At 41.3% G+C, this 72,089-nt stretch overlaps 1 protein-coding gene across 1 annotated transcript; it reads right to left on the reverse strand.

The window, feature by feature from the left end:
• Positions 1-10,839: 10,839 nt before the first annotated feature.
• On the reverse strand, positions 10,840-51,757 carry SDHAF3 (succinate dehydrogenase complex assembly factor 3). The gene is made up of 2 exons (XM_068404937.1): positions 51,542-51,757; positions 10,840-11,227 (listed from the first exon to the last, which is right to left on the reverse strand). Exons 1-2 carry the CDS (start codon positions 51,701-51,703, stop codon positions 11,024-11,026), a joined length of 366 nt encoding a protein of 121 aa, XP_068261038.1. The 5' UTR covers positions 51,704-51,757; the 3' UTR covers positions 10,840-11,023.
• Positions 51,758-72,089: the final 20,332 nt, after the last annotated feature.

A 72,089-nucleotide genomic window follows, 5' to 3' on the forward strand; every position in this document is an offset into this window, starting at 1 on the left:
TGAGTTTAGTGACGAACCCCATTCCTTGGGCTCGGGAAGCCTTCTGCTCCGAGCTAAAGGAGGCCAACCAAGAATAGCACAGGGCAGGGGAGCAGTGCATGCTGCAGGATGCTCAGAGAGCAGCTGTACCAAGGGCCTCTTAATAACCTCTGCAGCCTCTTACATCTGTTGATCCCCACCCCTTACCATGCACTCCAGGGGTGATCTCTGTGCCTGCTCCCTCTCCCCCTCCTGAGCAGATGTGCCTCCTATGCACCAGATGCTGGTACTTGCTCTGAGATAAGTAATAGATCTTTCTATTGGCACAGGCAGTGAGAATCATTTCTAAAAAAAATAAAATAACCAGCCTGTTTCGGGGCTTATTACCAATGTTCATTAAAAAGTTCATTTTTCATTTAAAGATGTGGCATTTTAAGGCCATTCTCTTTAAAAAGTTGGTGTGACAGGCCTTACACAGGGCCCTGAGGCTGAAAAAAACAACCTGGAAATGCTTTGATCTCCAACATGTAAATGCCTGAGGAGAGGCAACAATAGCACGTTGGGTCCTGAGCTGATGGACAAACAGTTCACAGGAAACCAACATCTGGGCAGCCTGTCCACAGCAAAGAGTTTGAGTAATTTCCAGAAAGGCTCACTTGCAGTTCAGGACAGACAGATGGTACAAAGTTTCCTTTCTAACCTCCTCTGTGGCATGTTAAAAATAAGTCAGAAAAGCTACACAGATCTCTTGGAGCGACATCAGAGGCCCCTGCTCATTTGGACAAAGGAGACCTTGTGTGCAGAGCTCAGCGTGGTGCGTCCTGAGCTCCCTGACGCTTCAGAAATTGCAGTAAAAGAGCATCAATTTTAGAATCTTAACCCGGTTTGCAAACCTTAAGCAGGTTTGTTTCCCTGCAAAAGGGAAGAGATAAGGACTATCTTTTTTCCAAGCCAGTCTTTCCATTTTTTCAGCTGAAAAGCAAAGAGTTCTGGTAAAGAAATGCCACCTTGGGACTGGAAAAACCATAGTCAGAACAAACACAGCTGGGACTGGATTTGGTTTGATGCAGTTTTCAGTTTCTTCCAGTTTTTCCCCCCAAACAAAAGGTAAAGGCTAGATGTGGGCACACCACCACAGTCAGGAGATGCTTTGCTGGTGTGTTACACAGGGAAGAAGTGAACCCTTTGCAGTCCAGACCTCAGCCCCCTGAGGTCAATGGGCAAATCCCCGCAGGATAACGCTACGATTTGCCTCAGTGGCTTTCTGTGCCATGCCAGAAGTGCCCTTCCTCACCATGCAAGGGATGGAGGTGGCTGCCCCAAGCCCCCTGAAGCTGGTCACACCACCCGGGGAGGTGCCAGGAGCAAGGACTGCAGGGAATGGCTGTGACAATGGGTCCTCCTTTCCCATATGGGGACACTCCCCAGCTCCCACCAGCACAAACACATCTTTGGGCCCCGGAAGATGCTGCAAGGGTGCGACATCCAGTGATACTTGATCTAGAAAAAAAGCCAAATGAAAGCCAGTGTGTGGTTTAGCTGTTAATCACAGTTACGCATCATGCCTCGTGTTCCTGAAACAGCCGTGCTACATCAACACACTGTTAAGCATCACAACTATTGGAAAATAGCAATTGAATCCCACAGGTAGCACCGGTATTTCATGTTTGTAGCTCTCCCCAGCTCCCTTTAGGCAGGGAACAAAGTTTTGCTCTTACAAATGACTACACCATAAGTAATTACATAGTGATAAGTTTGTTTTCATAGAAGGAGTTATGTGCTAATGATGAGACCCAGAAGTGATTATAAATCATCCGTAGGGTTCACGTGACACAGGCAAAGAGCTGCACAGATATCTCGCTACGTATATTATGTTCAGGAGTAAGCAATAACATTATTCAGTTTCTATGCCTTTTTCTTTTTTTTCTGGAGTACAGCCCAGGCATTTTCAGATTTCTAACGTCTTAGATACTTACATGAACTTTTTTATAGTGGTCTTAAGAACCCTTGCCATCAGTTTTTGTAATTATTCCTGAACTTGAAAAGAAACAGCTACAATTTTTAACTCATCAAGTAGTTCTTACAGTAATAAAGAGCTGGATTAGGCAGAGTGAAATACGAAGAACAGCAAAGCTGATCATCTGGGATTTCCATACCAGACAGTAATTTCAACTTTGTAGAATTAAACAGAACCACCACCACCACTCCAACTTGTTAGGAATAACCAAGGAAACAAGCTGGGTCAAGATGAAGTTACCAGCTTAACTATCACAATTCACAGGAAGTCAGCAAAGCAGGTTTCGTCCTGCGAAGTTTGGGATTTGCTGTCAGAAGCCCCTTTGACTCACGTGTGACCTGCTCTGTTTGGATCGCACCACAGAGGGAAAGCACCGTACTTCACAGCGAGAGGCAAGAACAACTGACTTCAGGGTAGTATCAATTTCCTAACTTGCACTTGGCATTTGAAGATGCCCTGGGGTTTGAAGGACCTCCTGCACATCTCCCAGATCCCCCTTCCAGTTCTCTAGATGTTTTCTCAGGAGCTGCTTTACTCTCCAGTCCTTTGAGGTTGATTTTTACAAGGACTTTTAGAGCTCATCCAGTTTTTGAGATATGGGGAATTATATTTTGGCCTATGAACTTACTGAATATTGGTTTCAAAATAACTATCCACATTGTAGGATGTCAATAATATCTAAATAGCTTTTACAGGATTGCCTCTAACTCCAAGTACCCCCTTGGCATTCCAGGTTGATATTCTTTGCTTGCTTTGTCTCACTGTATAGCTTTTAGTGAGCTTTTATCGTGATATCTAGTAAAATCCCTACCACAGCTGGGGATTAGGGATCAAATTAGTAAATTCCTATAACACGTCCCCTGGCTTCTCACTTCTGTTTTTTTGATTCTGAAAGCCATTAGCTAGTCTTTAAATCACTGCCAGTCAGCACAGAAGTCCATACACCCTCAGCCGGGCTGCTCTTAATGCATGGAGGCTACAGAAGATGTTTACAAATAGTCAGGAGGGCATCTCTTGCTTTGGGAGCCGGCTGTGGCTTTGCAGAGTTCATGTAAACAGAGAAGAGAAAATGGAGAAGCTAATTCCAACTGATTTACTTGTTCTGGAGCATCTCCACTTGGTGGGCTGCTGTTTCTGGACTAACACACACATCACTGTGGGAAAGCACAGGGATTCAGGTATGTCCTGAATCATGACAACTAGAAGAGGCTGCTGATGGATCTGAATGGTTACGGATGGGGCCGAGCAGCTGCCTTCTTTGCTCCTTCAGCACAAGACTTCAGCGTTCATAAACCAAAGGGATATTTCTCCACGATGCTCTGAAACTTGACTACTGTGTCAGGGATGCGTTGTGCCTCCACTCCAGGGCTTAAATCCTGTGACATCAAAATAGCTTTAGTCAGGCAGAGTCTCACTTTTTGGTGTGGATATGGTATTTTTTTGAAAGGGCAATCTGTTATGCTTAAGATGTGTCATTTTTGAAGTTTTAGAGCTGCTTTCAAAAATATGCCTAAGCAAATACTGCAATAATCTATTTATTGTAGCAATGTGATCAAACACACTTCATGCTTTGATCTGCAATAGAGTAGGGTACAGACTTCATGCAGTGTCATCATACCCATACCCCCACAAGGGACAGGTACATGTTTGTGCCTCACCAGACTGCCATGCAGTTTCTGCAGCAGATTTTGCCTTAGGTGGTGGACTAGCAAGGGAAGACCTCATCCACAGCCATTTAGGAGAAGGTAAAGTCCCAGAATTCATACCCCTGTTGTCCAAAGACATAGATTATAGAGAAAATGTGGGTAGGTTTTATTGTTAGAAAGTGTCACTGTCAGTGAGCATCTGATCATGACCAGAGTGCATGAGCTGAGGGGCTGGAGCAGTGGCTCTGGATGAGGAACACTGGATCCTCAAAAGCACCTGCAATAGGTGGCTGCTCTTGTGCCCACTATGCTCCTAGTTCCTTCTCTAGCCTCTTCCTAGTTCCTTCTCTGCAAAAAGAGACTGTCTTACCACAAAGACTTTTTTTTTCCTTTTCCTGTCATCTTTGTTTTCCTTTGCAATACTGCTGAGAGGTCACTCAAATTGTAATCTCTTGTACCAGAGGTTTTGTCAGTGATTTTTTGTGTTGTTCTTGGTTTTTTTGGCATAAGATCAAGGAGATAGGAAACAGAACAAGTCATTACTACATAAACTCCAGTCTCCATAGCAACAATGAGAAGTGTTTTCCTTCCTTAGTTTTACAGTTTCAAGCCTATAGTCTCACCTGAGGCCCAGCAAGAGGTTCAAATGTTTCCTAAGTTACTTGCTCATTGTGGAGTTTTAAAAGCAGGCTACTGGGGTGAGTAGCAGGGGCCAAGTGAGACCCAAGCAACTTTCCTGAGCTCGGGGATGTGAGACAGGGCCTTGGGAAGGACAGGTGGGAAATAGCATTTTCACCTCTGTAGGACTTGTATGTGGTAAAGCACACCCCTGTGGCACAGATCACCGAGGGCAAAGAAAGTGATGGAGGAGGGAACACACAACATTATACAGTGACACTCCTCCTCAGACTAACCGTCCCACCATGGTGCAGTCAGAAAGGCAACACTATACTAACCCCCCCAAGAATATGGGGCCGCATTGCCATATTTGCACCAAAATCAAAGCAACTGCCTTGTCCCAAGTTACTGCTGTGAACCCACAGAGGCTCTGCAGAGCACACGCTGCACATAGGCAACACCGCATGCCCAAGCTCAGGGAAGCTGAGGGCCATCGCCGACCGCCATCCCCTGCAGCTACGCGGTTTTGATACTTCGTGTGTGTTCATGATGTGCTAAAATTGCTGAATGCTCAGGAGAAAAAGTCAAGGAAACTGTGATGGGCAAGTTGAATTCCCCAGGACAGACTGAGGAATTTTAAGCCTGAGGAAGACTGGACCCCACAGTCCCAGTCAACCTCTAGCACCAAGACCTCTGCCATGGCTTTGGCACTCTGCGTGATGGATTAGTGCTTGGCAGAGGCCTCCCTGGAGGAAAATACTTTAAAGTACCAAGAGGTGCTTGGAAGACCTTTCCATTTGTCTGTAAAAACAGTTCTTCCTAAATCTTCTTTCCTCCCCTGCCTGCCAGCCTCCTGGGCAGGGGTGAGCAGCAGCAGGGGCTGCGGAGGTGCAGCTGTAAGCGCCCTGCTCCTGCCCGCGCTGCCGCAGCAACGCGTGTTAGTCACACGTCATTAAAGCATCCAAGTCATCTGTATTAAAGGTGTTGATTCCCCTTCTCTCACAATCTGAGCAAAGTCTCACCGTATGAAATCAGCAATTAACAGCGCGACAAGAAGGACAATAAAATCAGGCTGAAATACAGTCACCTCCAAACAAACCTTATTGCACCTCAATGCACACAGAAAATGCACTTGATTTCTTTTCCAAGCTGATCTTCCGATTGAGAATGTTCATTTGGAATAGCTGAACTGGACAGGAATGGCATATTAACTCAAAATAAAAAAACAAAACAGAAGAGTTGAGTTTCATCGTTTGACAAGAAACTCCCCAAAGGAGTTGTCCTTTTCACGGTGCCTGAGGGACAGATCCAGCAGCACCCTGGGAGCACTGTACAATACCATCTGAAGTTGATGATGTTTTCCAGTGGTAAAGGATTGCAAGATTTTGCGCTGAGAGGCTAAGAAACTGTCATTTTAAAATATACAGGTCAGCTCCATTTTCCCACCACCCGGTAGTGGTGTGCTCACATTATAAAATTAAATAGAAAGAAATAGGAATTCTCAAATCAGTTCTAATTGGGTCTTTGATTAACAGGGTATTTTCTTCAGCTTTGAAAAGTTCTTTTAACTTATTAGATCATAATCAAAGGTGACCTCACTGATGACAGCATGATATTGTTAACCTGCACTTGAGCAGCAGAGGGGATGTACAAGGAGGGAAACCCTCTGTGAGTAGGAAACATGGACTGTGATCAGCTGAATTCATCCGCAGCTCCTTACTGCCTCTCTACAGTGCCCAAAAAGGGAAAATTCAGACTTTTACCGGCCCTCTTCAACCCCAGCTGGGCCACACGCCTAGGACTGGATGCTGGCAGACGGCCTGCCTCGGGTTGGGCCACGTGCAGTTTAAACCCCAGTCTGGTTGCCAGAGCTGGAAGGATCTACCACGGTCCGCCATCCGCTTGGGTTACTCACTGACCCCTGACTGCACCAACCTATTTTTTATGTGGGTCTCTTGTATAAGGCAAGAGCATGGCTGGTTTCCGTTGCTTTGGTGGACCTTCTGTGCTATAGATTCTGCACATTATTCCCCCAGAGTAAAATTAAGTGATATCCTGCCTTTGATACAACCCCAACAGAGTACTGCCAGCTTACATTCTGCTACATATTTTACTGGTTTTGCTGTTAATCTCTCAGGATAAACATGTATCACTATTTGAGATTCTGTACTAGTTGTTTTTCTAGTCAAAACCAGAAATAGTAACCTTTTGGGGAAAACGGTAAATATGTTAGTTCACTTAACTGATTATTTAGATTTCACTTCATCCCTCTAGGAGTGTAATTGGCATAAAACAGAAGGCTCATCTGTGCTGGAAATGGTGTTACAAATGGTGGTATTTCAACAAACTACTTCTTGAGCGCTTCACAGTAGTAATATGCACTTGTCTCGATGCTCCTCAGCATTTTTAACAGGTTGACAGATATTCAGTAACTAAAGGCCATTTTATTAAATAAGGATTCTCGTTTTATAGTCTCAGGTACATGCTTTGAAATTGTTAGAGAGCAGATTAAACACTGAACTCCCCAGACACATCTATCCATTGCGTAGGATCATATATCACGTAAATGGGCTGGTTGAAACACCTGACATTTACTTGTAACACACACTGCTACAAGTGGCAAAACCATTCAGTTCTTAGTCATTTATACATTGAATTTATACATTGACTTATAGCTCTCAATTTCGATGAACAACGAATACTTTGTATTATACTTATATAATGGTTGCATCCAAATAAAATTACATTCGGTGATCTTCATGTGCCTTAATTAGTAGACAAAAACGACTGGAAAAGATGGAAGGACTCAGCACTGTCGAGTCTGTTCCCAGGACAGAGCTGTGGCCACTGAAACCACTGAAAATGTTCCTACCATAGCCAGTGGTTTTGCAGCAGGTGTGTAACCTCCATGAACAAGAGCAGATCATTTACAAATGCAATTATTGTCACTTCTAACACCAGCCATTTGATTTGCATCAGTCTTTACAGTGAACATCCTGATGTGGTTCAAAGGAGAAGACTTGCCAGTACCACCATTCCTCACTGTGAGGCTCTTGGGTACCAAACACTGGCAGGTGCATCAAGCCTTCTCCAGCACTGGGACACGGATCGGTAGGAGGTGGGTCAGGCAGTTCTGTTATCAAACAAGCCCTGCAAAACCTGTGTTGCTGCATCTATACCCTCCAGCAAGAAGGATTTACCTTTAAACTTTTTCCAAGAGGTCTGAAAATCAACAGTTAAGCGGGGTGGCATGTAGAGACATCTTCTGCCCTAGTACAGGAGATGCCTTTTACAGTGATTCAGCTTTCACCATCACGTATTTCAAAGGTGCGTGGACCCTCTGTGTTCACGCTTGGAGTAAATCAGTCTTCTGAGAGATTCAGCCCTCCCTCTGCTATTAGTTTGGCTATAGAGAGTAAAAATTAAAATAGATGGTAACAGGCAGAGAAAGGCATGGTATTGCTCTTTCACTAATTGTTCCATATTTTTACCTAGAAGCCAATTAAAACTTGGCCACTAACTCATCGGTGAATAACCAGCCTCTCATAAATACATATCCAAGATGAAGAAACAGAAATTCCACTAATAATTCAAAAAGAGTAAAGTAGGTCCAAATAGCTCAGAAATTAAACTCTTTCATAAATCCTACCTTCAATATGTTAAATTATTAATTCATTTTTAAGCAAGAAACATCACATTCTAATAGCTCTTGCTGGACAGCCAGTTAAAAAAGCATCAACCCACATCACACAAATAATAAAACACTGAAAGAATGACATTTTTAGTTGTTCTTTTTAAGATTTATAACTTTGTATTTTGCATATAAAAACTGGTAATTTTTAATGAGACAGATTTCTGAAAATTGTTTGCTTGTTGACAAGACTTCAGCTCGTGCCTTTTCCAGCTATCTAAAACATCATCTCCCTCCAACTCCTACCAGCTGCCAGGTGATTACATAAAGTGCTACCACAGATAAGGTTTAGCCAAATTAACCAGCGAATTTTATCACTGTCTTTCAGTTCTAGAGGAGTCAAATGGATTTAAGATCAACAAAATACAAAGAATCTTTCTTAATGGATAAGCTGAACAGATAGGGGTCTTTTAAGCTCCTCCTTTAAGTAGGAGCTTTTCAGTGTTCAGTTGTATAACAGCAGTCCGTACCAACACACACAGAACATAACTTAAAACTTTCTACTCATTTCTAAAGTGATCATAGCTATTTTTCATTATAAGGTGATTAGTATCTTTTTCTCTTTTGCCATTTGAAATAGCACGCTGCTTGTAGTTTTGAAGTCATTTTGATGGATGCTTTCCTTTGGTCATTATCCATCAAACCCTGTGTAAAATTCCCCACAAAAAGTATCCTACACCTTAAAAAAATAAGATTAAAGAAAAAGCACCTTTATCACTCTACCTTTCTGTGGACAGGATGAGAAGCCTGTTACGTCCTTCAACTTAACTGTCATTAACAGCATTTGTAAATCAAAGAATTTCACTAATGCATGGTGGTGTTGACATCGCAAACCTTCTGTGGGGCCACCCGTGCCCGCCACTTGCGCAAGTGCTGCTCGGATCAGAGCATGCCTTACCAGCACTGCCTGTCTTAAAGCCAGTGATCTTTAAAGATGTTTCATTTCTATTGTGGAATTTTGGCTTTTGTAAGAGTTGTTTTAAACAAGAATACAAACATTATACAAAATACGAGCTACCATTGGGACTGTGGATGTAAAGATGTTTACCCTCACCTCCAGCTCAGTTTAGGTCTCATTATAAGCTTAAATTTTTCATACCAAATAGCAATTTTTCATTACAACTTAATTCAGCCTCTGGAAATGTGCATTATCTAGGTACATACATGAGTAGACAGATGTAAAATAAGTATTCTAACTAGTTTCATTGAACCAACAAGTTTCATTAAATGTGTTGATAAAAATAACTGTGCTCTAAATTGCAGTATTTGAAATGAATTTGAAGCAATTTGAATATTGACTGGAAAGCAGGCACACGTGTACCAGCAATCAAGGAGTGGAAACCAACTCTGTTGTCAAACACTTTTTCATATTAAAACTGAGTAGGATCTAGTGACGAAAATTAGTGGTTACTGTACATCTGATGGACGTGCAACAGAATACATCCTTATGCCCTAAAACTTTGGAGTTGGATTACATTTTTACAGCCTTTGAAGTTTAAAAAGAAGAAAGCTTTAGGTATGTGCAAATGGCAGTGTCAGAGACAACGTTCAAGCTTCCTGCACACACACCCAACCTGCTTCCCATTTTGATGCTGGGCAAGACCTAGGTACATAGCAGCCCAGAAGAGATCCGCCATTCTCTCCAACCATGCCCTTGAAGGGCCAAGAACCAGGATCTGTGAACCTCAGCCCTGCAGTCTGCATGTCATCTCCACCCTTCTATCCCTGTTTGGATTAGACCCTTGAGTCTAAAGGATGTCCCTACTGCACAAGTAGCAGAAGTTGCAGCAGAGGAAGATGTAGCAAAGCAACTCTAGGTTGCACAGGACTCTTGCAATCAGCGTTTTAATAGATATGAACAACCTGCAACCCAAAATCCCAGCAAAGAACTGGGAAGAGAGGTAAGGGAAAGAGAAGCAGGCGCTCCCCAAATTGCCCCATTAGGATCCAGGAGCATAGCTTTGGCAAACAGCATGTTGTTACAACTTGAGACAGATGGAAATGTGCTTACTTGTCAAAGCTGTTATTACCCAAGAGGAAAGAAATTACGTTGTCTTGAACACACTGTGGTAACAGACAGGGAAAGGTCCAGAAATAGAACACAACTAATAATATAAGACTGTTTGGAATATGAAATGAAAGCTGTCTTTTGCACAGAAAGGGGGTGTTTTTTCTTAGCAGATAAAAAAGTATGCCTTTTTTTAGTCACAATAGTATGACTATTACAATAGGCACGCATTGTCCTGATAAAGACTTAATGTATTACCTATAAATTACAGATGTTTGTTATACAGTATTATCAACAGGGTAATTTCTGTGATTGAGGAGTTTACAAATTCTGGTCTATATAAAATATTGAATAATATGAGATATTGAGCTTTTAAAGAGCCTTTCAATTCTAACTACGGCATAACCAACTCATGAATGTTTTTTTAAAACTGTAGATACTAACAACAATCTGAGTCTAGCTTTGAAAAAAGTGCAGAATTTTCTTCATAAGCCAGTGGTTCCTTCAAGGCCAATTTAATAACGAACTACATCTTTTATTTTGAAGCACATTTCACAATAAAGCTCTAGAAGAAAACCAACTTTCAATTTCAACTGCAGTATGTGTTTCTAATATTGCCCATTTCTTTCTATTGAAATAAGCCCCCTCTAGTACCATACTCTTGTTCTTTCTCTACTGAATCCACCTCAGAAGACAAATGCTAACTGCACCTTTTCCATTAAGGCAGAGGATGATATATAAACAGAAAAACGTTTTGCCCTATGGGTGCTAAGATTAAAAAAAAAACCTTTTTATTTTAAAAATGTCAATTTACTTTTATCGAATTCTTCAAGTCTCCACCTTCCATTAGGAGGAAAAAAATATTGCAATTAACATAAAATTGTTGTAATTATTCCATTTTAACATTTATTCTTGCATAGAAAACCAAATAGCCAGAGACATCCATTTCAGACAAGTTATGGCATCAGCTGCACCCATTATTCCACAGAAAGCACATTTAAGTCCAACTGGAAAATGAAGTTTCAAAATGCTTCCATACACATTAAAACAATTTTTAAACCCTTCTAGTTTTTGTGTTCCGAGTCTTTAGAAATGGTGATTTTTTTTTTAGGTTTGGTAGCCTCATCCATCAGTTCCTTCAGCTGCCCAATCTGTTCATCACGGAAGTCGTCAAGTTTTTCTTCTGTGAGCTGGATTCCATATACAGTCTTTTCTTTCAGGTTTTGTTTGTCCTCATTAATTTGTTGCTGTATCAGTGTTGCATAGCTCTAATGAGGAAGGAATATAAAGGTCACAAAAATGACAAATACAGGACTCAAGTCAACTTTTTTTAATACCATTCTACCATAATAACATACTCTTACTCAACCTTCTACAACAGTCTATTAATCAACACCAAATGATAAAAAAATACATTTTTTATAAAAAAGAAAAAGTTATTAAGACATCTCTAGTATCTACGGTCAATTTTAAGTAGCTAGTTTAAAATGCGTATCATATATGTACAGATTAATTTAATTCTGTCATACCATGTACTACTACTAAAAACAACCCAAAATTTAATTATAGATCAAATATATTTATACATGTTTTCTACCTAGCAGACTATCAACAGGATTCACTTTGTAAACTTACACATCTGGAAAAGTATTATTCTTGAAGATATGTATTAGAAAAAGCAATCTACAACTAGACAATGTCCTAAAGCCTTTCTGCCTAACCATTCTGTGCATTTCTGGGAACTAGTAAAGTCATTTGCACCCAGCCCTGGACTGCTCCAAAGGTGGCAGAAATTCAGCAACTGTGAGACTTCTGTCGCTCTGTCAGCTTTGGAAGAAATTAGTTACCAAAATTAAAAGTTATGGGAAAATAAGAAGGGACTTCAAGGACAGATACCTCCATATTGCATACTCATTCCCTGAAGGAAAAAAAAGATAACCACTTTTCTGCACTGTTTTGAACACAAGTAAGTTCGTTCAGACTTACTTTCAGTCCTGTTGTAAGAGAAAGCATTTGGGCCATGTTTACTTGAATAACGGCATTTATGTCAGTGGATAGGCAAAACGATCAGTATGTGTAACATCAATACCAGGCTGAGGCCATTATAAAAGCAAAACTTTCTCAAGGGCAGAAATGCAAGTGGCCAACAGGTTACACCAGGAACATGGGCACAGCTGGAAAACTGGTTTCTCATGGCTTTGGAGCAATCTTTGACCATTACGACTTTTCTAAATGACAACACTCGAGGGTTCTGCAAGGACAGCAGTTCTGCAAATTTAATTCAGCTAGTGGTGCCGAACTGACTGACACCGCTGTGTTCAAACCCATCAGCATGGATCCTGTGCGATCCCCAGCTCCCTCTGCCCAGCGCCAGCCCCGCTGCAGCAGCTCTCGAACAAGTTGTAGTGAGCAAATTTGTCAAAAGCCTCATGGTGTGTGTACTTACCGATGTCAGTGAACCTACTCGGATGTTTAAAAGTTTAGCGTATTTAACAAACCCATTTAAACACTGGGTTGGAGGGGAGCCTAAACTTTCACTTTTCTTAAGAGGAACTTAAAAACAAACTCCACAATTCAGAAATTAATTTCAAAAGTTAATTTTTATTGGAAAAATACAGGCTTCTCTCCTACTTTAGTAAGGTATCCTTTAAAGTACCCTTAAAGTTTCAAGCACAACTCTGAATATAGTATAAGAAACTGAACTAAAAAAATACATTCTGAATAAATAAGAATGATGACTGTGTTACGTGGTAACACTTTTTTTTTTTTTTTAATAAAGGATCAAATATCGGGAGTATTCAAAAGAACAGGATTATAGCAATGGGATATAAGCATTATTTTACTTTCCAATTTTCAGCTAAAAGGAACATCATTATTGCATACTGGATGCATGCTGAATTGTTAATCCAATTACCAGCAAAGTTACTAAAGCCACTACTTCAGCTGTATGTCTAATAATTCCAGAGAAGTGGGTGAGAAGGAACAATGTTATTCATGAGCTTGTGATAAATTTCAAAACAACATTTAGTAGCATAAATAGACTACATTGTTTATGGACCATGTCAAGCCTCACTGAAGTCAGCAGGATCTTACTAGTCCTGCTGCAAAGCTTAATTCATGGCTATTTAAAGAAAACAGATAAAACAAGGGCAAACAAAAGTAAATTTTCATTAATACAGACTCTGAACTAAACTAACTCCTCATTTCTAATAGAAAGATCTGTAGCGGTAGAACGTTGTGTTAAAGTTACCTAATAAGAAAAATACCAACAGTTTCATAATACTGAGGTTCTTCCCCACATCACCTCTCCCCTTTTTACGTTAAATACGCATTCAGGAACAGTGATACTCCAGTTAATCCCTGCAGTAATCCTACACCTCAGTGGTATTATCTTATGATAGAGTTGATCCAGGGTTTAGAAGGAACTAAATACAGTTTTTTCCTGATGACTGAACAATCAAACAGTAACAACAAGGTAAAAAATCATAATGGGTTAAAAAGTCTCCAACTTTGTGATTTACTGAACTTCTTACCAAGGCAGATGGACAAACATGACCTCTGAAGCTGTCAGCAGACCAGTAACACACCGACATGTTACACATCATCTATTCCACCTCATTCTACCTTCAAATTTCTGCACAGAACAATCCAGTCAGTATTGATTCTGGACTCCAAAACCAGAAATTCTCATTGTACCAAACAAGAGCATCCACAGCATACGATCCAGAAACAATACGGAAAGCAAGCAGTGTGAAACTCTCCACATCTTATCAAGAGACCTGACTAAATGTACAAACCCTGAGAATCCCTCCATGCGATGTCCCACCAGCGTAGGTTGCACAGTGGGAGAAAAGTCCTCCCCACTGTTAAGGATCAGCCACCTGGGAGCAGCCTGGGGCTATGGTACCTAGAAATAACTGACATCTATTTAAAGACCAGTTACAATTTTATGAACTTTGTTGACTAGAAGATCATCTTTTCCAAAAATATCAAATTAGTTACTGCTAAAGAGTCTGTAATATTTTTTTTAAGCTAGCATCAAATCATCACATTTCACAAAGCATCAGCATTAAAAGAATCCAGACCTCAGAAGTGGTGGTCCTCGACAAAGCCGCAACGCCCACTCTCACAGATGCCCTGCATCCAGACACTCAGCGATGGACTGTATTTGCCCATTCCTTGATGCCAGGTGTTCTGCTTTGCAGCACTGCAACATGCTCCCATCTGGACATGTCACCACTGGCTTTTTTTCCCCACTCATTTTCTAGCTGAACAAATGCTTTGTACATGCCAGAAAGCCTCAATAGTTGCGGTTTCACATCAATTGTAATGTAAACAAAAATTCAAAATTGGACCCTGAAAATGTGCTGGGTTTTGGTTGGCTCATGACAGAAGATGGAACTTTCTCACCTCATTTTACCAAAAGGCAGTGATGCACCAAAGAAAATATGTTTTAGCCTTTACAAAAGTGCTGGAAAAAGATCAACTACCTGGCGTATCTCATTTTCTCTGCCTGTGACGCCAGATGAGGAACGAACAAAGCTTGGGATATTTAAGTGTTTAACACATTACTGTTCCCTCAGAAATTCATACTGTTGTTATGTGATCAGTGATTTGTGCACAGGTACTACATAATTTGCTGGTATATAGTTCTGTAATTTAAGATTCAGCTTCTATACAGAAAATGCACCTTTTTGCTAACTGCACATGAACTTTAGTATGTTGAACTCCAAAGCTCAGTAACAGGTTTAAAAGCATAATTAAAAAAAACAAACAAAAAAACCCCACCAAGCTAACATTTGTTCTTTCAATAATATAACTTTGGTCACAAAATATGATGATCACAGCCCCTCTCAGGCAATAAGGAAGAGCATCATGTTTGTGTATGCTCTAGTTTTCATTAGAACTTAACAGATACAGAATTTAACTATTTCCTGGTGTCATCTTCCCTACCAGCAGAACTAAAACAAACCCTTGCTTAGCTTTACCAAACAAGGAAAACTACTTCACTTCTGCCTTTCATTTTATTTTCACATATAACTACATCTTCTAAATATAACAAAACTCCTTTGTCAATCATGACACAAACCCCTGGCAGATTTTTCAAGGGCATCTTATTCCAATTACAGTTCACGCTCTGCTTACAGAACCAGAGATAGGAGACACAAACCAGAATACAAGTAAACCTGCACCCTTGCAGAGCCAGGCTCAGGGCGCACAAGGATGGCAGAGGCACACAGGTGCTCTCCTCGCTTGCACAGATGGTCAACTGTGGCAGGTCAGTCAGGGACAACCTCTGCACCTTAGGTATTTTTAGGTTGGTTGGTTGGTGTTGTCGTTTGTCTTCAGCAAGCTCCGTTCGGTTGCTGACTGGCCTGAGGCTATCCGCACCCCAGGGCCATTGAGCACAGACACCAATATGAGGATACAACAAATGGCGTTTATTCAACTGCGCAACAGCCTTATATAGTCGTCTTGTCTCGTATGAACTCACGCGATACTTGCATATCCTGTTCCTTTGCCACGCCTACCTTTCCGTCACAGCCCGAGATTTTCCGGTCACCGTACCCTAATCTACCTACAGGTTGGTTGTTTCTTTGTAAGTAGCTCTTAGTGCAATGATCCCCTGCCTGCACCAGCTGTACATTTTCTGGGCACCTACATGAAAAAAACACACAAAAAATCAAACCACCAGCTGAATGGTAAAAGCATTTGCTCCTTGTATACAACTGCCACCAGAAACAAAGAGGATCAGAATCAAGTCCAAGACAACCTGTCCTGACCATTTACCATTCAAAGACAGCTGATTTATCCAGTATTCAATGCCAGCATGCTGGCCATCCATATCACAGACACCCTCAGAGTCCCACTCCTCCCAGTATCAGTCCCAGTCTTAAAGGAGGGTAACAGTCCGAGGTGCAGACTGGCCAGGTCCCTGCACTGCCAACAGTACGTGCAACTGCAGAGACACCCCAAAACTCTCCGTATCGCCAATGCAGAGAGGCAGATGCCTCACCTGAATGCTCTGATGCACTCCTTAGAGATGCTGCTTCTGCCCACAGATCGTGTTGGCACCTACAGCATGCAAGCTGAATCCAGCCATTAGGCTCTCTTAAAATCCTGACATGATTAAATACTTGAACCTCCAAGTGACTTCTACAAAAACACAGAAGGTATTTGCTGTAATCAATAATCACAGGGATTTTTATTTAAATTCACTAACTGAAGCGAATACACAGTTTTCCTCTGCTCTCTGATTCATAAGCATTCACAGAATGCACAAATTCATCAAAAGGGCAAGGGGATGAGTGACATTTGAGGTTTTAAAATACCACACACTACAGAAAGGGTGTCAGCCTTTTTTTCAAAGTTGAGAAAGGATTAAATACAAAAATAAAAGCAAAAACCACACAACCAAAAGCCCCACTCCCTGACTGCCAGATGTATAGACTCCTACCTGGTCCAGTGCGTGCTGATAGACATTCATCTCATAGGCTAATATGAAATGCTGATAGGCATTTATGATTTAATCATAAGATTAAATGGGTTAAGAGGCCATTTGCCCATTTTCACTGGGAAGAATAGTAACTATAATTTCTATTTTCTTTGGCATCCTCGTCAACATGTACAATGCTACGTTTTAGACAATCACTCCAAAAATCTCTTCATTTAGATAGAAAAAGTCAGGACAGATATGTCTGTTCACAGTAACTATCTGTACGATTCACTTTCTTGACAGATTTTCTCTTAAACAAAGGTCTAAAATTTTAATCTCCTTTAACCAGTTAAAGCATAAAGCCGATGTATTCATCCATTCCAAAAAGACTATCTCCACTTGCAGCCAAATTAATGATAACACTGATGACATAACATTTCTGGGGCCAGATCAGAAACTGCTACTCTGAGACATGTTATACGAACGGGGCACAGTCAGGCACTGAAAAACACTATCAAATTATTTTAAATCGATTTTTTTCAGGGTGACATCAAAAAAACAGGCATGGCCTGACAGGTCACCCTCATCACTCCCTGGAAGTTAACTTAAAATTGCAGCATTTCAAACGCTTCTGCTGCTAGTAGGAGCAAAATCAAACACATGCTGCTAGCATGGTAGCATGAAGAAATGACTGTGAACGAACAGCACAGCAAGGAACAACCTGTTCTGATTACTGTGCAGAGATATGTTGAATGAATTATTTTATGTACATTCAGATAGAATTCTGCAACTGATTTACTGTATTTTTTACAACAAAACTGTTTTGTTTGTTAAACTGAGTATCAGCAAAAGACAAAATCTTTACAGAGTGATTTTTAAATGGGAGATATACTTCATGAAATTCCAGAGCATCTACATGTATTATAATTGAAGCTGTAAGTATAGCTAGAAATGTAATAACAAACCCAAGAAAATTCTATCACACTTAAGCTCAGCTTAATACACAATTTCAGTGGATATTTTCATACACTCGCGTACACGTTAAGCCATAACAACCTACACTTCACCCTATAAGACCACTTAAAATAGCCCATAAACATTTTAAAAATTGCATAAAATACAATTACTGTCAAATAAATTACCTAATCTGAATAAACAGCTATGCGAAGTCACACATCCTCTAACAGGAGCAACATTATCAGACAATTTCAAATCATCCTTGTTTTTGTAAAGGACACACCATGATCACTCAAAAAAAAAAGTCACTATACTATAAAGGGTGGTGAGTAGGCCTTCCTCCTGCTTTTGAAAATACCCATCAAATGGTATTTCAGTGACACTAGGTAATGACATAAGGCCGGCATTATCAGAGTTTCTTACACGGAAAATTAAAATAGGGCAACAGAATGAAGACGGGAATTTCACTCTGAGGTACCCAGCACAGCAGAGGACCTCTGGGGAATAAAGATGTCCAACTCCTGCTGCAAGTCTTGGCAAAAGGTGAAAAAACAACTTCCTTTTCTGGCATTTAAATCACCTCAAGATCCATCACATGTGTAAGAGCAAACCAGAAGCAACTCTTAGCAAGAGAAACTTGAACGAACATTCAGCACTGGCTTAACAGTGCTCCTGCCGAAAGCCTGAAGGATGCAGGGTGAGTGGTTACTGCTGATTGGTTTCGCAAAAAAAAAAAATTTATTGACTGTAGCATGAGCACAAGAGGGAAATCTCAAAGATTATTCTCTTTCTGAAAATGCTATAGGACTTTACTTGTAACCCTGGAAAACACCAATATCAAAAAGGTACGAGGCGAAATGTTTCATCCACAGACACTCAGCTCTGGTGCAGCAGAAGCACTGCAAGCAAGCTGACTGTCATAAAAATATGGTTATGTTATACATTTAACAAGCATATACAAGCAAAAACTAGCGACAAGCTTATTTATGATAAAACCAAAGTTTTTCCTCAAGTTTTCTTGTTCTAGTATCTCCTTCATTATCAACGTCACAGAACAGAATCCATCAACAAAATGTTTAATATCTACTAAGAGAGGCAGAGTTGTGCAAAGTAAGACTAAGTTTTCTGGTTTCAAAACCAGGAAGATTTTCCCAGCACGGACACATTAAAGAACACCATAGAACGGCCCTTCAACAGGGTGGTTTGGGCTAAGGTAGCCATAGCTGCAAAGTCAGAGACCTGAGATGGTGCTGCAGCCAGCAAAGGCTACAACAATGAAGGTAAGCAGGCAAATGCTCTTTAGGTCCTGTGTTCACCACTGCTTATCTTGAGGTATTGCTTAAACAATACTCCAATCTCTTGCATTCACACACAAACCTCCGTCGCTCAAATTAAACATCCTGTAAACTCAAGTTCTTCGGCTTGAGTGAAGCACCGGGGTTGCTAATGGATGGGATACCAGTGGCTATGCTACAGGCTACAGATTTAATTAGCTCTTCTGTTGAATGATTTATCTATATTTCATGAGAGCAATTTGGTTATAAATGCTGCTGTTCTGAAATCTGTTTATCACCTTCTGACAGCTCTTAGACATAAAGGATAAGATGCCTTAAACAAGCTAAAAAATCTGCCATTTCTGTTACATTTCAAATTTCAGCCATCCTTGATATTTTCTGTTCACAATAGAAGGGTTCGGTTAAGTAGAAGTTAGGATTTAACATATTAAATAGGTACGTTTTATTCAGAGGTTTGCATGTATAAAAACATGAACGCTTAAAAAATGGACTGAGTAGCTTATATGACCAGTCATAAGAACGCTAAGGTGAAACTTCAAGTACGTATAAGAATCAAAAAGGGTATCAGAAAGAGTACTTTATTTTTATTAAAGCTCAAACATTACTCACTCTATATCAAAAAAAAAAAAAAAAAAAAAAAGCACTCTTCCTGAAACTTAAAGGAAAGCACTTTTTCGTACAAATTTTTGAGAACTTCAGATTATGTGAAAGAATAAAAATAAAAATTTTTAAGCATTTTTTTCAAATCCAGCAACAGTGCAAACTGCATTCCTCCTGGGACGAGATCCCTGGTCTTCCCCTATGCATCACCACCTCTTAACCAGGGCAGCTGAGGAATCCCCAAAGGGACAAAGATCCCAGAGCAAGGCTAAACCAGAGTTGGTAACTCACAGCCACTGGCCCTACCCCTCTGCTGAGGCAGCCACTATGGTGGCACTCCAGAAAGGGAAGGAAAAACAGGGACAGCAGGACAGCATACAAACAGAGTTCATTTAATCACAAATGCAAAACACAAAAGGTACAAAAATAACACAGTTTGGCAGAGGCCAAACTGGTTCCTCAAGTACCCTTCAGGATCACGAGTATGGAGAACCCATCTCACTACGGGATACATCTCCTACCCCCAAAGAAAAACAATGCAGGTGGAACAAAATCCTCCCTTTTCTAACAAATACACCCAACTGTAATTAATGAGGAGCTCTAAAAACAAGTGTGAAGACCAGCTTGGATAAGCTATTTTGTATTTCAGTGCATTATTAGACAGAAAGAATTGTAGAGGCCTTTTCAAGCCAAGGGGATAGTCTAGCACTTGCGATGGGATTGTCTACATCTAAATGTTACATGTCTAAGTGAAGCTAGAGTTGTAGGTTGTCTTTGTGCTGAACATCAGAGAGAGAAACTTCGACTGGATATGCTGTCCTCCAGAGATGTGGGTCTCGTCACTGCAAAATGATAAAACCAAAGTTTTTCCTCAAGTTTTCTTGTTTGATACTGTTGTGGGTGTCTATTACAGGCCACCGGATCAGGATGAGGAGGGTGATGAGGCCTTCTACAGGCAGCTGAGAGCAGTCTCGCAATTACAGGGCCTGGTTGTCGTGGGGGATTTCAACTACCCTGATATTTGCTGGGAGGCCTACTCAGCCAGCCATCCTCAGTCCAGGAGGTTCCTCCAGTGCATTGATGATAACTTTCTGATGCAAATGGTGGATGAGCCAACTAGGAGAGGAGCATTGCTGGATCTTGTTCTCGCTAACAAGGAGGGTCTGGTTGAAGCGGTGAAGGTTGAGGGCAGCCTTGGTTGTAGTGACCATGAGATGGTGGAGTTCAGGATCTCATGTGGCAGGAACAGAATAGCTAGCAAAATCACAACCCTGGACTTCAGGAGGGCCAACTTTGGCCTTTTCAAGCAATTGCTAGGGGAAATCCCATGGGACAGGGTACTAGAAGGTAAGGGGGCTCAAGATAGTTGGTTAGCATTCAAGGACTGCTTCTTCCGAACTCAAGATCAGAGCATCCCAGCAGGTAGGAAGTCAAGGAAGGGTACCAGGAGACCTGCATGGTTAAACAGGGAGCTGCCGGGCAAACTCAAGTGGAAGAAGAAAGTGTACAGATCATGGAAGGAGGGGCTGGCCACTTGGGAGGAATATAAGTCTGTTGTCAGAGGATGTAGGGAGGCAACTAGGAAAGCTAAGGCCTCCTTGGAATTATACCTTGCAAGAGAGGTCAAGGACAACAGAAAGGGTTTCTTCAAATACATTGCAGATAAAACCAACACTAGAGGCATTGTAGGCCCACTGATGAATGAGGTGGGGGTCCTGGAGACAGAGGATAAAAAGAAGGCAGAGTTACAGAATGCTGCCTTTGCCTCTGTCTATACTGCTCGAGGCTGTCCTGAGAAGCCCCGGTCCCCTGAGGCCCCAGAAGAAGTCAGGATAGAGGAGGAGTCTGTCTTGGTTGATAAGGGCTGGGTCAGGGACCAGTTAAGCAATATGGACATCCATAAATCCATGGGCCCTGATGAGATACACCCGTGGGTGCTGAGGGAGTTGGCGGAAGTCATTGCTAGGCCACTCTCCATCATCTTTGCTAAGTCGTGGGCAACGGGAGAGGTGCCTGAGGACTGGAGGAAAGCGAATGTCACTCCAGTCTTCAAAAAGGGCAAGAAGGAGGACCCGGGTAACTATAGACCAGTCAGCCTCACCTCCATCCCCGGAAAGGTAATGAAACAACTTGTCCTTGGTGCTGTCTCTAGGCACATCAAGGATAGGGGGATCATTAGGGGCAGTCAACATGGCTTCACCAAGGGGAAGTCATGCTTAACCAACTTGATAGCCTTTTATGAGGACATAACCCAGTGGATAGATGATGGTAAAGCTGTGGATGTGGTCTATCTCGATTTCAGTAAAGCGTTTGACACAGTCTCCCACAGCATCGTTGCAGCTAAACCGAGGAAGTGTGGTCTGGATGATCGGGTAGTGAGGTGGATGGTGAACTGGCTGAAGGAAAGAAGCCAGAGAGAGGTGGTCAAAGTCCAGTTGGAGGCCTGTGTCTAGCGGAGTCCCTCAGGGGTCGGTACTGGGACCAGTACTAGTCAATATATTCATTAATGACTTGGATGAGGGAATAGAGTGCACTGTCAGCAAGTTCGCTGATGACACCAAACTGGGAGGAGTGGCTGACACACCGGAAGGCTGCGCTGCCATTCAGAGAGACCTAGACAGGCTGGAGAGTTGGGCTGGGAGAAATTTAATGAAATATAACAAGGGCAAGTGTAGAGTCCTGCATCTGGGCAAGAACAACCCCATGTACCAGTACAAGTTGGGGACAGACCTGTTGGAGAGCAGCACAGGGGAAAGGGACTTGGGGGTCCTAGTGGACAGCAGGATGACCATGAGCCAGCAATGTGCCCTTGTGGCCAAGAAGGCCAATGGCATCCTGGGGTGTATTAGAAGGGGTGTGGTTAGCAGGTCGAGAGAGGTTCTCCTCCCCCTCTACTCTGCCCTGGTGAGGCCGCATCTGGAATATTGTGTCCAGTTCTGGGCCCCTCAGTTCAAGAAGGACAGGGAACTGCTAGAGAGAGTCCAGCGCAGAGCCACGAAGATGATTAAGGGGGTGGAACATCTCCCTTATGAGGAGAGGCTGAGGGAGCTGGGTCTCTTTAGCTTGGAGAAGAGGAGACTGAGGGGTGACCTCATTAATGTTTATAAATATGTAAAGGGCAAGTGTCAAGAGGATGGAGCCAGGCTCTTCTCAGTGACATCCCTTGACAGGACAAGGGGCAATGGGTGCAAGCTGGAACACAGGAGGTTCCACTTAAATATGAGGAAAAACTTCTTTACAGTGAGGGTAACTGAACACTGGAACAGGCTGCCCAGAGAGGTTGTGGAGTCTCCTTCTCTGGAGACATTCAAAACCCACCTGGACGCGTTCCTGTGTGACATGATCTAGGTAATCCTGCTCCGGCAGGGGGATTGGACTAGATGATCTTTTGAGGTCCCTTCCAATCCCTAACATTCTGTGATTCTGTGATTCTGTGAAAAGGAACTACATGGTCTCTCTCTCCCTGGCTGTAGATGACTGGCTTCAGTCAACCTGCTTCCTTTGGTATGGTAAAAGGAAAGTGTTCATTAGTTGTTTTGTCTTGTATTTTTTTAATTACAAAAGGCAACAAAAACACCATTTCTCCTTGAATGAATCTATAATCTCTCCCCTGGAGTTTGTTTTCTCTTTGGGTAACCCTGATGAAGTCAGACTCAGCAACATCCTAAAGTGAAACACATGATGGAAAAAAAAATTGTAGCTCCTTTTTATCATTAGAAAACTTTTAATTACGTGCACTTTCATTTCTGAGGATGAAGGACCATGTCACCATTTCTAATTACAAAGCACAGAGGTAAAACAGATTTCTCCAGGACAAAGTCACTGGATTGTAAGGAATGGGAACAACCAGAAAATGTCAAAGTTTTCTAAAAGTTAAGCTGAAAAGAAAGGCCAGAAGAGCTTTAACAATATAATGTTTTCCCAGGAGATTCAGGAAGGATGCTAGAATATGTCATTATTGACCAAATTTCAGGGTAGTGATCACAGTAATCTGTATAGTAGTGCAACTATACAGAACTGTTACCATATAAGGGGTTTGGGTTTTGGTTGTTTGCTTGTTTGCAGTTTGGGAGGAGAGAATGAAAAATTATTCAGCTAAAACAGAGCCAGGGAATATAATTATGTAATACTTAGTAATCAGCCTGGAGAATTATTATTTGATCAGGAAGGTATAAATGGACTACTTTTTTTGAACACAGTTTACTAATATTGTTAAACTGGAAGAAATTACATTTATTTAAAGGAATATGAAAAAAGCTCAAGGACTAACTGAGTTTTGTTTATAGCTTAAATAACATGTTATTTTAATGTCCTTTTTTCATGTAAGACTTATAAGATCATAATTTGTGGTGAAAGTGGGAAGTCTGTGGCCTGACCATCAAGGTAAACATACATCAATGCTATTAAGTCCAAAATGGAGCACAACAGTATTACAGTACATCACTGACTTTACTGTCATTTGTGGAAAAACAAGCTGTGATTAATTATTTCTTTCTGGATGCACAATATTTACATCAGTATTGTACATCAGGGCCAAAATCTAGGTCACTAAAAGCTTTTTGCACCATCTGATAACAACCATAGCCTTTAAGTTCCTCTCTACTTATGTTAACAAGTTTCATCTCACACCTTAAATAGAAAGCTTGAGCTTGTTCTAGGGAAGAAGAAAGGAAAAAAAATGGAACATACTTGAAGGAAAAACAACATTTAAGAAAAAATAAAATGACCAATTAAGTTCTGAAAAGAGAGATCAATCTGAAGTGTAGATGCAGCACAAGAAACAGGGCAGGATGAAGAGATGGGAGGTAAAACGGAAGAGATGGTCACGTGAATGGGTTCCAATGGCTCAACAAGATCCTATGATGTTCCTCTTCCCTTGGACAGGCTGTATCATTCAAAGCGTGAGCTCCACCTAAAAAAAGACTTATTTTGCAAAAGAGAATAAAAATATTCTTCTCTGAAGTAAATAACAGGGTTTGAGAGGCTTTTAAATTGGAGACAAAAATACTTGGAAGATAAATATATTAAAACTGCCATTAGAACTTAATGTAGTTGACAATTTAAGAACAGAACATGGAAACTTGTTCAGTCTGGACCTTTATCTGTAAAAATTGTGATGAAATTACACAGTTACTAATAACAAACTCTAAGACTGCTGTGACTAGACAAATAAGCCACAGACCAGAAAAGTTAAACTTCTTTCAAGAACATTGTTTCATATTTTCAAACAATCCTAATAAATCCTCAGCAATTTGAAAGATGGTTATTTCCTGACTCAGTTTCTGTTTTGCTTTGACATTTTATTCTGTGCATGGCAGCTCTTTCGCTAATAAAAAGTTGTCCTGTGCGCTTTTGTTTATTGATGATGTTTTGTCTGGCAAATATTGTGCTACAATTTCACAGGAAGTTCAAGGTTTTATCACATGCTGTTAATTTAAAGCAGGGCAAGGGAAAAGACTGGAACTAACAGTATCAGTTTGTTTTTAGGAACTTAACTTCCTCACTGCACCAGCTCTACTGTAATATTTCTATTTAAATATTAAGCTAGGAAATCTTGGCAAAGTGCTTCACTGCAGATAATTCCCATACAAATATCAACACTACGTACAGACATTTTACCTAAAAAAACTACAGACTGTTTTAGCACCATAATCACACAACTATAATTAAAGCAAACAATGCAAACATCACTTACAGACTCCTGTATCAATTCTTTGAATAGACAATAAGCATCTTAAATTTGTGGTTATTTCTTTCAGAAGTATTACTTCCAGATTTTCAAGGAAGACAATGATTTCACATCTAGATACTCACAAAAGGAAAATAAAGCCTGTTTCCAAGACAACCACATTAGTTTCCAGACTGCTAGATACTAATCAAGAACATGCAAAAGATTACATATCCCAGATGATGACACTTGAAAGACTTTTCATGCATGTTCTTCTCCTCAATTTATACCCAACGAAGCATTTTAAGTGTACATATATATCCAAAAGAGACGCAGTATTCTTATTTTTCCATTCCTCATATTCCTATATGCTCACTAGAGCCCAAACCTTAAACTAATACAGTAATGAAGAAAACCTCAAGCATAAACAAAAATTTAATCCTCAAATAGGCATCTTGCATTGATTTCACTGACATCACAAATAACCTTTCTGCTGAGGGTGCAGTGAATTTTTTACTTTAATGGACCTGTAGAAGAAGAATGTGCTTCAATGAATTACGTAAAAAGTCATGGGCAATATTTAATAAGCAGGCCAGAAGGTCATTAGCGTAAAAGTCAGATCCATCCCTTAGGACAAACAGACAGAAACTTCCCCAGTTTTAAGTGAACATATTCTACGTTCACTGCTCCAATACAAAACATGGGGTACTAATATAGCAAAGCAAATTTGGCAACAGAAAATACAGAGTCAAAGGCTAATTTTCTTAGTCAGTTTTACCACAGTCCCTCTAGTAACAGGGGAGAGAGACAAGCCCTACCTGTGTGCTTGTGGAGGCATTTAAAACAGACAAGCAAGGAGTCATTAAAGTTTATCTGCCTGCTTCTTCAACATGGTAAAAACATTTTGAGGTGTGCTCTTCGTATGTCACTACCTAGGAGGCTGGCCATCAACAAAAGAAAAGCCTGCATACAGGTGGACTCATACGCTTTCAAAAATAAAAAAAAATATTGCCACTGGGAAATACAGGTGAATTCTTGTAAGGGTGTTACTTATCTAAGCGTGACATTCTGTCTGGTACTTTTGAAAGCCCTACTCTATAGAAATAACTCAGTGTATTTGAATACAATCATTTGGTTACAATTCAGTCCTTCTTGCTTTTAAATAGCAGCAATATGGCATCTCTATGAAAATAAATGCATACTGATGTAACTGACATTTTCCTTAAGACAACTAATAACATATTGGTTTATATTTGTAAACTTACTCTATGGAAAGAAGGCTTATTACTGCTGTTAACATGTACTTCATAGTACTTAATAAAAGGCAAAAAAGATTAACTCATTAGTCTCTGTGCTAGACATGGTACAAATTTTTAAACTTCTTGTTGATGCAGAAAAAAATGCTAAATGATGTTCAAGTTTTAGACCAGACATACACTTTGTATATACATAAATGTACCTCTGTCAAAAGAAGTTAATAATATAAATTGTTTAAAAAGTCTTCCATATGCTCCAAGCAATAGAATAAATCACAGCATTTTCTTCTTCCTTAGTTTTATTGCTCTGAAGATTACAACAGAAAGTTCCTTACTCTGTTTGATTTTCCTACAATATTGTGATTTAACATATATGCAGCCAGAAAGTCCTCTGATACAAAGGTGCAGACAAAAAAAAAAGCGCCAGAGAAATTAGAAGTTCCCATTCCAAACATAATTATAAAATTAAGAAACTGCTAAAAAAAATCAGCACAAAGTCAAAACAATCTAAAGCCTACAAATCTATGTATCTTACCAGGAGTTTTTAACTTGCAGATTTTTATACAGTTTCTGAACTACTTCAGCAGTAGCCACAGAAGTCAAGTGAAGAAAACAAATGTGCCATCAGTATGTTCAAGAGCCACTATAAAGGAGCATGCGTCTCTACTGACTACGTCAGAGCCCCCAACTCTGAAAAATCCAAAAACTTCTGTAATCATCTGCAAGTCACTATCTATTTATCCCTTTATCCAATGGCTCTAGCATTTAAGAGACTTTTTATAGCATCTGTCACAATACGGCAAGTATGGGCTGGGCTGTCACAGAAGACTGGAGGAATTAAGTACAAAAGGAAAAAGGAAAATTCACTGATCTGCTGAACTACTTTCAAAATTCAATAAAGTACTGTAAACTAGACAGCTAATTTGAAAGCACTTCTGAAAAATGCCATAAAATATTCTGTACCGTTCTTGGGGAGATCAAATACATATCAAATTCAAGCCTGAACACGTTCTCCTGTAATCTCTATACAACAAATACTTCAGAATTAACTCACCTAAATCTTGCTCTATTCGTTCTTTTTCATTTCTGCTATTGCAGGAGGTTTTCCAACTATTAAAGGGGGCTTGCTTTGAATTAGCAAATGACAGGGAAAACAGGGTACGGGAGTAATAAAGGGATGGAAATCAAGTAAGTCAAATAGCTTAGAGTTGTACGTATTTCATTTTGAAATGAACACTCAGTTAACAAAAACTCCAGCTTTCACAACAAAAATCCAGTCTGCCTACTTACTCCTAAAAATTCTCACGCCACCTAGAACCTCTCCTTTTTCTCTGTGCAACCACAGGCTGTCCAGTCCCAAGCAAAAAATGCGTGTTGAACTGGAATAGAAGCTGATTTACCTCAATAATTTAAAGGAAAGCATCTTTAAAAGAATGTGAAAACATGAGAGCCAGGAAAATATCAAGGCAACCTTTCAGAAATGCAAATGTGCCATGTTAAGATTGGTCAAGCCAGCTTAGGTCTGTGCTCTGGCTGCCAGCCTCCCAGGTGCTTTCACAGCCAAGTACCACGGTCTTCAGCTACAGGTAAAGCATTAACATTTGGAGCAGAAGCAGCTTGCTTGTAGACAAGATATCAAGAATGGAAAGTGTAGCATATTAGTTCTACTCGTATGTCAAAAACCCCTGAGATAAACTACCTCCGCTCTGAATTAAGTGGTACCATTTAATTATTTTGGTGCGGCACATCCACATCCATTCAGATGCTCTCTCCACACTAATGCAATGATACTTTTATAATTAGCATCAATGTCAAACTGCTGCATTGTTTGTTTACACCGTATTAAGAAACAAGTTCTTTTTCTATTGTATATGATCTGGAAGATTTTTCAAACCGACTATATAATAAGTTCTAGAAAAAAATCTCTGCTTGCCATCCATTGATGATGTGAATAAACAGCTTCCCTCAAGGTTTCTACCAGAGAATATTAAAACTATTGAAGAGGTTTCATTTGTTTTTCAAGACTTTTCAACATTAAGGAATCATCTCAACTTACATTTACATGGCTTTAAAATGACTCTGAACTTGTTTAATGCAATGCAATGCTGTATGAACAATAAAAACTTGAATTACTTTTGAGTTGCTTATACATCTTAATGAATTTTGCTTGCTAGCCAAGAAAAATACGGAAAAGAAAGTCTCGTGTACATCTGCCCAGAAGTAGGCAGTTACATTAGAATCAGGATGACTTCTTGTCTCACTCTCCACTCTGCAAGATGGCTTTTAGAGCTACCTATTTAAGGTAAACTCCCAATTAATCTACTCTGCTTTTTAATTTAGTCACAGGATTCACTACAAATTTAGGCCATGATAGTAAACAGGAAAAAACTCTCAAATAAGTTGCCTGAAGACACCAGCAGAACCATCCAGCAGGAGGTTCCACATAAATATGAGGAAAAACTTCTTTACAGTGAGGGTAACCGAACACGGGAACAGGCTGCCCAGAGAGGTTGTGGAGTCTCCTTCTCTGGAGACATTCAAAACCCACCTGGACGCGTTCCTGTGTGATATGATGTAGGTAATCCCGCTCCAGCAGGGGGATTGGACTAGATGATCTTTCGAGGTCCCTTCCAATCCCTAACATTCTGTGATTCTGTGATCTTGAATAACATTTACATCACCTACCACACAGCGATGCTTACCCTTGAACCACACTGATGGTAAACTGTGGGGTCTTCGAGAGCAGGATTTTATTTCAGTTTTAAGCGGGGGAGGAATATTAGCATGCTTTGCTGTCCTGCACAACGTTTCATGTGCCTCTGAAAAAAAATCATGCTTGCTAAATGGTGGTTGGGAGGACACCAATAATCCTCCCAGTAACATCAATCCCATTGCATTTGTGAAGCCATCAGTCCAGGGGAGAGCTTAGACTAGTCAAACTAAATCTGTTTAGTGATGAAGTGGGAACTCCTCCCGCTCACCAGTATCCTGAAGATGCAGCAGGTGAGCACAGCACACAGATGCAGCAGGTCACAGCTCTGAGCACTGGCCCTGCACAGGACAGCATCAGATTGCAAGGCTTCATCTACCATCCCAGCACGTGCCCCATTTCTATCACAGAAAAGATGCGTAGACTAGAATAAACAGTTGTTTACACCAAAACCCACTTGTGGGCTGCTTGAAGAACTGTCCCTATGGGCTAGACATTGAAGGCATCTGCCCAGGCTGGTCCCAGGGCCACGGTCAGGCACCACTTTGGTCTCCTGACCATACTGTGCTTCCCAGTTCACCCCGGCTCCCTGTGGATCTCTGACCCACTGGCACGTGCACTACAGTAAATTCAACCACAAAGTCCACCTGCTGTTATAGTGCAGGACTAGCCTTTACTATTGACTGCTGCCCTAGAAAAACAGAACAAAACATAACTTACCTTCTCTATGTCAAAACATAACATTTTAACCCAAATTTTTCATTTCTTAAGAGGAAAACACTGAAAACAAGACCGTACACCAATGAGGGGGGGAAGCAATGGGATCATTTGTATTCTACTGTATTTATTTATGAGAAAAATACAATAGATCTCCTCATCTTCACTGAACTGCTTGCTATATCCACTATAGCAGTGATTTTACAAATAACAGCTTTGCAAAACATCTTCCTTTGCAGAACCCAGCTTAGTAATGCTTTATTTCATCAGGTGGGTAGAGAATTTCCCTGGGAAAGTTCTGTCACAATTGCTGTCAAAATTATCATATCTACTTGAAATATCTTTAGGATCCTATCTTCCCTCAAAAACGCTGCCTACAAGCAATCTAATCACAAATGAAAACAAACAAAAAAGTCCCATTATTCGGGAAAAAGGAAACCTTTGGCAAGTAACTTGGTAACTTGCCAGTGACAGATGCATCACTACACCAAAAGCTTAAATCAACAAATGGGATATGCTAAATAGTACAAAGGGTCATAAGAACTTCATCTCACACAACAGAATTGAACATCTGAAGGTGAAAAAAAAAGACAAAGCCAAATAAAACAAATTCAAAGTGCTCATTCACACTGCAATTAAATCCATTACACACTGTTGCAGGCTTTCTGCTAGACTACTAAATAAATTCAAGTGAAGCACTGTTAGATATCAGTCTAGCTAATGCATTCTAAAATTGTAATGCCATGAAAGACTGGAAGTAAGTCTTTTGGATACCATGCAATTGATTTTCAAAAGAAAAATCTGCACAGACTCTTACGCTTAGTTTATTCCTACCTATACTTGTTACTGTGCATTAAAAGTGTGTATTTGTGGAAATAAATGCCCAAACAATCCATTAAAAACAATACAATAAAAACTAATATTGATGGAGACAGCATTCACACCAGTATGATACTGGTTTCCAAGCCCTTGCTAATTGCCGTAAGAGTCTTTTCATCACAGTTATACTGTCTAGCACATTAACCCTCATTTCAGCCACATATGTAATTTATATGGCTGACTTGTGCCACAATATAAAATCAGATAAACTAAACTAAAGCACACTAAACATATTGTTGAAATGTAAACACAGAGCCAACCTCACACCTACACAGTTACATTTATACATAAACTAAACAAATTATTAGGCAAAACCCAGCACAGTAGGATTTTCAATTCTTCAGGACACATCACTCTTGGACTGAAAGCAAGTGATTAGATGTACCTCAAAGGATACCAATGTGTGTCAGTGGTCACGTAGTTTCAGAGTACTCAGTTAGTAGTTGTACTTCAGCACCATTTAGTTGTGAATGCTGATTTAAATTATGACTTTCTGACTTTTAACATAGTAATTAGTTTTGCTTGAACACCAGAAACTTTGGGAATTTTCTCAGCTAACGTTTGAAAATTATACTCTAAGTAAGTCAAACCTTTTCTCCATATCCTCTACACCAAACAGCAAAAATCACAAGGAACTGTGACCAGACGAGGCCCCGAGCAACCCGATCTAAGACAGCCCTGCTCTGAGTAGGAGGCTCCAGAGGTCCCTTCCAGCCAAGGTCTTCCAGGCTACCTCTGCTTTATTAGTCTACTCATTAAAAAGTCAAGATTAGTCCAAGTTATATTTTAATGACTATGCCTAAGTAAAAAATATTTAAAATACAAATCTCAGGTTACCGATAAGATCTGACACTATGTTTTGAGGACTACCAGATTTAAGGGGTTTTTTAACATGTTCCAGTACTGAATATATTGTACTATAAGAGTTTTTTTCTCGTCCCAAGGTAAATGTATAAAAAGAACTAAAGCAACTACAAACTTCACTAAGACAGACAAGTTCACAAATGTAAGAGATTAGTAATAGAATATTACCATCATTTAACAATCAGCTGATTTATTCAAACTGTATCAGAACATGAGCTTTTCCTGAATGCATGCGTAAGCTAGTTTCCATCCTATTTCATAACAAACACAAAACTTCATTGGCAGCTGTTTCTCAGAAAAGAAACACAGACTGCATTTATTATTTTCCTCACTAAATTGAACAGTCATTGAAGCTTTATTTGTACAGTATGCAAATGAAAAGAAGAACAAAACCTCCTTTCCATCTGAAACACAATACACATTATGCAACAGCCTCCAAGAAATACCTGATCAAAATTTACAAGCAATACATCCTAAAGATACCAGTTCACCAAATTAGGCTCCACAACAACAAAGTATAAATTAGTAACGCCTTAATCCACAAACTGGCATTACCCAAAGAGAAACAAAGTGTATTTTCTGTCTGCTTGTCCTTGGGGTACTGTGTAAGATGACAGCAGCTCTAGTTTTTCCAGGGAACTTGGGAGTTCCTCTACACCCATCATTACCAAAGCAAGTTTAACTGGTCTTCTTTGGGCTGATCTTCACCCATACAACACGCTCTTACAGGCACTGCACACAGTGAACTTCACAACGTTGTGTCTCATCTGCTGTGGCCCATGAGAGTTTTACCTTGGTCCAAAACATTTCAGAAGTGGGTCCGTAAAAGGGAATGATGAGAAAGTGTGCATACTTGCCTCATCAATGCAAAGAGCAAGTACGAACAACAGCTGAAGTATGTTCCAAAAAGAACACTGAAAGGGTTAATACCAGTGAACGCTCTCATTGAATTGAAACAGAAATAAAATTTTAAAGAAAAAGTAGTATTCAAATAACATTTTTTAGATCTAGGATGCAGAGCAACAAGACACATGTCTGGCAATCCCTCCTGGCTAGAAAGACAGCAAGGGGTTTTTTTTTTTGCTTTCTTTTCCTTCCAGGAATATGTTTTCCACCTATTCAGAGCAGAACATTCACAACTGCTGCTGTACAGACATAGCGCCCAGCTTTGACATGCAATTTCGTAAAGGCCTAGAGAGTCTCCCCTTATTTTACCAGACTGGCAACAGAATAGCACTAAAGTTCAGAACTTTTTTCTTAGAAGGGCTCAGATCTGCACACAGGTTCCAGAGATGACAACTCTTGATTTGCAGAAAGTTAAATAAATCTAACAGCTGATGAGACTCTGATAACACAATAGAGAAAGAATCCAGGAAAAAAGCAGCACTCGCACTTGACAGCAGAGGAGTGGAAGCTCTGTCTGCAGTAATGACTTAAAGCAGTGACAGGGAATGCTTTGAGAAGGTACCAGACCTCAACCACTCACCTCAGGAGCCTGGTGTGATGATCCCTGGCACAGGTTTTGATTAAGGATAACTAGCTTTCTCCCAGACAACTCCCCGGCCCAGCCGGTGAGCTGGCAGAGACTGGGGGCTGCTCCCAGCAGGCAGTTTGGATGTGGACACTCTGCTTTGGAGGGTGAGAGTTTAACAACGTGGACATGGGCTGTTCCACTGCCTGCTGCAAAGCAGCCCCAGGCACATCCGATTCAGCAGTACAGACACAGCTTTAGCCCAGCAGTGCTGTGGCCAAACAGTCAAACTAACAGATCCCACCACGCTCTGCAACAGGTGCATTCCCAAGTCAAATGCCTATTTCACACACTGCTTGGTTTTGGCTTAGACTGTGGTGTGCTGGTTTTGTATTGGGATAGTTTTTCCCAAAACCTTATCACTCAGCTTGTGAAGACCTCAGGTGGCAGGGTACACCGTCTGAAAGGGACGGGATTTAGCAATATGTTATCAAACAGAATTAATACAAAGGTTTGCTTCCATGCAAACAGCTAAACGCTTAAGTTCTTCAATTGTAAAATTCAGACTCCTTTCTCTTAACCAGATACTCTGATACATGAATGACTTTACCTTCATACTTCAGTAAAAGAGCTGAAAGGAACATCACCTTCACCTACAGCAAACTCTCCATACTTACTAACAAGGTAAGCAATAGCTAGAGATTGGTGGGCACATTAGTCCCTCCTATTTTCCTCCTTACTATTGTACAGCAATACCTCAACTTACTTCCAGTTAAAAAAATCCACTATTTTCTTTTTTCTATTTTCTTTGTCTTTCCTTGTGTATCCAGTTTCCTGTCTCATCCATAAGCAATATTTACGAGTAGCTTAGATAAAAGTTACTAAAACTGTGCTGTACTGAATACAACAAAAAAAGTCTACTCTACTTCCTTAAGATACAAATTTGTCTTCCATTTGCAAATTTTCAATTCTACTTAGTAAAAAACCAAAAAATGAGTACTATACTAAGTATTCCTCATATTGTTGTACGTGTTTATTTTATTAACAGAAGAAATACCTTCCAAGTATCAATGACAACACAGCAACAACATTCCTCAAGTTTGTTCCCCATAGAGTATGCTGCAAAAAGTACCCAGTGGTCTTCAAAAAGGCCAGTCACTGCAACATTAAGCGTACTTTCAATAACAGTTTGAAAGTTCAACGTATGTTAATTTAGCAAAGTCAAAACAAAACAGCAACAAAACTATAAAGCATTTAACATACCCCCTCCAGACTTCTGTCTCTGTTTCAGCCAACAATGTTACAAACTGCAGCATGTTGGAATGCTGATTATTTTGTCCAACATACTTTGTACTAAACATACATCAATTTCAAGACTGTTTTCCTTCTTACTAATCTAAAACCTCTTCAGATGAATCTTGGATTCCTTTGGGAATTATTCCATAATCTGGGCAGCCAACATCTTGTTACACGTCATTTCGCTCCTTCAAATTTCACTCACTGCCCTTCTACTGTCATCACCACTGAGCTGGCCACCTTCCAACCTAAAGGACTTATCAATGATAGACAATTCTGCCACTACGAACTCAGGAAAAAAAGGGAAAATTTTCCAATTTTTTGTGACTGATGCTACCAATCGGGTGGCCATGACTTAACCACATGCCTACAGGAGGCATCACAATATTGCTACTGCCCATTGAGAAGACTGTCCGGCACGTCTGCAACTTCAGAAGAACCCACTGAAATCATCTTATGATTTCAACATGCTTTGCTGCAGGTCAAAACCATTCACTAATCAATGAAGCAGATGGCACTAAACCCCTGAAGTACACCATATCTATATAGTGCGTATCTATATATACAAGTATACAGAAAAATAACAATCCTAAAGGGTTGGAAATAGTTAACGTCTAGAAAATTCAGTTTGTGAAACACCTGTTAACACTGGATAGTTGATACTAGTCGATGCTACAGAAAATGTCCTTAAGAGAAGCAAGTTTGTTGTAATGTCAAATGAAGTCAGAAAAACTTTTTCCTGAAAATGACACGAATAAAACAAAATGCAGAATACAAAATTTCCTAGGAAGAGCTGATAAATATAAAAGCAAGGTCCAGAACCCTGAACAATTCCACATTACCCTTTATGAAAACAGGTTATTGGTAAAGTAATTATTACAGAATCACAGAAAATTAGGGATTGGAAGGGACCTCGAAAGATCATCTAGTCCAATCCCCCTGCCGGAGCAGGATTGCCTAGACCATATCACACAGGAACGCATCCAGGTGGGTTTTGAATGTCTCCAGAGAAGGAGACTCCACAACCTCTCTGGGCAGCCTGTTCCAGTGTTTGGTCACCCTCACCGTAAAGAAGTTTTCCTCGTATTTATGTGGAACCTCCGGTGTTCCAGCTTGCACCCATTGCCCCTTGTCCTGTCAAGGGATGTCACTGAGAAGAGCCTGGCTCCATCCTCATGACACTTGCCCTTTACATATTTATAAACATTAATGAGGTCACCCCTCAGTCTCCTCTTCTCCAAGCTAGAGACCCAGCTCCCTCAGCCTCTCCTCATAAGGGAGATGTTCCACTCCCTTAATCATCTTCGTGGCTCTGCGCTGGACTCTCTCCAGCAGTTCCCTGTCCTTCTTGAACTGAGGGGCCCAGAACTGGACACAATATTCCAGATGCGGCCTCACCAGGGCAGAGTAGAGGGGGAGGAGAACCTCTCTTGACCTGCTAACCACACCCCTTCTAATACACCCCAGGATGCCATTGGCCTTCTTGGCCACAAGGGCACATTGCTGGCTCATGGTCAACCTGCTGTCCACTAGGACCCCCAAGTCCCTTTCCCCTACGCTGGTCTCCAACAGGTCTGTCCCCAACTTGTACTGGTACATGGGGTTGTTCTTGCCCAGATGCAGGACTCTACACTTGCCCTTGTTATATTTCATTAAATTTCTCCCCGCCCAACTCTCCAGCCTGTCTAGGTCCCTCTGAATGGCTGCGCAGCCTTCCAGTGCGTCAGCCACTCCTCCCAGTTTTGTGTCATCAGCGAACGCTGAACGTATTAAACAAACACTGATAAATTCTCAAAAATGTTTTCAAGCTAGACACATACAAAATATCACTCTATGATCGTGAGTTTGTTCAACTTCAAAAAGTTAATGGTGACATTCCTCTTTTGACCAATTCATTAGTTAAATCCTATTTTAGGATGAGTTTCAGTACACAGCAAACCTCTGCTTGATGAACGCATCACTCAGAACAGTTCAGAAACACTATTTCCATGTTTCCCAATTTCTTACAACACAGTTTAATACCTATTTATCTGGAATCAGACAACGTACACTCAGGAGAAGAACCTGTAGTTGTCAATGCTGATCTTCCACTTTAATCTTTCCATTTTAATTGTTTTGCTGTTCTCCATTGGACTAAAACATTTTTAAGCATCCCTTTATATTTTTCCATTCAGAATAAGTTGAATATAAATGACCACAGAAATTAATCTTTACCACTGGAAAAACATACACTTACGATAATTAAAACATCCTAGTTTTGAAACATCTCAGACACAGAAAGTTAAACTTTAAAAAACAAAGCAAAACAAAACATTTTAATCTTACAATTGCAGCCTTTCCAGAAAATCAAGAGTTCTCAGGCTGCCTTTCTAGCAAAACCCAAACTGCAATTTAAAGGAGCCGTTTCCCAGGAAACATGCAGGAATGCAATGATACTGGCACAGATGTCTTTTTTTCACAGTTATTTCTCCAGGGTTCAAATGGCATCCCCAGATCATCACAGGTTTCCCACTAGCAACAAGAAAGTGGCCCACATTATTTTTAAAGTAGAGGAAGGGGAACAAAAAAAAAATATATATAGTTAACATATCTTCTCTCACCAGGAAGATAAAACTAAACCCTTTAGAACAATACACACACAGGTAGACGTGTGTAAAAAATCAACAACTCGTTAGCCACACCAGGAAGCCTTCCATTACCAGCAGACTGGATCCATATAGACGGAAGGTGTTGGGGCTGGAAAGACGGCATCCATCATCTCAGTCCAGGGTCTGCTGGTGCAACTGTATTTACCAGTTATCAAAATAGTCTTCTACTGTAGATGTCTACAGAGGCCAAGACAGGCCTCACTCACATCCAAAACATCAGCTGTTAAAAAGACAGTTGTTTAAAGTTTAGAGATAGCAATATGCCATCATTCTCATCCCAGGACATCTAATCACAGGATAATGTCTTTCCAAAATTTAGAAAAGACAAACAACAGAATATTCTTGCCCAGGATTCCTTTGTCTATTACCACTGCACGGCTTCTTAACTTCTTTCTTGGCAGGTGCACTTACAACTTGGCCAGCTGTTTTTCAATATGCCTAAATGTTTTATAAGGACTTGTCCTATTCCAAGTCTTTGAGACTTGGGCTTCTTAGTCATCCTCCTCATTACCTCTTTTCAGCAATCTCAATACAAACACCCTTCCACCACCCAAAATCCTTCCATAATAAAGCTGCCTGAGTCCAAAAAGATTTCTGGGTGAGCCTCCATTCAACTAAAACACTGCTCTACACAAAACTTTTAAGAACAAAGGCATCTTACTCTCTGTACTGCCATTTTTCCAGCCCTGGGATTTAATGCATCAGCAGAAGACAAAACTTTAAACAGCTCCATTGGCATTATTAGCAATATGGTTTTTCATTTGATGAAAAAAATACACATATTGGGCTATTACTATACGCTTCCAAAAATATAATCACTTTAAAACTCAATAGACCTCTTATGAAAAAATAAAATAAAATAAATTTTAAATAAGAGAGTTTTGTGTCTACATACCGAGGCTCCATCTCCTCTGGGCGCATGCTACTGGGGGCTACTGTGGCTGATCAGAATTTTGTAATGACTCTTCTCAGCTGCCAGGTTAGCCGGATGAAACCAGAGCAGAAAGCTACTTTGATAATTATCTCCCTTGCTGATACCATAGTAGCAAGCATGGGTGTGCTTTTATGTCACATATGTCATAATATATGACATCTGACGTCAGATCTGCAGCTAAAGAACCAGCTGGTTATTCAACTACCATTATCAAATGTTGATTTGAAACATCAACCATCATCCATTCGTTAGACTTTTAGAAATTAAGGGAGGCTGTTGTTGGTAAACACAAGCCATGCTCACAGAAAAACTCAGCCCTGGTGTCCTCATCGTTCCACTGGGGACCTGGTCACAGCACTTCCCAACTCCCTTCCAGCCCCATGACATTAGAAGCCTACCAGTGGAAACCAGGGAGCTGCTGTGCTCATCTCAGTGCAGAGTCCAAGACGTAGCCTAGGTATGATCACTGATGGAGGTACTAAGAGTATTTCATTTGCCCAAGAACACTTGCTGGAAAATTTATATTACTGATCTAGATTACAAGATGAGAACTGGAAAGAAAGACTGCAATGGGGAAAAATAAAGAACAAAATACTATATGGTATGTCAAAAATATACATCTATTAAGGAGTACAGGAAGAAGAAAGTATTTAAGCTGACAAATGTGCCAGACAAAAGCCTGCAGAGGAATGAACGAAGCAAACCTATCATGTTGGACCATTTAATCACAAGACTATGAGAAAAAGGCTTTGAAGAACTCCAAGAACTTTCCAACTGCAGGAAAAAAGGGATCTTTACCATGCCAATATCTGTGGAAAAATGTAGAGTCATACGCTGGCAGTCTATAAAGTTCCTACGATGTGATTAGGATACTTCTTTTAATTTTTTAAATATCATGGAGGCTAGTGCAAGGTGTTTATCTTAGCCTGGTTCTCCATAGCGGGTTTGGCTCATCTACAAATCCAATTGTGAAAAGAAATTTGAGTAAAAATCATCACAAAATGAGAGATCAGCACTCCAAAAAGGGAAGTATGAAACAGGAATATATGAGATCTCTTTGCAGAGAAATCAGATATATTTCTCCAATACAGAAAACCAAAAATGGGCTTTCAGAAAAGCAATCTTTGGCACCACTGGGGAACCAGAAGTGCCAGGGCAACACTTTGAGGGATAACAGAGTGTTGTAGGTGCCCTTTTGCCTGCTAGGATATCAAAGGGTAGCCATGCTAAACACTGCAAACTACTGGGGTAGCTGCTGTGTTTCACTGCTGGGGTAGCAAACTACCCCAATGCAAATCAAAACCAGAAAGCACATTATGAAAACATTAGGGCCAAACTGGGTAAAAACCACAGTAAAGGTTTTAAATTAAAAAGCCTTCTCAAAATCTGCAGGAGTACATTAACAAATCTCAATATGTATTTTAATAAAAAATTTAACAAGAATTGAATCTGTGAAAATTTCAGTTTATACTAGAAAATCCAATATCCTACTTGTTTCCAGTACAGGAACAAGCCTTCTGAATTTAAGTATTTGCTGCCACCGTGTGTACACTTCAAAAACTGCAACCTTATGAGGGAGATTTCATTTATAAAGTCAAAAATCAGCTATCAGACTACACATGAAGGCATTACAGGCTTCAGTTAGAAGGTGATGAGGTTTCAAAGATTGCTACTGTAATATGCATTCTTCCATCAATACAGATTGCACACACATCAAACAGCATACAAACTCCATTCAATTACAAAGACCACGCGCTTCTGTCGCGCAATCGTAAAAAGCAAGAGAAACTGATTACGAGCTAAATGGTGTTTGGTGGACCACAGAAAATAAACCAATTGGTCTGGTTCATTCCATGCAGATACCAATACTACCAACACAGTTCAATACCTTCAGTCATGGCATCTCCAAAGAAGCAATGGTGATGGGGACTTAAGTTCAAACCCTTCCACCAGGCTGCTTCTGGTTCAGATTCGGGAAGGGGAAGGGGAAGGAGAGAAGAGAGAAGAGAGAAGAAAGGAGAGAGGAGAGAGGAGAGAGGAGAGAGGAGAGAGGAGAGAGGAGAAGAGAAGATAGGAGAAGAGAAGAGGAAGAGAAGAGGAAGAGAAGGGCAAGAGAAGGGCAAGAGAAGGGGAAGAAAAGGGGAAGAGAAGGGGAAAAGAAGGGGAAGAGAAGGGGAAGGCAAGGGGAAGGCAAGGGGAAGGCAAGGGAAAGGCAAGGGGAAGGCAAGGGGAAGGCAAGGGGAAGGCAAGGGGAAGGCAAGGGGAAGGCAAGGGGAAGGCAAGGGGAAGGCAAGGGGAAGGCAAGGGGAAGGCAAGGGGAAGGCAAGGGGAAAGCAAGGGGAAGGCAAGGGGAAGGGAAAGGGAAGGCAAGGGGAAGGGAAAGGGAGAGGGAGAGGGAGAGGGAGAGGGAGAGGAAAATAAGGGAAAGGGAAAGGGAAAGGAAAAAAGGGAAAATGAAAAAAGGAAAAGAAAAAAGGAAAAGGAAAAAAGGAAAAGGAAAAAAAGGAAAAGGAAAGGGAAAAAAGAAAGTTTCAGTGACCTAATGATCTGTTCATTTCCTCTAAATTATGGAATAGAATAGTTCAGGAAGAAGAAAAAAATAGTATAAAATAGCATAAAACTACTGTATCATCATTCAGGAATTCCCATGGAGCAAGGGAATATGCATCTCCATTTTGAGGATCAGTTGCTAGCCAGTCTTGAAAGATGGGTGCAAGATCAATTTAGAAGGTATTCTACAGATTTAGCTAGTTACTGCAGGGGGATAAAAAGTGCATCACGCTCTCTTTCACCTCAGTCTGCTCCGTCTCTCACTAATACCCCTGAAACAACAAAAAAGTAGCACATTAACAGGACTCAAGCTCCCCACGTATCACTAAGCCTAAAAACCAACACTCAGTAACTCTACTTCTAGTATCACTTCTAACTTACTTTTAGTATAATGAACATTTCATTAGAAATATCTCATGAACATTACTGCTGGAAATGACCTTTAAAAACCTGTAAATTCAAACATTTTATCAGACACTATGATTAAATACATTTTGCAAATCATATCCGTCAAAAAATGCAGTCTGAAATTAGCAGCTTTGAGACACAAAAATAAAAATATTTCAGCAGAAATTTTCTGCTCAGTGTATTCCCAGGAGTGAACTGCATAAACAGCAGGATATCCATTAGAAGATGTATGGTTGTAGATACAGTCAGCTTCAGCGTTAAAACAGCCAAAGCTCTTGGCATTATGAAAGATGGCTAAAACAACATGAAGATTGATAAAGTTGCTACTAAATACAAGATTATCAAGTCGAAATCTGAGCTTCAGCTTCTTGCAAAAAATATATTTGATTAACTGACTTTAATATTAGTGAACTGTACAAAAAAGCCCTCATCCCCTAATGGGTCCAAACACTTCAGTGTCCTAAGTACAGCTCTATATTCAGATGTGATACACACATCTGGGGCTTTAAAAATCCTCCAATTTGTGTAATGCTACTTGTGCAGACACCTCACATTATGCTGAAAGAAGAAAAGAAAAACAATTCTGAAATAATTATTCAGATGTGCTCCAGATTCCATTTTAACTTTCAGAAAATATCAATTTTGTATCTACACAGGACAGAAAAGCACATCTATACAGTATGTGCAATTACAGCACTCATAATATTACTTGCAGTAATTGCAAAATATAGTACTTGACAGCACTTGTGGTAAGTTGGCAGTGTTTATAATGTTGATAGTGGAAATGCACTGAAAACATAGTAAACGTACCATGCTCACAAAACACTACAAGCTGACAATATTCACACAAGTACCAAACAAATGCTAGAAGGAAGGTGTCAATAAAACACAAACAAGCAGAAATCCTTATAAATTTGCAATTCAAATTCATACTCAGTTTGGCGGTTTGACTCACTACATTGTCTTAAAATACAACAAAGTTCAAAAGATTTGTGGATTAGTTACCTCAATATTATCTTCATCTGAAAACCTAACCTGGTAAGGTGCTCTGAATTCTACCGAAAATACTTTAAATAATAAAAATAGACAGTGCTGGAACATCAAGACGGGGACAAAGCAATCAGAACACCCATTGCCTCCTCTTTCCTTTTTTTTTTTTAAGTCTAAGAGGAATTATGAAATCTAACAAGACTCATACTTGCATATATACAACTTAAAGACATCTTTTTAAGACATCAATTTTCTTTCCATAATCTGTACCAAGTTAAACTTTTTTAAACAGTCAAGGAACACTGAAAAAGCAGAATCAGGCCAATTTGCAGCAAGTAAGATAAACTGTTAGATTCGAAGAGTACTCAGGGATCTGAATGCACAACACCAAAATAACGGATTCCTGATCATTACAGTTCTGACTTAAAAAAATCTGAAGGCCCTGAGAACTATGTGCTGTTATGTATATAATTAATGCATAATAAAGGCTTTCTATTTCCTAAGTTTCAAACACATACACAAGTACTACGGTACACAGCTAGCGTGGCTATGCATATGCTGTGTCTCATATGGCTTGGACAGAATTTTATACCACCACTAGATGGAAACCTGAACCACCTTTTAAACTGACATTTCTGTAAATGCTCCATTGCTGGTTCTGCTTCTACTCTGTCTGACCATTCCTATTTTCTCATTTAGAGATCTAATCACACACTGGCTGTCACAAACCTGTACTCACTAGTATCCATGTACCCATGAGCAGGCATACACAGCGCTTCTACAGTGTCTTCAAATCTGAAAGCATTAACATAAATATGCCCTGCTTATTTCCCAAGCCAGTGCTACTCAATGCAAGGAATAAACTGTTAGTATATTAGAGATGTACCCCACTTCTACAGCAATTTAAACTCCTCAACCTAAGTTATAAGTAATAAAAAATGCTGTACTCTGTCAACAAATTTCAGTTGGGATTTAATTAATACCATACTTTAAATATCAAAGGCATGTTATACACTTTATAAATACATGCAATGATCAAATAATCTGAAATTTATAAACCTACTTGCACACCACGTATTTATACAAAGTTCCATCATTACAATGGAATTTACTGTGCAATGTATTACAACCTGAGGCAACCAGCACACACAAGTGACTGACATTACTGTCTGATGTGACCCAATGACTCAGATATTATTTCCTGCTGCATCAAAACAGTTGTAAATTAAAACTTCAACTAGCAGACAGGCACAGTTATCAGGACAGCCATCTAACTAACTACATACAATCACAGATATGATAATATAGAGATAATTGGCATAGTAACACGACAGAAGCACTGAGAGTACTGATGCCACAGCTTATGAAATTTTGAATTTGGAAAATACAGTAAAGGTCTAAAATAGAATCTCACATTTGTCTTTAAGTCTTATTTTCCATCGACCCTAGACCACACCGTTTTTGAAAAAAAAATGCAGTGTATTTACACATAACAAAGTTAAAAAAAAGAAGTTAATCAAATGCTATCCCACACCAAAATACGCAGAAAAAAAAAAGAACAAGAAATCACTGGCCTTAGCAGAATCTAAAAGAGAATGACGCTGCTCTCCAGATGAGAAGTACCAAACACCCCTTCCCATGATGGGCATGCACCACGCACAAGCCAGCAGGTACCCACCAGGTTACCTCAAGTCTCTCCGCATGAGAAAGCTCCCAGACTGCCTGGATTCTCCATGGAAGAGGAGCAGACACTAGCTCCTGCTTCTAAACCCAAATTTGAAGGAGCACTGAAAGGATGGAAGTGATGCCGTAATATGAAAAGGATGCTATTACCATGAAATTTTACTACAGGAATCCATGTGGTCAACCTTTGCCTTTACTTTTTTGGTCAAAGAGACAAGCGCACATGAATGCTGGCTCAGGAAACTCACCAAATCATTGGTGCACCAAGGCAAAATAGCCATCTTACAGAGGTAGACTTCAAATCCTACAGCAAAGCAGGCCACCAAGAACGCCAGGTCAGAGCAGCAGGCTGATTTCCCATGGCTGGTCATACCCGAATCCCACATGCTCTTCAGTTTATCAGCCACAACTCCGCGGCTCTCAGAAAAGTGAGAAATTCTTTCCTGCCTTTTGAGAAATATCAAAGAAAACAGAGGAAATTGTCTCCAATTTAGTTCTTACAAATTAATACCCAGTGAACACCCTAAGTGGGGGCTAAATACATAAGTCTCAGTAGAAATTTACTCTTAATAAGGAGGTTTTCATCCAGAGAGCCATAAAAATCACTAAAAGCAAATTTCAATGTATCCGCTAATGTTGCAATGAAATACTACTCTTAAATCCTACTTCACAACTTTTATTAAAGTCATAAAATGGCAAAAACCTTGAAGTCGTATTTCACTTCCAAAAGAATGTATTTCTTTGTCAGGCAAAGAAAAGATCACTTACATAATGTACTTCACTGAAACTGAGAGCAGAATACAGAAAGTCAGCAGCAGTTTTAGACTTACGCAACCTATATATTTGCTGAAAGACAGTACAAAGGGAACCCACACGTCCCATTCCCATCCCAGTCTGACTCCAGTACTGGCCACAGCTTCCTCTTCCACCCGTCCAGCTTTCTTTGACTATTTGCTCTTCAAATCCTCCTTTCAACATCTCAAAGTATTTTTGAGTTCCAGAAGCGTGAAAATAAATTAAGAAGGGGAGGGAAGATTTGGGGAGAGCCCAAAGAATTAAGAAGCAAAAAATTCTATAAGTGTATCCACTCACGAGCAGAAAAAGATGTATCAGGACAACTATGTCCTGGGAAATACCATGAGACCATCCCACAATCATCCCAGCAACCTAAATACTGCAAGTGACATGGGCAATTGAAAACAAATTTGATGAATGACAATTATTTGTATCATATCAAATACCACACTGATTCAAAAAATTAGCCATTCTTGAGAGACTATGTGACCAGGTTCCCCAGACAGAGAGAGACAGTTCCGCCTTAATTTTACCAATATAATGCCTAGATTTGTTATCAGGAATGCAAAAAAGGTCACCTTTCTTCTGAGTAGCCAACAGTAGATGCCAGCTCATAGATCAATCTCAGTTCATTTGAAAGCTTATAAAAAGGCTTTGAGAGTCAAGAGCGGCCAAAGCACCTCAAAGGCAATTCGTTCAATCTATTAGATGTGAGAAAATGTCATGTAATTCTGCAGAATGATTCTGCTCATCTCAAGATAGTCCAGACCTTCCCGCCTACAGGGTGAGGTTTTTTAAACAAGCTAAGTACGAAAAGGTTGTTTTCAAAATTAAAAGAAGAATTAACTTAAATGATTTAAAACAAATGATTACTGAAATTACTTAGCTGAATATTCTACGTTGTATCATTTGTAACCTGGAATAAAGTAATCAATATTATCCTAATATTACCTATTCTTAAGTAAGCATTCTCATCAGCTACCATATGATTTAGAAGACTGTTGAACTAATACACTTATCATATCTGTCAACATTAATTCAATAGCATTCCAAGGCAATAATAACTATCAATCTAATTATATCAGCCATCTCCTCTAAATGAGTACCGATTATTTTAATTAACATATTAAATATTTAAAAATAGAAAGGAACATATATTAATAATTTCTATATTTAATTTGAATCTACCTGAACAACCACAATTCCTGAACAACAAAGCTCGCTTTCTTTGTATCCCCCTTTAATACTTTCCAGAGGGTTTCGAGATGCAAACCATCGATCCAACATCAATGACAGGAAAAATGCAAAATTTACATGGTTCTACTTTTATATAAATGTATACGTACTTGCAGACTAGTTCTATCAGTCTTATTCACTTAAGAACTCTTCCAAGAATATTCAAAGGTTATCTTGCCTATTTTGTAAACGCAAACAGGTCGGTTTAGGTTTCCCATAAAATGACATTAGCCATCTACATGGTTGGGTTCTAACACTAAATCCCTCAGTTCCTGTGTATGGCAAACAAGGGGATCCCTTCTCATCTCCTTTATGTGAAAATGATATGAATCATTCACATACTAAGACAATATCACTTGCGAGCCTTTTTACCTCTTTTTTCCCCCCATTTCTTTTTAAAGTTAATCTTAGAAATCTCTCTTTAATGTTCCACCTATGTTTTTGTAGACTATAAGGATATTCAAAATGCCTGTACCCCTGTTTGAGAATTACGCTGAGATTTGTGTTCTTCCCAAAAGCCACAGAACAGAACCTAATATTAAAGAACTTCAGCAATATTAGAAGCTATGGTTGCTTGAATGCCCTGTAAAATTAAGATTCTTTTAACAGTTCTTTTTAAACCTTTTAACAGTAAAATCCTACAGGTTTTTCACCATGTTTCACAAGGAATAAAGGGAATTTGCTCAGCTTGTTTCCTCTGATAAGCAATCAATGTGCTCAGTTCCTTGAATCAGCATGATTTAAATACCAAGGGGAAAAAAATCATTTGGTGCAACCATAATGCAATTAAAATGCCAAGCCTGTTAACTAAACAATTAGGAAATATGAATCAAATTGGAGGACAAGAAAGCATACCACAAACACAGACTATGAACTAGTATATTCAAGCACACAGAGAAGGTCTGATTATCCAAAAAAAGCCTGAAGACTTTTAACAAAAGTCGAGTAGTTTCATGTTAAAATAAGTAATCCTTGCAAATTTTCATTCAAAAAGCGTATGGGGTGGCTTATTAAGGTCACATTTTGAAGTCCTTACTCAAAGTCAAGAAACATCAATGCAATCAACATATCCGTAATCTTTACCCTTTGGTGAATATTAAGATATTAAGATATACTATTTTAATATAAAATTATGAATACTATTTTTCTGTAATATGAGACATTGTGCCACTCTGTACCAGACACCCTGCATGCAATAGAAGACATGAGGAAAGACCTTTTCCAGATGGAAGTTGAATATTGACAACACTACAGTGCATACCGTAAGGTACACGCATACCTTAATGAACAAGCAAATGAGGAAAAGTGCTTGACAGGTACAACACGCCAAAATACTGTTAACAGAGCTGTAACTTTGCATTTTTCCCAAAAAAAATGGCTAAAACTTAACAGGGAATACAAACATCATTTTGTATTAATGTTGTAGTGATTTTTTGGGGGCAGGGGGTTTGTTTGGTTTGTTTGGGGTTTTTTTTTTAATAAAAATAGATATGGAGGCAAGACGTACAGTCACAGTTTATGTACGTGAAGTAGCATATCACGGCTTCGCACGTTGCTAACTGTGCAGTTCATATGTCCTTCAAGAACTTCACAGGTACAGTGCTGTGTTTGGCAAGAACCATTCTAGAGCCCTTAGCCTTTTTCTGATTAAAAGTGTCCTGCTGGCCAGGGAGGCTGCAATGAGGACTCCACCATTAATTAGAGCATCTTTGTTACCTAATCCAAGTCATCTACAGTCCACCTTCCTCAGTTATCTAGTTCAAGTCTTCAAGGGGCTGGGAACCACAGCATACTGTAAGATGCAGAATCCCACAGGCCATAAATGTGAAAGTCTGATTTAAATTCCACCCCTGAAACAGATTATTAGTTGGGGGAGAAAAAAAAACAGAACAAAACAAAAAGTAAAGATGAGAAGAGCCACGTTAACTATGTGCTAATATCTCCCAGCATCTTGTTAGAAGACAGACATATTTGCAAAGTTCTTTATATGCGCACACTCAAAACAGTTATTAAATTAGTTTCCTTTCCTTGAACATATCATAGCTAATAGCACTAAATGTCAGGTTTCAAAATTTGACTTGTGTTCCTTGTAGTCTAATTTTTTCCCCAGTTTCCCCTATAATCTATTTTTAAAACATTTTAAAACTGAGGAACATTTTCACTATTTGTTTATTTCACAGAAACAGCTAAAGATATTTCAATGTAAACATTTTCTTCCTTTTTTAAAACTAGTTTAAGGAAGACTCTAGCACTGAAAATAGTAACCTGTAACTCGTCTTTTTAGCTCACGTTAAAATTGGAAGCAGCGATGCGGAAACATTTTGGCAGTATAAAGTAAACGGCAATTGAGAATTACAATAGCATCAGGCATTTGAGAGGTAGATACAAATTTTCCTTATTTCAGGATCTATCAGTTGGCAAATGGCAATTAAAATACATTTACTCCTTTCCTCTGAAGAGAATACCAGGCAGTGTTCTCCCTGCTGGTTCCTGATGCCCCAGCACAAGGGTAGTGGAGCTGCTTTTCCCCCAAGATTTCAGCTACAGTGGGTAGAAGGGATGTGTCAGATCTGCCCCCATTACCCTTCTGTCAGCAAACCGGGAGGCAATGGATGCTACCTTTGCTAACCAGCTTCCACAGCAGAGCAGAATACAATTTTCTTCCACAGAAAGGAAAATAGTTTTGAGATTCAAAAATACTACCAAACCAGTAGTTCAATGAACATGAAGATTAATGGGAAGCTTGTCTATAGATCTGTCTCTTGCAGTTGTTTTCACGGTCTAATCGAGGGATTTTCCTGTGAAGTGTCTATAACATTCGCCTGTCGTGTGGATTTTTTGGGGTCTATTAACACTCTAGCATCTGCTGGAGCTCAGGCATGTGGGGAGAGCGCCTCAAGAGTCTCCCTCCTCTGCTGCTCATGAAACTTGCTACATCCTAAACACTTGTGAGCCATCTGCTTTTCTGTCGTGGGTGAAACCAGCCACTAAGTTCAGTGGGAGAAGCAGAGAAGCAATGTTCACGTAAGACTTGTTTCCTTAAGAAACACTCTGAAAAAAGGTCACTCAGAAATTAAACACAAGTTTGTGGGGGAAGCTATTTACACCTATGTATTTAGCCAATTTTAATTACACAATTAGCTATGTATGCAGTTATAAATATATATATACATTTATATAATGTATTACTATAAATTACACAGATAATTTTGTGATATATATTTTATACATGTATATATAGCTAAGTATATAATTGTTGTCATTCTGTTACATATACTTGTGTGTGCATAGTTATAATCACACAGAGACGAGGCAAGGAAATAAGAACAGAATCACAGAATCACAGAATGTTAGGGATTGGAAGGGACCTCGAAAGATCATCTAGTCCAATCCCCCTGCCGGAGCAGGATCGCCTAGACCATATCACACAGGAACGCGTCCAGGCGGGTTTTGAATGTCTCCAGAGAAGGAGACTCCACAACCTCTCTGGGCAGCCTGTTCCAGTGTTCGGTCACCCTCACCGTAAAGAAGTTTTTCCTCGTATTTATGTGGAACCTCCGGTGTTCCAGCTTGCACCCGTTGCCCCTTGTCCTGTCAAGGGATGTCACTGAGAAGAGCCTGGCTCCATCCTCATGACACTTGCCCTTTACATATTTATAAACATTAATGAGGTCACCCCTCAGTCTCCTCTTCTCCAAGCTAAAGAGACCCAGCTCCCTCAGCCTCTCCTCATAAGGGAGATGTTCCACTCCCTTAATCATCCTTGTGGCTCTGCGCTGGACTCTCTCTAGCAGTTCCCTGTCCTTCTTGAACTGAGGGGCCCAGAACTGGACACAATATTCCAGATGCGGCCTCACAAGGGCAGAGTAGAGGGGGAGGAGAACCTCTCTTGACCTGCTAACCACACCCCTTCTAATACACCCCAGGATGCCATTGGCCTTCTTGGCCACAAGAGCACATTGCTGGCTCATGGTCATCCTGCTGTCCACTAGGACCCCCAGGTCCCTTTCCCCTGTGCTGCTCTCCAACAGCTCTGTCCCCAACTTGTACTGGTACATGGGGTTGTTCTTGCCCAGATGCAGGACTCTACACTTGCCCTTGTTATATTTCATTAAATTTCTCCCCACCCAACTCTCCAGCCTGTCCAGGTCTCTCTGAATGGCAGCGCAGCCTTCCGGTGTGTCAGCCACTCCTCCCAGTTTGGTGTCATCAGCGAACTTGCTGACAGTGCACTCTATTCCCTCATCCAAGTCATTAATGAATATATTGAATAGTACTGGTCCCAGTACCGACCCCTGAGGGACTCCGCTAGACACAGGCCTCCAACTGGACTCTGTCCCATTGACCACTACTCTCTGGCTTCTTTCCTTCAGCCAGTTCACCATCCACCTCACTACCCGATCATCCAGACCACACTTCCTCAGTTTAGCTGCAAGAATGCTGTGGAAGACTGTGTCAAATGCTTTACGCTTTACTGAAATCAAGATAGACCACATCCACAGCTTTACCATCATCTATCCACTGGGTTATGTCCTCATAAAAGGCTATCAGGTTGGTTAAGCATGACTTCCCCTTGGTGAAGCCATGTTGACTGCCCCTAATGATCCCCCTATCCTTGATGTGCCTAGAGACAGCACCAAGGACAAGTTGTTCCATTACCTTTCCGGGGATGGAGGTGAGGCTGACTGGTCTATAGTTACCTGGGTCCTCCTTCTTGCCCTTTTTGAAGACTGGAGTGACATTCGCTTTCCTCCAGTCCTCAGGCACCTCTCCCGTTGCCCACGATTTAGCAAAGATGATGGAGAGTGGCCTAGCAATGACTTCCGCCAGCTCCCTCAGCACCCGCGGGTGCATCCCATCAGGGCCCATGGATTTATGGACGTCCAGATTGCTTAATTGGTCCCTGACCCAGCCCTCATCAACCAAGACAGATTCCTCCTCTATCCTGACTTCTTCTGGGGCCTCAAGCATCCGGGGCTCCTCAGGACAGCCTCCAGCATTATAGACAGAGGCAAAGAAGGCATTCAGTAACTCCGCCTTCTTTTTATCCTCTTGTCTCCAGGGCACCCACCTCATTCATTAGTGGGCCTACAATGCCTCTAGTGTTGGTTTTATCTGCAATGTATTTGAAGAAGCTTTTTCTGTTATCCTTGACCTCTCTTGCAAGGTTTAATTCCAAGGAGGCCTTAGCTTTCCTAGTTGCCTCCCTACATCCTCTGACAACAGACTTATATTCCTCCCAAGTGGCCAGCCCCTCCTTCCATGATCTGTACACTTTCTTCTTCCACTTGAGTTTGCCCGGCAGCTCCCTGTTTAACCATGCAGGTCTCCTGGTATCCTTCCTTGACTTCCTACCTGCTGGGATGCTCCGATCTTGAGCTCGGAAGAAGCAGTCCTTGAATGCTAACCAACTATCTTGGGCCCCCCTTACCTTCTAGTACCCTGTCCCATAGGATTTCCCCTAGCAATTGCTTGAAAAGGCCAAAGTTGGCCCTACTGAAGTCCAGGGTTGTGATTCTGCTAGCTATTCTGTTCCTGCCACATGAGATCCTGAACTCCACCATCTCATGGTCACTACCACCAAGGCTGCCCTCAACCTTCACCATAAAATATAACCTGCCCAGGGATGTAGACTTCATAGAATGGTTTGGGTTGGAAGGGACCTTAAAGATCACCTAGTTCCAACCCCCCTGCCATGGGCAGGAACATCTTCCACTAGACCGGGTTGCTCAGAGCCCCATCCAGCCTGGCCTTGAACACTGCCAGGGACGGGGCATCCACAAGTAATTTTGTAACTCTGCAACGACTGCGCCCTTCAGGGTAGTGTGCCAGAGGAAGACAACCCTAACATGCATTTTCCCTCTCCCTTTCTGTGACACATATCCTCGAGGAACGCGAAGCCCAGCCCGCTGCTGCTGCGGCATGTACCAGCAGGGCTGCCAGAGACGGCGAGCGCGGGTCCGGCCGGCGGCTAATGGGCAGCTTGCTTGAGGCCGGTCCCCCCTTCCCGGGCGGGCGCCAGGGCCTTGCCCGGGCCTCCCCTCTGCACCGGCGGGCCCCGCCGCTCCCGGCCGGGGCAGGCAGGCAGGCGGCACGGCGCCCGCCGGCAGCGAGGGCCAGGCTCGGAGCCCCCCGCGGCTCGGGAGGCGGCACCCCCCGTCGGACCCCCGCGGGGCGGCGGGCACTTGCCTGCCATTCCCGCAGGAAGCGCTGGGCGTCGGCGGGCCCGGCGGCCTTGTGCTTCCTGAACTCCTCCCTCACGTAGCGGTCCCCCAGCGCCCGCAGGGCGGGCGGCAGCGCCCGGTGCAGCAGCAAGATCCGCCGGTACAGGCCCCGCGCCCTGCCCGGCATGGCGGCGGCGGCGGCGGCGGAGCGGGACCCAGCGGGGCCCGGCGGAGCCCTGAGGCGGCCGCACCGGGGGCGGGGCGAGAGGGCCGGGCCCGGGGCCGCGGCCGGCGGCGGTGACAAGGAGTCCGGTAGCAGCGGGCGGAGGGTGCCGCTTGCCGGCTTCAGTGGCCGCAGGGTATAAGCGCGGCTCGAAACCAAAGCTCTGCTCTCTGTGTCAGCAAATAACACCGAATGAACTCGGAGCCTGCTTTCTGCAAGAAATTCATCTGCACCGTGTCCATCTGGGCGGTGTTTAAAACGCTACCAGGAAATTCAGTTGCAAATATGGCTTTTAAAAATAGGTGGAGGATGAATAAGCAATTCGCATTGTTTCAAAAAGATGTGTGCAGATGGCAAAGATCACGATAAAAATAAAGAATCAGTTAATTTTCAGTTCTGTTGTCATCACCAGAAGAAAGAGCTGTGCTCTTTATACCTGGGTACAACTTGGTGCAAATGAATTAGTTCACTAAACCCAAGCTTCATAAGCTTAAATTTGATTTATCTGCGTTTTTAAGCATGGGAGAAAGAGAGGATACAGTAAGAAATCTTACTGCCTCTGTGGGGCTGCTCAGGACTTTGTGCCACCACGTTCTTACCACTGAGCTCCTGCTTTCTGTTACCTCCCACCTACAGCCCCAGCTGCAACTCCCCAGCTCTCCATAAAGTTTTTTCAGCCATTTAACATCACATCCACCCACCCACATGGAAAAATCTTCAAATGTCAACAGTCGTGGATATTTTGAAAAAAGCAAAGAGTCTGAAAATCAGGCAGTGGCAGCAGTGGCAAAAGTCCTGCCTCATCACAGGTGCCTGGTAAGCTCCTTCCAGCCGGTCAAATCGTTGACGCTTCAAAACAAAAAGGAAACATTTCCATAGGCCCAGGGAGCATTAAGCTTTCCCAGGATACTCAGAAATGTCATAAAAATGTACTGCTTCGTCAAAAGCCCAAGTCATTATATGTGAGCAACAGAGGAAAGAGCAAACTACAGACTGCTTTGCTCACTACTATCTATTGATGTTTGATTATTCTCCCAAGCACTTTGGTGATGTAAAACTGAAGTTCCCGGTAACACAAAAATTACCAAAATAAAATGGTTATAGTTTCACTTTTTCTCACTGGCAGTTTCCAGTTCTCTTCCTGCCTGTGATGCTCTCGGGGCAGGCGGACAGGCCCTGGCAGAGGAGGCCTGATCCTCAAATTGAGTGGTCTTGCTATGTTTTCAAACTGTATTTTCTGCAGACGTTTCTTTGAGGAAGGATTTCTGGACGTAATGCTTTTTGTCTACCCCTGTGTCCTTCAGTATGTTCAAATTTTTTAAAGATTGAGGTTAAAAAACTGATTTGCGTTATCAGTTTTATTTGCAGTGATGCAATACCACTGAATCATCTCAGGGTGCATTCATTTACAGAATTTATTGAAACATTTTTCTTATATAATGACCACCGTACTTACGTTGCACGTTGACAGCTTACTCCTTGCTACATCCACCCTGTGTGGTTTTTAGGAGCCCTTTTTCTTTAGCAGCCTGCTTAAGCCCTCTACTGGGCGCTTGCTTTGTGGCTCAGATACTAACCAGGATGCATCAGTCAGATCTGTGAGTGTGACCTTCAACATTTTTTACACCTTGTCTTTCTGTCCACAGAGACCAAAAGCCATTTTGCCGATCCTCTGGGGCAGGCGGTTCCTGCTCGGCAGAAGATGAGGATTCCTGCAGCATCTGTGCACCTCTGGGCTGCTTCAGCTGCAGCTCTTGAGCCTCTTCCTTGTGGCTTCCCTAGGCACTGCCCAAGGAGCAAGGAATTTGCCAGTAAATCCCCCACGGAGCAGAAGATAGAGCTGTAGGCTCAGCAAGCTGTTCGATAACAGGCTAAGTTGTCAGCCTTTGCCCATCAACAATTTTTATATCCCAAAGTCCTCGAAGAGCTCTGCACTATCAGGGAATGTGGAGAGGCTGCAGAGGCAGTTGGATGCCATATCCCTTGTGTATGGGCACAAAAGGGCTCACCGTCACAACTTGTTAAGATACAATAAGATAATGGAGGTACTATTTCCATGTCATGACCTCTCAATCATCAGTACTCAAAATATCTATGCCACAGCTTGAGTCCAGACACAATTTTAGCTAACGTGCATGAGTGCAACTCCTCTGCTTGTCTCTTACAGACACCTGCCCGTGCTTCCAGGCAGCACTGTTTCTGTGCAGGGCACTGAGGCATCTGTGCTGCCACCCCAGTGCTCCGCAGCCCAGGAGCGCTTCTTAGCTTGCACCAAAGAAAGAGGCACCTCAGGAGAGTGACTCATCCCACCCCTTTTGGGCAAGTGGAGGCAATTAATCCCTACTTATCTTCAGCTGTCGATAGAAGGATGTACTGGGGTATATGTGATCTAGATATCCCATAAAGGATTCTTCTGTATCCAACTGGGCTTTTGAGCAGTGGCTCAGTGTTAGTTATGCTAAAATCAGAGTGGATCCTACAAAGATACCAGAGTATCTCTGTGCCATGCTCCTTAGTGCCTTTGGATCTGGGGAGGCAGTATCAGCCCTGCTATAGGGCAGCACAAAGGCAGGCAGAGTGGCTTAGTCAATACACTAAATCTTTACTTATACGGCTAGGACTGCATGAGTGGCATCTCAGCCTTTTCCCAAGGGTACACAAGAAATCTGTGTAAAGCATAGATGCAAGGTGCTCTCATTGGTTAGCCATCCTTCTGAGCTAGCAGCAAATCAGTAAAAAGTAGAAGACAGATTTTGACCCTGTGAATCTGCCAGAGTGGCCGTGTTGTTTGCTACAGTCCTAACTCCAAATGTAGAAAGACAAGAGGAACATTTCCATGCTTTTTTTTTTTCTTTTATGGGTAATATGTTGACTGAAGAAGATGAAGATGAAGTATTTATTGAGCTGTTATAATTGCTGTAATTTTTAAAATTATCAAGAGCATCCTGAGAGGAGTTCTTTTAGTGAATCAAAATAAATGATTAAATATAGAATGCAATGATGTGATATGCTTTTCCAGAACCATTGGTAGTCCTGACAAAGCTAAATTGTATTGTCATCTCTTAAAAAAAAACAGGATAATCTACAATCTTCTTCTCTAAACTGTGGGTAAATGTTAAAGTACAGTCTAATTTCCTGCTATTTTTTTTAAAAAAAAAGGCATATAGTCCTGTCCCATGTTTCCTATTTTTGCATTGTGCAGATCACAAAAAAATTGCATCTCTTACTTCAGAACTGCAAAGTTTTTAATAAACTTTCTAAATATTCAAATAGACTCAAGACAGTTCCTTTTTGCATACTGTTCCAGACTTTTCTGATTCAGAAGCCAAGCCAAAGATCTGTTATGACGGCACAAATTGCCTGCTAAATATTCTGCGGCATCTTCCAGTGTGCCTTGTAAACTAAAAAGACACGGAATTATCCCTTCTTTGTGGGAAACAGCTGCAAAATGAATAGTTTCATAAACGACTTACTTAGAAAAAGCTACGGGTAACTGGAGATTCACAGGATGCTTCTGCCTCTGTCAAAGTGGAGTAGAGCTTTGTCCTTGATTCAACAGGAGCAAAATCAGTCCTAGCATGGGACAGTCTGCTTCAAAACCCAACAAAAAGTTGGACATGCAAACTGTTGTACATGGATGCTGTTAAAAAATGGACCAGCTCTTCTCCCAGGGCTTGGGGAAATACAGGCTGATGAAGACACCAGCCATGTTTGCTGTTGGCTGCAGAGACAACTGCCTGTCCATGTCTGGCCCAGGTGAAACTGGCATTCTTCATTCAGGCTGTTCTTGGTGTGCCCCAGGCTGGTCAGCAGGGCACGGCAGTTAGAGCAGGACACATGGTTTTCATTCAAAACCTTCATTTCAGTGTGGAAAAAAGGTGCCATAATAAATGCTGTTTGGTGTAACTCATCAGGATGGCTTCAGGTACTCATGTATGCATCTCATAGTAGGATGAAACCAAATAACAGAAAGTATTTCTTATTAAATAAATGAAGTACATGATCATTTTGGAAGGGTGAGACAGCAAACTGTTTCTGGACTTCAATCAATCGCATGCTCGGCGCGTTGGACATTAAAAGGAAGTTCTGCTTTGGTTTGGTTTATGCTTGAGCTGCTCATTCATTGCAGGATTTCTTGTTCTTTCATCTGAAGTATATGATCTATATCATTCAAAACATTTTTTTTTTTGACAGTCAAAAGAAGCAATTCCCGAGGAAGCTCTGCTTGCCTCCTGCAGACTTGAAAGATACCACGTGTATTGGAAATCTTTGGAGAATTTAGCTGCCAAACTCTATCAAGTTTCTGCTTGAACATGTGTGAGCAGAGCTTTGCAGCAAGCCAAATGTAGGCAGCTTCATGCCAGAGGGGTGCCAGGCTTGTATGTGGACCCTCCTGCTCACCATCTCCCCACCTTCCTTGCTGCAACTCTCCTCTCCCTAGTCCAGCGCCAGATTTTGAAGCACAGAGGCACCAACACTTCTCAGGTAAGCGGTTGTTAAAGAAAGAGAGAAGGATTGCAAAGAACTTGTGAGGGTTTTCTCTAATCTCATTTTCAGAAACATCCACTATTCAGCTGAAATTTTCTAAAAGAACTCAACTCAGTGAACTGATCCAAAATTAAAATATTGGGTAGAATTATTAAAGAGCATCAAAACTCAATGTAATGACAGGCAAGATATTTTTAGGGGAAAAATCCTACACCTTCATTTATAGGCAGTGGTGCCAAATCAGACTGTGAGATGGAAATCTTTTTTGTCCTTAAGCTACTATTGTTTTCAACATTCAAAGAAAACACACAAAAGATCACCTATATTACAAAACAGTTTTTCTACTTTTGAAAGTTCAAATAGAAATTGAAACTGTCAATGTTTAGAATCACTGTGTGTCTTCTCCTTTTATGAACAGGTTTTTTTGGTAAATGCACTACTAATCCACGTGGTTACTCTGCCACATGTGCTGTTCTGTTCAACCACATTAAAATTCTATAAAAGATGCAATATTCTTCTGTTAATTCATGTAAGTACAGTTTGAAAGAGCATGTTTTGTTATTCCAAATATAATATAAACTGTGCACCATTCATGGGTAAAGCTTTGTTTTCCTGGTCTACTTAGTAAGTCATTGTAAAACTTAAAGCCATGCAAAGATGCTTCCACAAATCCACTAGAATTCCTTTCAGAGGAACATAAAAAGAGCACAGAAATTGTTGTGTTGATGGTTGTAACAGAGGGGGGAAACAGAACAAGGGAGAAGATGTCCAGACTAAATAAATTCATCTTTTGAAAAGCTGCAGAAAAGACCATATGTGTGTGAATGCAAAACCATAGCTCAGCCTCAGAGCACCAGGAGGGGAGCACAAGTGAGCCCCTTCTGAACAATGGCGTCCGTGGATCCTGGGAGCTCCCAATGACACAACGTTGGGCCCCGAAATCTAAACTCAGGGAATACAACTAGCTAGGCTGCATCACTTCTCAGCTTTTAGCCCAGCTTCACATTAACCCAAGGGGAATTTAAAACACAACATAAACATGTGTTTAAACGCAGTTAGAAGAAAGCCTGTTGTCCTGTCTCATGTTTTAATTAAATATGTTTTATATGAAAAGCACAGCTTACAAATGCAAGCTATGTGGTTTCTCTGGCAGCATTGCAGCTCTAAGTAAACACCCTATAGTACTATTTTGTTTGCTTTCTTCCCTAATTAAGTTTTAAAAGTTTCCTCATCTCTCTGTGTGGTTGCTTCAGTTTTGGCAGCAGTACTGTGGCAAAGGGGACAGGGAAGAAGACTATGCTCTCTCCTTCTCCTTCCCTCCACCAAGTAAACCAATCACAGATCAGTTGGAAATCCCTTCTCATTTTTTTAAGATATATAGATGATAGACTACATGCCACAAGTGAAGCATGAGCCCTATGGGTCATACCTGTGTGAGAGCCCCTACCCTCCCACAGGGAGAGAAGCGAAGCAGTTGTCTGCACTGATCACAGGAGGTGCAGCTGCGAGTGCCCAGACTGTGCTGCACACTTCAGAGGAGTAATCAGAGCTGAGATGCAAAATTTGAAGCCAAACATGATTTTTGTCTTCCTTTGAGGGTGTTTGGATTTCTCCTTTTACCTTCCTCAGAGGCTACAGGTTTTCAGGTTGAAAGCTTTGCTGTACAGCTGTTAGCATTTCACGAACCTGGATCATTGTCTTCTGTTTAAAATGAAGCACGCATAATCCAATGTCATTCATCATTTTGGCATCAACAATATGCTATCAGCAAAGCACATTTCCCATCTCAGGCTCTTCCTAGCCCTTTGATAGCCCTCTGAATGCATCCAGTCTGTCCAGGACAATTTAACATACTGGCCAAGTACGGGAATACTTAATTGGCCTTGCATTAAAACACTGGGCATCACCTTTAATGTGAAGTGCTGGATAGGCATCTCTTGTCCCTATCCAGTTTCTGATGTTGTAATCAATCAGGAAAACAAATCTGGCATGAAACTCTGTAGCGCTGTAACTGTTTGTGTCTGTTTGTTGTGTTCCCTACCCTGAAATTCTGCACCACACTGCAGGCTGGGGGGTATCTGGTTGTTTACTCATCCTGGGTTTATTATCCACTGGATCTGGTAATATTTGGGGTTACATTTCATGGTAGTCAGGATTTTCCTTTGTGGTTTCTTGATATAACATCACGTGTTAATGGTTGAGATTCAGGATGGAGCTATAGGATACCACATGAAAAAAAGGTAGCTTTAACATAAATACTCGAGGTTCCTTAAACCTGTTTCATCCAACGGCGCTATCACTGTTCATCAATTCCTCCCTCCGCCCCCTTCCCAAACCACCTGAAGGCAGGATCGGTACTGATCAAAAGACATGCTGCATTTCTTAGTATTGAAATGATCACATCTGTGAAATATGGGTTTTAATAATGAGTTTATTGCTGTTTGCTTTGTGAATTATGGCTTTGCACTTCTCCTAAACCAAAACAAAAGTTATTTACAAGGTGCCACAGGAATAATTTTTAGACTGAAAAACAAGTAAGTTAGCGATCACAAACTCCTCGCTGATTTGTGAAAGTGGCATTTGGTTTTTTACTTCTTTGAGATTTGATTTTACACTGAGATGTTGAATGATAATTTGTTCTTGTATGCTGTGGAGCAGCAGCAGCTCCAGGTGCTACAGAAAGCACAAAGCCCTTCAACTCCAAAAGCAAGCTGTAGGAAAAAATTATCAACTGTTTCAGTCTAATGTGTTAGATAGTAGGATGGTCACAATCTCTTCAAAAGGAAAAAGTTGGAGACTTTCCACTGATGGGAGATAGCAACTACACAGAGCCATAGCACGTTTATTATCCTATTATTTTTTTTTACCATATATAAAATATAACATTTTTATAACAACTGAGTAGAAAAAATAATGTCTATTTTAAAATTCTTGACAATGAGTCTTGAAAGCAAAGTGTTTAATGGTGCAGTGATGTACTTCTGGAGCTTATGTGAAAATAGCATGCTGTAGAACAGCTGATTTTTCGGTGAGCTCTAGAATTCAAATGTCTGCTGTGTCATGTTGACAAACTGGAGAATCCTGTCCAGGTCTAGGGTACAGTCTATATTTCAAATGTCAGGTTGTTTAAGAAATGGATACCCAAAATGAAGCCCACCTTTAAAAAATATCCCAGCATTAGTATTTGGCAAGTCTTACTGTGCCTGAGGGATCATTTTTTGGTTTTTATGCATGGAGGAGCACAAGCATACCATGAGGTGTACTGGAGGGGATCGATACTTCAGAAATTCTTCAAAAGCACAAGAATTGTATCCCATCTGTTGTTCAGCTTCATATATCAAAATTGTGCTCTTCACAGCTTCCAGAGGGCTTTGCTGTGACTCATTTACTGTCTTCCTGCACTCTGTTTTCAATGTTATGCCCTGGGAGCAAAACTTCTCATTTAAGACCTGGATTTCAAAGTACTCTAAAATCCACAGGCATCTCTGACATGTTTTGAAAATTTTTACACCTCATCAGAGCCAGGGGCAATGTTATCCATGCAGGTCTGAAGTCAGGTGGTCTAGCAGGTCTTCAGATAATACCCCTTCTTTTCAACGTTCCCACTTACTGTGCTCTGAAATCCACTGGGATATGACGATTGTCTTGAAAACTCAGTCGTGACAGTGATTGCAGGACAGTTCATGGTGCAAATTTGGCGTCATTCCTCCCTCCCTGTGGAACTGCTTACAGCAATTTTTGATTCTTGTTTTGTCATGAACAGCTCAGAGAAATCTGAAGGTATGAATCCCATGATGTATGTATATATTACGGTCTAATCCTGAGCTCACGTCTTCAGCTGATGAAACTGACATTACTGAATTTTGGTAAACAGCAAGTTTAGAAATATTTAACACTACTGATTGATTAAAAAAAGAGTAAAACAAAGTCAAAAATTGCTTTTCTGATTCCAGAACACAAATCTTTTTTCTTGTTGTCAGTAAATGCTTTTGATTCCTGCTCAGCTATTGTCTATATGATAGACAATATCTGTTGTACAAGCAAAAGAATAGATATACCAAAGATATGCCACACCAGTAGTGTGTGCATATATGCATATACCTATTTTTATATAAATGTATATACATATACATACACCCACATGCCCCTCCAAGCACACATATGTATGCCCATACATGCTCACACACACACACATATGCACGAGTGCACACAAAACTGTTTTGTTATTGTAGTGGTCTAAAGCATTGTACCAAAACCATATTTCCCTGTTCTACTTTGTAATCAGATTTTTTAAGGTTTTTAATACAGTGACTTTTTTTTCTTTCTGGTAACTCATCCCAGTACTTCCCACAATATAAACTCTACCCTGCGCATGTGTACTTGACACTCACTGATTTCTTTGCATACTTGCATTTCAAAATGTGCCTTCAGGTACATCAAGATTGCCTGTGAGTACTACATCCCCATCCAACAGATGGGAAACTTGAGAAACTGAGACATCCTGCAAACCTAGCATTCAGTAAGACAGTGGTGGAGACAGTACGATAACTTAAGACTTTCCTGGGTCTCAATTCAGTGCTTTAGCCAATAGCTCATATTGTCTTTGAGTTTTGCACAACTTTGTATTAATCCACACTGTGTCAATGTGACGGTTTTTATTAAAAACTTTTTGGACAATACCTTATCATCATGCGAAAAGTTACCTGTACAAAACCAACATAAAGTCTATGGGAAGTTTAGTACAATCTTTCTGTATACACTGTAGAGGCTCTCTCGACAAAGGGAACATGGAGTTATTGAGATCTGAAGTCTTAACCCTAAAATGAACTGAAAGATGTTCCCTCAGCAGAGTTGCAAAAGCCCCTAGCAGCAAAAGACTTGAAAGGTACTGATTGTCTCTGATTGACGTTGAGTAACAGAAATATGTCTTACGGCAAGATTAAAACATTCATTGAAGAGGGAAAATAAAACAGCACTACAAAAAAACTGAGGTTTCCCCCTTACACTTTAGTAGTTACAAAATATTCTTCTGGCTATTTAATTGCAGCTTGCAAAGGCACTATACCGAGTCATTTCATTTCTGTAACAACCCTGTCCTAGCCTTCTTATTGGCATTTACTCCTATGCCACCCACATTGAACTCCAAATCTGGATCCAAGGATTGCTGAGCTGTGAAGACTGTATTTGTATAATTCTGCCAGTAACCACCCATATAACCTCAGAAGAATCAAAGAGAACTAAAGATATGCTGAAACACTCAAAAGTCATTTGAACACCACCTACTGGGAGATGCTCACAGGTTTAAGGATATTTTATATGCATCCTATTCCGTTCTCTGGTTGATCTTTTCAGGGTGGAGAGGGATGGGAAAGGGCCAAAGACGGCTGTTTGTGTTTGCTCATTTAGCAAAAAAGAAGTTTTGTATTCCATCCACCTCACCTCCAGATGGTGGTAAGTCAAATCTCAGCACTGTGCCACACTGCAGGACCAGAGGAAGGCAGCTGAGCGTTGTTGCCACCGAGCGAAAAAACATGTTTAAAAGGAGATGAGGACTAAAGGCTGCAAAGAATAATTAGCATGGCTATGCTGTTCACCCATTCCACAGTTTGCTCATTCACTACCTAGTAATCACCCCTTCGTTGGTGGTGTCTCCTTTTTGCTTGCTTGCTAAAGAAAATGAAGAGATTTACCCAGAGCCAACAAGAGGTCAAAGCAAGAGCAGAGCAGCCCTGGCACCCTCACCTCCCTCTCCTGGCTTCACCCCTCGCCCGGGGAGTTCCTGTGTCCAGTTTTGCATGTCCCAAAGGAGTTCTGCCTTTGGGCTTGACAGAAGTTGCTGTAAGGCTGGAAACAAAGTGTTCATCACTTCTGGTGTCTGAATTAAGTGATCTAAAAATGGCACAGGCTGTGTGTCCCAAAAAGCAGATTCTTCCAGGATGTCCCAAAGTGAGCACTCAAAGGTGAATAACACCAGCTCGCTCATGAAATGTACCCAGATGGAGACTGCAGCTCTGTGTGTGCAAAGCTCTCTGGTTCATTTCTACACACATCTGTGAAGAAGACACATCTTTATGCATCCACATATGCAAGCAGACCTCTGTATTGAAAACAAGGAAACAAAAAATGATGTAAAAAGCCCTTGCCCACTCTGTTTAACTGGCAATAGCAGAGATCTGGCACATGTGAGAACAAATGTTCTTCCATCTGTGTTTTTAACTAGGGTGCTTAACCCTCCCACCTTTATTTTTTGAGAGTTTATAAACATTTTTCAAGTATTTAACTGCTTCTCTGTATTTCCTCATTCTCCCAACTTGGACAAACAAAATGGGTTGATTCGTTTCAGGTTTAAGTAATGAATTTCTCATCATTTTCTCTCCCTGGCTCCCATGCACGAGCATAAGGCTGCATTGTCTGGAATGCATTGGCTGAGTGGAAGATGTTTATATGTAATAAAGATATACCAAAGATCCCCTGTATCCACTGGAAATTATAAACATAGAAATATATCTACAAGTCTTTAGTTTGTTAAAAAACCCTGTGTTTACAATTACTATCTTTAGGTCCCAGTTTGACGTCACAGTGTCCCTTTAAACAAATAACCCAGGCAATGCAATGCTTTTCAGAGGGGGAGCGAAGGTTACCACTGACTGTCTTCTTGCTGGTCAAGAGATTCAGCAGAATTTTGGGGGTTGATGAAAAAAACCCCACCCTTTATTATCTGAAAAAATATTTTTTCTTAACAGTTCCTATGTAACCAAGTTCATGGGAAATGCAAGTAAAAGACAAATGAGGAAAGAGAATATTTGGGTGGACTCTGGAGAGTGTTTGATTATTACCCAGAATTATTGTGGAACACACGTGTGGACACATACACATGTGTACCTACCTGCCAGCATAAAAGGCAGAAGGTTTATATTAGCACTAAACAGAGACACAAGTGTCACACTTATAGTTTTCAGGACGTATCTCGGTTACTGCAGTAAGAAAACCACTAACATACATGACCACTTGGAGAAGTCATGGATGGCATGGTTAACATAGAATCATAGAATCATAGAATCATAGAACGGTTTGGGTTGGAAGGGACCATAGCAGGGGACACCTTCCACTAGACCAGGTTGCTCAAAGCCCCGTCCAACCTGGCCTTGAACACTGCCAGGGAGGGGGCATCCACAACTTCTCTGGGCAACCTGTTCCAGTGTCTCATCACCCTCAGAGTAAAGAATTTCTTCATGATACCTAATCTATATCTCCCCTCTTTCAGTTTAAAACCATTACCCCTCGTCTTATCGCTACATGTCCTTGGAAAAAGCCCCTCTCCTGCTTTCCTGTAGGCCCCCTTCAGGTACTGGGAGGCTGCTAGATGGTCTCCCTGGAGCCTTCTCTTCTCCAGGCTGAACAACCCCAGGTCTCTCAGCCTGTCATAGGAGAGGTGCTTCAGCCCTCTGATCATCTTCGTGGCCCTCCTCTGGACAGGAGGGACAGCAGCCCAGAAATCTGCATCTGATGTATTTTTTATTCATTATTAGGTGCTACTGTGTTTTACATGAAAGTTCACATCCCATAATAGCTCTGTTTAAAGAAGTTACACATATCAGAAACTATGGAAGACATTTTCTTCCTCTTGATTTTTTTTTCCTCAATACAATATAGCCATTCAGAACCAAAACCCAGGATGTCATATCCAAACAAGCAGCTTTGCAGATACACACATTCCTGTTTTGTCCTGCATCCTGAATGCTGCCAGTCAGGAACCAAATGCCAGTTCTGACGCTCTGAAATGATTCGATGAGGGAACTCCAGCCCACAGTTGTCCCATTGCTAGCATCCATGCATCCCCTGCAGGGGATGTCTAAATCTGATGTACAGGATACATCTGCTGTATCTGGTCTGGTAAGAACTTTCTGCAATATTTTGACTGTCAGATCACTTTTATCACAGATTTCTGTTTTATTGCTGTGAGGAAGACCATTTTTAGATCTTTGCAATCACAGACTGAACTAGTAACACCTTATAATTTTTTTTTCTGTGTTTTTCCTTTTCTCCTTCTGTCTCCTCCCTCTCCCCTTTTCTTCCTTGCAAACAGCACTATGAAGAGCCCATTGTTGAGCAGTGGGGTTGTGACATTAGGGTAAATTCCCTACCCCTTTGCTCACATTCCCTCTTCTGCTCTCTAAGGGATGAAATCTAAGTGAGAGAGAAACACACGAAATTGTACAGCGCTTTGGACCGCTCGCTTATGTTATAAACAGAGCCTGCAAGATGATGCTTCACTTTGAGCACATTCTTGACTCCTGCTAAAATCAACGCGCGATGGTACTCAAGTCTCCATGGACTAGGGTGACTGCCTCTAATGCAGAGCTTTATATCAACACATTGCTCATATTTACTGCTCTTGCTTCTGTGCACAACACTGGCCCTTTGTGAACAGCCTAGATTTTCTTCTCACCACCTAGAAGCCTGTACAACCCTGGACCGGATCTAGTCCATGCTGTATCCTTCAGATCTGGACTGATGTTTCCATGAACTGGAGCCAAAGCATTCCTTTCAGCACAGCATATTACTCTTCTGGATGCTACACTGGTATCGTAGCCATGTAACATTTCCAGCCCAGTGTCGCTCACTGAGTAAATTGACACAGCATACACACTTTAGAAAGCAAGTATGATGATTTTTGGAGGTGCTGGTTCTGCTGAACTGCATCATCTTGTTGAGGCAACAGAACCAAAAATTACAGGAGCAGAGCTGATGGAAGACAAGGGATTTCAAAATTATACACTTTGAACATAAGGAGTGTGAGCTGGTAGGAAATTTATTCTCTTTACTATCGTTAGCATTCACATTTTCAGAAACAGACATGTTTTGATTGCCTCCTTTATTTATTTTTAATAACACTATTTGCAAGAGAAATATCTTACTGCTGGAGCACCATGTGTTTGGGGGTTGATTAGGTACAATTTTCTGCACAAGACTTAGAGAGATTGCATCATGTTAAGAGAAAAATGCACCAATAGCAGCGCAGTGCAGAAATCAGGACTGTGTCATTTTCGGATATCAGAAACCCCTGCTTACATGTATCTCTCTTTCAAGAGCAGAGGAGGCGCATTTTTTGGATCTTGTTTGTGTATTCCAGCTGGTTACACCCATGTAAGTTGCTTCAACTCTTTTTTTCATCTGACAGCCACTACTGAAGACAGTTATGGAAGCTTTGCACCATCAGAGGATTCTGCCCGTGTTTTGATTGTTTGTTTTTCAACTAACAATAAACAAGTGGTACATAAGTAAAATACCTTCTATTTTCTGTTTTGCAATTTCCATTGTATTACTTGAGAGATCTGTGGATGTTCTTCTGATTTATCATCGTGCCTCTCAGAAGGATGACATCTCCTTTCCTCACAGAGTCAAATCTGTGCTGTTTTCTGCATATACTCCGCCTGCAAACACTCCCATAGCCATCTGCATTGGCCAGTAGATGTCATTGTGTTTCCACCGCAAGAGCACATCAAACATCTGGCTGCAAATGCGTGTCCAGTCCTGAAAACAATGCTGTTGACTATTTAGGACTTTTTCTACCCTGCAGCAAAATATTTGTTGAAGATGCTTAGCCAGAAAAGAGTGAAAATTAAGTTCCAAGCATTTGATAGCTGTGAGTAACTAGCCAGAATACCCTTGGTCTCAGCTAATATAGTGCCAATGGTGTTATACAAACACAGCGTACTCAACAGGACACAAATCATTGTTAATAAACTATTACAAAAGATGCCAACAGAAGAGGACAGAAATAATGTCTCATGGATTAGCCAGCTTCTTTAAATAACCAGCTTGCTTTGCTGTGAGGTAATCTGCCCCTCAATACTCGAAGAGGCAGAATTGAGGATTTATATTTCAGAACTTTTTAGACCTTCAGGGTGTAATGAAAAGTGGCTGCAGCCTGTTATTTTTCAGTTATTTTATCCTGGGCTTTGTTAACAGCTTCCTAATTTCCATGATATAATAATATTTGTGATGTAATTAGAAAGTTCCATTTGAGTATGGTAGCAATAGAGAAGCAAACACTTGGCAGTCATCCCAGAGGTAGGTTTTTACAGAAAGTCTGACATATTTTTTATCAGCAAAAACTCAAGAGACGTCATTTTAGGTTTTATTTTTAACCATAATTTCATACACTTTATGAATGTAAACGGGCTTTGATATCTGAAAAGCTACATTCTCAATTACAGCTCATTTCCCAAGCTGAAGAAGAAGCACAAGATGAATGGAGGGTGAAGTCAGCTTGCAACATCCAAGCTGGAAATGGCACGTAGGGCCAAATTCCTCGCTGGCAGCAACCAGCGAGGCTCCACTGGCTCTAACAACACAGGAGACCCTTGACAGATTCAGCAGAGAACTGGCCTTTTGCAATGTGTTTTGAGTCCCAGGGGCTGGCCACAAAACTGGGTGAAGTCAATGGAAATCTTTCACTTGCTGGCAATGGGCTGTGGATGAAGCCATGAATCAGGTTGTCTGGAGGCTGGGCGCAGCACATCTGTGTTGGGGTGAGGCAGCTGAAAGGCATGGGCTTGGATTTGAAAGGGCAAGCTCCATCTCATAAGTCTCTCTCTGCTGAAGCTTTACTAGCTCAGGAATAACCTGAGATGATGCCGGGATAAATGACATTCTTCCTTTGCAATGCCTATGGGAGCTATGAGGAGAGTGGCTCGTTCTCTTGCTTGCTCACGGAAACATCGAAGCCCCTTTCTGGCCTGTGAGACTTTTGCATAGGGAGGAATCGCAGACTGGTTTGGGTTGAAAGGGACCTTTAAAGATCATCACGTCCAAACCCCCTGCTGTGGGCAGGGACATCTTTCACTAGACCAGGGTGCTCAAAGCCCTGTCCAACCTGACCTTGAACACTTCCAATGATGGGGCATCCACAACTATGGATAGGAACTGTGGCTGTTTCCAAGTTTGGATATGAGGCGTATGCTGTAGGTACAGAGACCCTGTAACTGAGGACTCCTTTGGCTGTCTAGACCTCCAAACCCTTCCACTTGGACAAGCAGAATGATGCCCAGTAGGGGCCCGTAGGTACTACAGCAGTTTCCTCTGGGCTGTAAGATGCATGGGACATGTTTAAGGATCACAGCAGCATCACCTGTTTTACAGATAAACTCACTTGCAAATGCTCAAGACATCAGCAGTGCAGAATTCAATTTAATATTTAATAATATTTCAATGTCTTCCCTTATAAAAAAATGATTGTGTGACAAAATATAAGCCTAACACTAGTCGTGGGTCCGGCTACAGATGACATAGCCGTGTCACGCACCACTCCACATCCATGTGATAAATCGTGCTGCTGCTCGCTCTCCAAAGCGCGCGGAGGAAACCCTGCACTACGCAGCTGAGGCTGGGCTCAGGCTGCCGAGCTCCCAGTGCCATGCTTCCAGACTTTCACATTTACCTGAGATTTCTCATAGGAATAAGATAATTTAGAATTGCCCTCCGATAACTCTTTTGATTCATATCAGCTGAGCTCTAAATAGAAAATAAGAAAAATGCCGCCGCTGTCTTGAAAAGCCATGTTGCCAGCTCACTGCTTCCCCACCTGATTCCTCTCACTCCTGCTCCCTGTTCCATGCAGCCAGGGCTTGCTGGCACATTTAACTGAGGATTTAGCTGACTAAAAGTGCATCAGGAACTTTTCCACTTTCAGGTACACGCTATTTTCAGGTAACCTGCTACTTCATTACAGTGTGACGCTGCCAAACATACACAAAATGTAAAGGAGAAGAAAATAGAGCCCTGTTTTTCTACCGTCTGAGGATATCCACGCACAGGTCTAGACAGTGACATGTACGCTGGTGGGACGGATGTGGAAGCCCAAAGAGCTAACTTTAATATGGACTCCAGCGAGTCTCCTCTGTCTCATTTTTCCATCTCAAACAGGAGAGGTAATGTTATTCATTATCTCGTTTCACCTGAGGAAAAATGTTATCAAGGTTAGTAAGGCATTTACATACTACAGAGACTAGAAAATTCCCACTCTTGCAGAAGATCGTGAAGAAATGACTGACTCTACTTGTTGTACCAAATGCAGTAACTCAGGGGGAGGATCACTAATTTAAAAATAACATGCCCTGGATATCCTCGCCAACACAAATGTTCCAATTAAAAAAAAAAAAATTAGTGGTTGATGATGTAATTAGAGTCTGTGTTAGAACACACTTCCATAAGGGAGATGAATGAAGACTTTCTGAATATCGTACATTTTGTTAAATCCATGGTTTGCTGTATTTAGAGCTGCCACTACCTTAATATTCTTTAATTTTTAAAGCAATTGTGCATGAGCTTGCATATCTTTGCTTGCTTAGAGCAGAGCTGAGCATGGGAACAGTCAGGTGCAGGTGGAGGTTTTGCAGCAGGGTTCAGGGAACCAGAGCCGCCCTCTGCGGTGGCCAGGGAGATGTGTGTGATCCTGGGGTGGCCGCACTGCTGGCCTGTGTGGATGTCACTGCAAGACCATCTATTGTGGGATCGATTCCCCCTCATCACAGAGGCCTCAGAAAGGCACCTGGCTTAGACTTGCCACTTGGGATTCCTCTGCACACCACGGAGGCAGCTCACTCACTGCACACCTCGGCTTGCACAGCCATTAATCTGTAAGACATAGCACCAAGAGGCATAAAAAGAGATGTGTTGGGGGGTTGGGGACTTTTTTTGGTTTTCTACCGTGGTATTTTTCTCCAGTTGCCTTTCTTTACCTCTTTGGGTGCAACTAGGCTTTCCTAACCTTAACTGCCTGAACGTTAGGCAGGGAGGCTAATTCACTTCTCTAGGTTCCCTCTGCCGTTGGGACCACCACGTCCCAACAAAATCTCATCACGTCTTAAGAGACAGGTCTAACACTGATGGATCAAACCCCCTTTGGTTCCTTCTGCTGCCTGTGACAGGAGTTGAGGCACCTGGGCACCTCACTGTCCAGCTCTTGACTTCTGAGGGGGCGAAGACGATGGACTGACTGGAGCTCCTGGGGAGTGCTGTGCCCACCTTTGCTAGCCATAATGGCAGGCTGTGCACCCACCAGGCTCTGCATCCTCCAGCCTCAGGGTAGGCTGGTACCTATACCTTGAATCTCTTGGCCATTTTTAAAAGAAAGAAAATATCAAACTTTGCAAGAGCTGAAAATTAAGCAAGAAAACATGATCATGTTCATGCATAATAATTGCCCTTCAGCAGGGTTATTTTGTATTCTAACTGTTCTTAGTATAGTATCATCACAAAACTCTCTTGGTGTGCTCAGTGTGGAAAGTCAGTTGAGATGCTATAATGATGTCGAAATGAAATGCTGTCAGCGCAAATCCATAAAATGACATAACGGTGTCAGAAATGAAAGGGATCATATCAGAGTGTGTTCCAGCACCACTCAAAAATTTGTGAGAGGAAAGGGTGCCACAATTTGGGGACAATGTTTGTTATGACAGAAATGCTCAAACAGCTTAAAAGGGAAACTGCATTTGCCAGCCACAACACTTTTTAATCCAACAGATTTATCAAGAAGTTGTGCTAATTTCCTCTATAAATATCTCTGTGAGCGGAACAGTGCTTTGTGTTGCAGAAAGTGGTTTTTAAGTAGTTGCAACTCCAGGTTTCTTCTGAAATGGAATGGGAATGTTCATCGCATTGTTCACTTAAATAAATGGTCATTCCTCTTTTGAGAGAAGGAAAAAGAAAACAACTCCATTCAGTTATCCTCCTTGAGGAAACCCGCATCCCCACGTCTGTCACACCATCCTGAAGAAAGGGTTCTCTAAGCATCACAGGTAGGACAAATCTATCCCTGTATCTATTTTTTCTACTTTGTAATAGTTACAAGTGCCTAGAAATTCCCACACCTGTTGAGGAAGTATCTGTATTTTGCAGCTGTTCACCTCCCTACCAGGTAACACCAGGCTTGGCAACAAAAACTGAGGCAGAAGAAGAAGAAGGAGAGGTGGGGAGCTGGCTTCCAAGGTGACCTATGTTCAGCAACTGGCTGGGCATCGGTCTGCCTGTGGGAGGTGGTAGTGGTTGCCTTTGCTCCACTTGCTGTTTTTTCCTCTTTCCTTCACCTATTAAACTGCCTTTATCTTGACCCATGAGTTTTCTTGCTTTTGCTCTTCCTATTTCTCACACTGTCCCACTGGGTGGGGGGAGCGAGTGAGTGGCCTTGTGGGTGGCTTTAGCTGCTGCCCAGGCCAACCCACCAGGGAGGTGAACTGGCTAGCACTGCTGAGTAAAACACAGACCTCCCAAGCTCCGGTGATACTTTGCATTTACCTTATTAAGTCTGCGTCATAGGCTTTGCTAAGCTATGTCATAACTGAAGCTATTTCTAAATACTTCTCATGTCCTCCTTAAAGCCAGGTGCTGCAGAGAACATAGCAAAGGGTGAAACAGCATGCTGCAAGGGCAAGCAGCCAGCCTCTTCTGCTGCAGCACAGACACAAAACTTCAGCTGGTGGCTCCTATCCCTGCCCCGTGCAATGACTAAGCTAAAGCACATCACAGGAAGCTGAGAATTTGCAAAGGCTCAGTGCTGACCTGACGTTGCTTCTGGGGAAGCCCGTGATAAACCTCCTCTGGCACCAATGGGAGCAGCCTGACTCCAAAATACTTTTGACTTGGTTTGCTGATAGTAATGAATTTGCCATGACTTTTACTATGGTGTCTGAGGCTTAATTACCTTCATTATTAAAAAGGAGCAGTATCATTTCTGTTTGGAGCACTCTGACTTCTGCTTCTCTTGGCTAAAATCTGGGACCACGCTGTGTTTGTCCCTGTGTTTGAACACCCAGCCACAGTGCTTGGAGTGGCAGGCGTGCCAGGAGATGCTCGGGTTACCTAGCAGTTTGAAGAGTCAAATATTAAACTCGTGGCGTATGCGCACACAGAGCAAAACCACCTTTACCTGCTGGTTCTCAGTGGATCTCCTGGATCAGATGCAGTTACAGTACTAAATACTCAGAGTGTATTATGGTTTGTCTGGAAAGTACTCCTGACAAGTCAAGTTAACACAGCTTATAGTGCTTAATTTAGCATCCACAAGTATCCTAAATACTTGCGTTTGACAGTGTTCTTGGTAGAAGCAATGGATCGGGTGTGTAGCAACACAGCTGTCTCCTGATGTCTCTCCTAGCAGAGAGTGTCCCCTCCTCGAGACACATCCATCGCTCTCCACCTCAGCAATGGAAGCTGAGGATGCTGGCCTAGGCTTGAGACCTGGATTTTAGGTGTCTAAAATAAGGCAAGCTGCAAGGCCATGTTAATGAAGCTTACCGACCAGATTGTGCCTGATGTTCATGGGTAGAACCTTCAAACAAGACAAAAGAGGTTGCCTGAAATTGCAGCTGATGAGAATAATTTTTCTAAGTGCCTATATGCTGTAGGGGCTTACGGTACCTTTGCCAGTGCTTGATTTAAACAACAAAGTAGGTTCTGATTACTTTTTTTCAGCCAAAGTTGTCTTTTAACAAAAACTGTAAAGTTGGTTACTCAGAAATATTCCATTACTTGATTTGAGAGGTTATTATTTTCAACTGTCCATACTGAAAAAAAAGACAAAATAGTACGGGACTCTAAAAAGTCCACGCTGATGTTTTACAGCACATTTACATTCTGTGATGACAAAATTTCTTTCATTTCCTTTATACAGAACCAAAGACCTTAAAGAAATACTCAAAGCTGTAAAATATTTAATTTCAGGTCAAGAAAAATGTATGTTTTACACTACCTGAAAAATTTGTCAGAATTGCTGATTTCTACAACATTCAGAATAATTATCGAGTGATCATTCAAAATAAGTTTTTGAGAGATCCATCAGACTTTCCAGTAAAATGAAATC

Source organism: Nyctibius grandis, chromosome 7 (genome assembly GCF_013368605.1).
Source record: "Nyctibius grandis isolate bNycGra1 chromosome 7, bNycGra1.pri, whole genome shotgun sequence".
Taxonomy (NCBI): domain Eukaryota; kingdom Metazoa; phylum Chordata; class Aves; order Nyctibiiformes; family Nyctibiidae; genus Nyctibius; species Nyctibius grandis.

Excerpts from the sequence above, each read along its gene's own strand:
- SDHAF3 (XM_068404937.1), bottom strand. The coding sequence starts at position 51,703 with ATGCCGGGCAGGGCGCGGGGCCTGTACCGGCGGATCTTGCTGCTGCAC. Across the intron at positions 11,228-51,541 it reads GCTTCCTGCGGGAATGGCAG|AGCTATGCAACACTGATACA; the intron begins GCAAGTGCCCGC and ends CTTCCTCATTAG.